Source organism: Bidens hawaiensis, unplaced genomic scaffold, assembly GCF_021521415.1.
Source record: "Bidens hawaiensis isolate Kalapana, Puna unplaced genomic scaffold, B.hawaiensis_p1.1 tig00004931_1, whole genome shotgun sequence".
Taxonomy (NCBI): Eukaryota; Viridiplantae; Streptophyta; class Magnoliopsida; order Asterales; family Asteraceae; genus Bidens; species Bidens hawaiensis.
In genome coordinates this window covers 535,772-607,860 of record NW_027491311.1, presented here as the reverse complement: position 1 = coordinate 607,860, position 72,089 = coordinate 535,772, and the positions used below count along the sequence as shown (strand labels likewise).

The 72,089-nt window shown below is 38.5% G+C and overlaps 2 protein-coding genes across 2 annotated transcripts; both read left to right on the top strand.

The window, feature by feature from the left end:
- Nucleotides 1-35,759: 35,759 nt before the first annotated feature.
- Nucleotides 35,760-36,422, top strand: LOC143628364 (uncharacterized). The gene has a single exon (XM_077097979.1). It carries the CDS (start codon nt 35,760-35,762, stop codon nt 36,420-36,422), a length of 663 nt encoding a protein of 220 aa, XP_076954094.1.
- A 9,455-nt stretch (nt 36,423-45,877) lies between these two features.
- On the top strand, nt 45,878-46,339 carry LOC143628363 (uncharacterized). The gene has a single exon (XM_077097978.1). The coding sequence runs from the start codon at nt 45,878-45,880 to the stop codon at nt 46,337-46,339; it is 462 nt and encodes a 153-aa protein (XP_076954093.1).
- Nucleotides 46,340-72,089: the final 25,750 nt, after the last annotated feature.

Sequence of the window (72,089 nt, the reverse complement as noted above, 5' to 3'; positions counted from 1 at the left end):
TTGAAAACAATTTATGTACCTTGCATTTTCATGCATTCAAAAGTATGGTACTTAGTTGAAAACCCATTTTCAAAGTTCCTATTAATAAAACCCATTTTATTATGAAATCATTGGCCTTTAATAAAACCAATTTTATTACCACATGCAGGTAAAGTATAATCTTGAAAAACCATGGGGTAACCAAAAGCCCTAAAATTTTCGGCCAAATGGTGAACCCCACCATAAACCCAAAAATTTTTGGGTCTAATGAAGCATGCATTCGTATAAGCGGCTCTTGATGCCATTGTAGGGTTTTATCAAGATTAACAAAGCCATAAAACCTTACTTTTATGACAAAAGCAGCGGATATATATTTTAAATCTTGTTAATTTGATGAATGTAAAACCAATTTTACACATGCAAAACCCAAACCCGGATCCAAATACCAAAAACATACTTACAAGCACATGCATGTCACTAGATGTTCATGCATGTTAAGTCTACCTTTCAAAACCAAGAAAAGGGTGAAGGAGATGATGAAATGGTAGGCAAGAACTTCAATGGATGAGTTCCTCAAGCCTACATACCCTAAGCCTCCAAAAATACACCTCTTAGCTAGGAATCTTACACTTGAAAGGCACCCTTGTATAATCTTCCTTCTTGGCCGAAAATAAGGAAGGAAGAAGAGAGAATAAGAGTGTTTTGGATGTTCTTGTGTGTGTGAGAAAGAAAGGAGAGAGTTTGAAATGTACCTCATACTTACTCCCAGTGAAACTCCTTGCATGCTTTATCTTACCCAGATGGAAAGAGAAGAAGGACAGGGGGGGGGGGAGGGCAGCCCCTTCCTTCCATCTTTTCAAAATTCAAATTATTTTTATAACATAAAATAACTTACGATATATATATATATATATATATATATATATATATATATATATATATATATATATATATATATATTCATGTTATAAAACTTTTATATCATGTTATAATATAAAAGGTTACATAACAAAATCTAGGTACATGCAAGTGAACAAGTCTCACATATTGTTATTTAACCATCTTAAATAACATTATGGAATCGTCTCTCTAAAAATATAAATCATCCATATTATTAATTTATTACACAAGTACATTGTATTTAGAAACCTCTTTCCAAATAGCATAAGTGTTAATATTTATTTATTTGATATGATCATATCATATATAAACAAATATTATTGGTGTTTGTCTAGGTTGTTATTGGGTATGACCTGACTTGGATCATAACGTACTAGCCACATCAATAATAATATGTGTCTTGGGCAGACCGAGTCCAACATGAATTGTAAAACCAAAACACCATTTAATCTCAATACCACAACCATCGCCCCTGCTCCCCGTTACCCAACGGTTGCCTTGTCCACACCTGAATGGCGCCGAGCAGTGAATATGCAGTTTGATGCCCTTATTAAAAATGAAATATGGGAATTAGTTCCACGCCAACCACACATGAATGTCATACAGTGTATGTTGATATTCTGACATAAATTTCGGTCGGACGGATCATTGGAACGATACAAGGCGCAGTGGTTTGTGACGAAAGAAAAGAACAGCTGGGTGTTGACTGTGGAGAAACATTTAGTCCCACAACTGGGTGTTTACCGTGGTTTGCACGGTACTCTTATTGGCTCTTTCACAATCCTGGTCAATTAATCAGCTCGATATGACGAATGCGTTTCTACACAGCCCTCTCAATGAGATAGTTTACATGAATCAACCAATGGGATTCCACCACCGAGACTATCCGGATCACATATGTAAACTTAAAATTCGTTATATGGGTTAAAACAGGCACCGAGGGCGTGGTACCAACGGTTTACAGATTTCGTTATCACACTCGGTTTCACACAAAGCCGATGCGATAACTCATTATTCATATACAGCCACGGATCTGAGACTGCTTATATCCTCATTTACGTGGACGAGATAATTCTCATGTCCTCCACAGAACCTCTGAGGAGTCACATTGTGAACAAACTCGGTTCAGAATTTGCTATGAAAGAACTTGGTCCTATAAGCTTCTTTTTGGGGATTTTTGTAAAACACACAGGAGACTCTATGTTCTTGTCTCAACGCAGTTATGTGAATGAAATTTTGGATCGAGCTGGCATGTCAACCTGCAAGTCGGTCCCAACCACTGTTGACACAAAACCAAAGTTAAGTGAACATAACAGGACTGATTTTGGTGGCCCAACCATTTACCAAAGCCTAGCCGGGGCTCTTCAGTATCTCACGTTTACTCACCCTAATATTTCTTACGCAGTCTAACAGGTGTGTATTCATATACACTCACCCAATATGTCACACTGGAATGCTCTTCTTCGTATCCTTCGATATCTTCGGGGCTCCTCAGAATTCGGCAGACCGACACGCACCATTGCACTACGAGCATACACAGACGCATATTGGGCGGGTTGCCCACACACGAGACGTTCCACTTCTGGGTATTGCGTTTAATGCACTTCACAAACCCCACTAACTCAAACCCGTACTATCCACACCAGATCCATGAACGGAATTGTAAAACCAAAACCGCCATTTAATATCAATAACACAACCATCACCCCTGCTCCCCGTAACCCAACGGTTGCTTGTCCACACCTGAATGGCGCCAAGCAATGAATATGGAGTTTGATGCCCTTATAAAAAATGGAACATGGGAATTAGATCCGCGTCAATAACACATGAATGTCATACGGTGTATGTGGATATTCCGACATAAATTTAGGTCGGACGGATCATTGGAACGGTATAAGGCGCGGTTGGTTTGTGACGGTAGAAACCAACAGCTGGGTGTTGACTATGGAGAAACATTTAGTCCCATAGTAAAATCGGCAACAATCCGCACGGTACTCTCATTGGCTCTTTCACAATCCTGGTCAATTAATCAGCTTGATCTGATGCATGCGTTTCTACACGGCTCTCTCAATGAGACAGTTTACATGTATCAACCAATGGGGTTCCACCACCGAGACTATCCGGATCACATATGTAAACTGAAAAAGTCGTTATATGGGTTAAAACAAGCACCGAGGCGTGGTATCAACGGTTTACAGATTTCGTTATCACACTCGGTTTCACACAGAGCTGATGCGATAACTCATTATTCGTACACAGCCACGGATCCAAGACTGCTTATATTCTCATTTACGTGGATGACATAATTCTCACGACCTCCACAGAAACTTTGAGGAGTCACATTGTGAACAAACTAGGTTCAGAGTTTGCTATGAAAAACCTTGGTCCTCTAAGCTTCTTTTTGGGGATTTTGGTAAAACGCACAGGAGACTCTATGTTCTTTTCTCAACGCAGTTATGTGAATGAAATTTGGATCGAGCTGGCATGTCAACCTGCAAGTCGGTCCCAACCCTTTTCGACACAAAACCAAAATTAAGTGAGCATGATGGGACCGATTTTGGTGACCCAACCCTTTACCGAAGCCTAGCCGGGGCTCTTCAGTATCTCACATTACTTGCCCTGATATTTCTTACGTAGTCCAACAGGTGTGTATGCATATGCACTCACCTAAGATGTCACACTGGAATGCTCTTCTTCGTATCTTTCGGTATCTTCGGGGCTCGTCACACTTCGGCCTTACACTTGGACCGACACGCACCGTTGAACTACGAGCATACACAGACGCAGATTTTGGGCGGGTTGCCTACACACGAGACGTTCCACTTCGGGGTATTGCGTTTACTTGGGGGATAACCTGCTGTCTTGGTCATCAAAACGACAATCTACAGTTTCCCGCTCTAGTGCAGAGGCTGAATACAAGGGTGAAACGAATGTGGTGGCGGAGATATGCTGGCTTCGGAATTTGTTACTTGAGTTTCATCATCCTTAATCAGTCGTGACACTAGTTTACTGTGATAACATCAGTGTAATATATTTATCCGGTTGCCCTGTTCAACACCAAAGAACGAAGCATAACGAACATGACATACACTTCTTTCGCGAACAAGTACATCATGGTAATGTTTGCATCCTTCATGTGCCCACACGCTATCAATTTATGGATATCTTCACAAAAGGCCTCTCGAAGATTTTGTTTGATGACTTTCGAGACAGTATCAGCATTCGACAACCACCCACTTCGACTGCGGGGGTTTAATAGTAATTGTATATTGTCTATAATTAGATTGTTATCTAGAATTCAAATACTTGTAATCTATCCCTAAAATAAGGGATTCTATGTATTATTTATAGTCGATTGTTTAATGAGAATGGCAAGGAGATTATTCCATCTTTCAATAATAAATACAAGCGACATACGATATTCCATGCTTCGGTGACCCTATTCACATGTTTTCCAAATTAAGGGGTCGTCCTACTTATACATACGTGTGAGCTTACACATACAATTGGTTAGGTGATCTTTATCCCACAAATATAGTAAACTCACCTCAAACTCACAAGTTTCCTCCAATGTAGTTAGGTGACTTTTATCCCACATCAAGTTCCCAAGTGATTTGAGTGTTGTATAAAAGGATGGTGTTTGACTTATTTTATAAAAGGGATTTTCGTTTTCTAAAATTCTAGATTGGCAAACAATTTATGTGCCTTGCATTTGCATGAATTCTGTGACAATCGTCAATTTCAGGTTAACTCCGTTAACTCAACTCCGTCAATTCAAACTTTAGATTTATTGAATCTATAACGCAAACCTCATTACATTTAAACTAGGGTTTAAATGACGCTTAACACTTACTACATGTGTAGTCTTTCGGGATTTGCACCGAAACGCAAACAAGTCGACGCAAACGATTGATGAATAAACGAAAAACGTCAAGACACTAATTATGTGATCATTGTGTGTTAGGATTATGTGTTATGTGATAACATTATTTTAATGTTAACTTGATGTGAAAGTTATGATAAAAGGTTCTAGTAATGTTAACTTGATGTGCAAGTTATGATAGAAGGTTCTAGTAATGTTAACTTGATGTGCAAGTTATGATAGAAGGTTCTAGAAAAAAAAGTAATACTTAGGAGTTGAGGGGCCAAAGTGTAACATATTAGTCTATAAATACATGATAACCTAAACCCTAATCTCCTACTCCCATACCCTAACCCCAAATCGGCCAGCCATCCCCTCTCCCCTCTCCTTGTGATCGATCAATATACACACATACACAATCAAGATCTTTCAAGTTTGATTGAAGATTAAGGTGCTAGGAAGGTATAAACAACTATTCCATGCATCCTCTATGTTTAATTGTTAGTTTTATTGGGTTAATTGTGAACCTTAATGGCCGATTGATAGGAGTTATGATGTCTAGAATGTTCTATGAATGATTTGTTGTCTATAGATAGTTGAATTGCTGAGTTTGGATACAAACAGTTTCTGGACAGATTGTGTTGTTGATGTTTGAATGACTGTAACGGGATGTAAAAGTGGAAATTGATTGAGATAATTGATACTACAGTAAACTAGGTTGAGTCTAGTTTCTAAAGAATATAAATTTGTAATTTTTGGACATGTGAAGGATAACTTTTATGATTTTACAAAAACGTGGTGCAAAGCTGAGTTGTTAGACCTGCTGTTAGACTGTTTTGTAAATATTATATCTCATGATCTACGAGGTCAATTGGGTTGGTTCCACTTCTAGAAGTTGACTTATTGAGTTAGGAACCAAACCCAAGTGGTCTTGCATTTATTGGATTTTTCGTTTAACGGGAATTGCAAATAACATTCCGTTGTGCATGAATCTGACTGTTATGAGTTTGCTGTAATGATTTGATGATTGTGAGAAAACTATGTGGAATAAAAATTGATTAAATATGTTCTGGAAACCTAAGACATATGTGCTTCTGTGATGATTTTTGGTAAATTAATTGAGATGCTATGATCGGTGAAATAGTACAATCTTTCTAGTAGGATTTCTGTCTCGGTGAAACTAGCTGCTGAGTTGTGTAAAAATGCATGAAATATGATATTTGTTATATAATTGTTATGTTTTGACCAAAATACCCTTGCGGGGAATAGTTGCTAATTGATTGCCATGATTTGACCAAATTGCCCTTATGGGGAATAATGGATAGTTAATTGTTATTTGTTGACCAAAATGCCCTTACAGGAAAAATTGCTAGTAATGTACATTATGAATACATGACACGTATATGATTGCTTACACATGTGATGTGTCACAAAAACACTTGTTAAAGTCACACACGATTCACGAGCGAAACACGAAACATGTTATGTGCATAGGTATTATGTGCCGGGTCTAGAGACTCGATAATATTCCGACACTTAGAAAAATCTCTTTGTTGTTTTAGAACGTTAGAGAGAGTTTTTCGGTGACGCGCATCTTGGTGATTTATTTTGGGAAATTCTTCGCAAACAGTGAGTTTCACTTTCCCCTCTTTAAACTGTTTTCAAACGTTTTTCACTTGGGGGAGATAACATACTCCACAACGCATTTAAGATTTTGTTATAAATTATATATCACTTGTAAAGGCTAAGTGGCAAACGAAATACTTGAAGTCCTACACATCGAACCGGTTAATATTTTGAATAGCGAGTCACTGTTGAGTAGTACTACTGGGTTTGACAAACCCCACCCAACGCTAAACTCGACTAGAGGTCGAGCGGGTGTAATTTTGGCTAACACGTACCATGGTCTGGAGGACCTGGTGACAAGGCACTTACTAAACGAGTCAGCTTCGGTGTCGAACACTTAGTAATACTTGTTGTATAGATTAGCTACCTATCGATATATAATTTGACATAACACTATCTGGTAACGCAAAACGCCGTAACGTGGTTACGCAAAACGCCGTAACGTGGTTACGCAAAACGCTTAACGTAAAACGCTGAACGCAAACGCTAAACGATTTATTTTATATAACTTGTGAACTCACCAACCTTGTGTTGACACTTTTAGTATGTTATTCTCAGGTAGCCGAGGCGGGCGCGTGGTTTAGGAACATGCATTGTGTGATGAACTTTTAACTATGCAAACTTGTTTTTAACTGTTATCCTTGGTTTTTAAATCGTCCTGCGTGACGTAACATTGTTCTATGGTTTTACGCTTCCGCACTTATTTTCATTTAAACGTTTTTATGGTTTGATATAACTGATGATTCCGATCCTGTTAGTTCACACCCTCTGACTGTAAAACTTCGTTAGTGGATTTTGAGGGTGTGACAGATTGGTATCAGAGCCATTGGTTATAGCGAACTAGAAGCTGCATGCATACTAGACTATAACCGCGACGACCCATTAGTTATAATGATACGCACGACATAGATTTGTGTAGTCTTGTAATCTTATCTCTTTACCTCTTTCACTCATACGCGCGCGCATAGACGGCTTACCTGTAGTAATGTCGACGCCACCCTCATCATCATCCGATTCGATGACGCATGCTCACGGGAAGGAACCGCAGTTACCTACCGCCTCGCCACCCCGCGTAGTCCCGGAACTCGAAGCTCCCGCACCGAAGAGGTACCGCCTATCCGGAGGCATATACGAAAACAACGTTAGCTGGGATTGGTACCCTAACATGATCAGGCGTATGGTCTATCGCGAACAAGTTCCCCCGTTACCTCACCCGAACCATCCTGCTTATCCCAACACCCTACCACCCATAACCGAACCTGTAGAGCGAGTTCTCGCAGCTGTTGTTTCATGTTTGGAGCGTGATGTGGGTTACATGCGCTATACGAGAGCGAACGTTTCCGGACTGTTAAAAGACGGAACCGAGACTAAGGAGGAGATTGCCCACATGGCAGCGGCGATGAAGGAAATGCAAGAGGCTAATGATCAACAGATGAAGATTATGAGAAAAATGCAAGCCGAGATGATAGACTTGCTAGAGCAACTCCAAGTGGCAAGGACCCGAACAGAGATAGCTTTAGAGCGTTGCGATGTCTTACAAATGCAAATTGCTCAGAACGCAGCCGAACCTGAGGCAGAGCCTGAGGCCGAGCCTGAGGCTGATCCCGAAGAGGAGCCTGAGGAGGAACCTGAGGAAGATCCCGAGGAGGAACCCGAAGAGGAACCGGAGGAAGAACCGGCTGAGCCAGAGGCACACTCAGAGGTGTCCCCAGACGATGTGCAGATGTGCAAATTCTTGGATTGGAACTGGCTAACGCGATGAACTGGGAGGAGTTCAAGAACATGATGCGAGAGGAGTACTGTCCGAGAGAGGAAATGTCGAAGTTGGAGTCAGAATTTCGGTCACTGAAGATGGTGGGCTCGGAAATCGAAGCCTACACTACCCGTTCTCACGAGTTAGCGGTGATGTGTCCGCGGATGGTGGATCCACCGAGTAAGAGGATTGAAATGTACATTGATGGGTTAGTACCGCAGATTCAGGGCATGGTGACGTCTTCCAGACCAGCCACGATTCAACAAGCGATCCGTTTAGCTCACAAACTGACGGATCAGGCTGTGACCCAAGGTGCGTTACCACCTAGGGGTTCAACCACTAAGGCCCGTGACAACCCGAGTAATGACAACAACAGCAACAGCAACCCGAGCAGCGGAAAGAGGAAGTTTGACAACACTAGATCCTCATCCTCGAACCTCCCACCGCTACAACACTACAATGGGGGTAATGGAAGTGGCAGTAATGGTGGGCAGGAAGGTCACTTCAGGAATGTGGGTAGGAAGGTCACTTCAGGAAGGATTGTCCCAAGCTGAAACCGAACGACAACAATGGGGGTAATGGAAGTGGCAGTAATGGTGGAAGCAATGGCAAGGGAAGAGCTTTTGTGATTGGGTCAGGTCAAGCCCGCAATGATCCGCACGTGGTGACTGGTAAGTTCCCTGTGAACGATTGTTTTGCTTCTGTATTGTTTGACACTGGAGCTGATAGGAGTTTTGTGTCGAAAGCCTTTAGTCAACTCTTAGACTTAACTCCAACTCCGTTAGATGCTAAGTTTCCTGTTGAATTAGCTGACGGTAAGACTATAGTAACGACTCATGTACTAGCGGGATGTAGGTTAAAACTGTCAGGTCATATTTTTGATATCGACCTTATTCCTTTTACGCTTAGTAGTTTCGATGTCGTTGTCGGCATGGACTGGTTATCCGAGAACCGAGCGGAGATTATATGTTATGACAAGATAGTTCACGTTACTACCCCTTCCGGCGAGATCATTTCGGTCCGAGGCGAGAGAAGCGGCATGACCACCAACGTCATTACCCTTATGAAGGCGCAGAAGTATCTACGAAAGGGTTATCCGGCAATTTTGGCACAGATTGTTGAGAAACCCGCGGAGGAGAAACGAATTGAAGATATACCGGTTGTGCGAGACTTCCCGGAAGTTTTCCCGGAGGATTTGCCCGGACTCCCTCCTATTCGTCAAGTCGAATTTCAAATCGAGTTGACACCCGGTGCAGCACCCATAGCACGAGCCCCGTATCGGCTCGCACCGACGGTACTTCAAGAGTTGTCCACTCAATTGCAAGATTTGTTGGATAAGGGCTTTATCCGACCTAGCTCATCGCCGTGGGGAGCCCCTGTCTTGTTTGTCCGAAAGAAAGACGGGACTTTCCGAATGTGCATCGACTACCGGGAGTTGAACAAGGTGACAGTCAATAACCGTTATCCTTTACCCCGAATTGATGATTTGTTTGACCAGCTTCAAGGATCGAGTTACTACTCGAAGATCGATCTCCGATCCGGTTACCACCAGCTGAGAGTGCGCGAAGAAGATATCTCAAAGACGGCCTTCAGAACACGGTATGGTCATTACGAGTTTTCGGTTATGCCTTTTGGCCTAACCAACGCACCAGCCGTATTTATGGATCTCATGAATCGAGTATGCAAGGCGTACCTCGACAAGTTTGTGATTGTGTTCATTGACGATATTCTCGTCTACTCCAAGAACGAGGCTGACCACGAAGAACACTTAAGGGTAATTCTGGAATTGCTGAAGAAGGAACAAATGTATGCTAAACTCTCGAAATGTGAATTTTGGCTTCGCGAGGTTCACTTTTTAGGACATGTGATCAACGAGAATGGTATCCATGTCGATCCCGGTAAGGTAGAGGCCATCAAAAACTGGGAAGCACCTAAGACTCCGACTGAGGTGCGACAATTCCTAGGACTGGCCGGCTACTACCGGCGTTTCATCGAGGGATTTTCAAAGATTGCTCAACCCCTCACCGCTTTGACTCACAAGGGCACTAAGTACAATTGGGGTGACGCGCAAGAATCCGCTTTTCAACTGTTGAAAACCAAGCTTTGTAGCGCCCCTATTTTAGCCCTCCCCGAGGGAACGGAAAATTTTGAGGAACACTGTGACGCATCTATACAAGGTCTCGGTTGTGTGCTGATGCAACTCGAGAAGGTTATAGCCTACGCCTCTCGACAACTACGGGTTCACGAGAAGAACTACACGACCCACGATTTGGAACTCGGAGCTGTGGTGTTTGCTCTTAAGATATGGAGGCATTACTTGTACGGTACCAAGTTTACCATTTACACCGACCACAAGAGTCTCCAACACATCTACGATCAGAAGGAGCTGAACATGCGACAGCGTCGTTGGGTCGAGCTGCTCAAAGATTTTGATTGTGCCATCAAGTACCACCCTGGCAAGGCCAATGTGGTGGCCGACGCCCTCAGCAGAAAAGAAACAGATAAACCCAGACGGGTGAGAGCATTGCAACTCACGATTCATGCCAGCTTACCCGATCAGATTCGCGATGCGCAACTTGAAGCTTTGAAAGATGATAATCTTCCATCGGAACTCATGCGGGGCATGAACAAGCAACTTGAAACCAGATCGGACGGGGTCCGATATTTTGAGAACCGGATTTGGGTTCCACGATACGGATAGTTGAGAACTCTAGTGATGGACGAAGCTCACAAGTCCCGATATTCTATCCACCCTGGCTCAGATAAAATGTACCATGATATAAAGGCACTTTATTGGTGGCCGAACATGAAAGCTGACATTGCCACCTACGTAAGCAAATGCTTGACTTGTGCCAGAGTCAAAATAGAATACCAGAAACCATCTGGTCTACTGCAACAACCGGAACTCCCAATGTGGAAATGGGAACACATCTCAATGGATTTTATCACGGGTTTACCGAAGACACCGACGGGATGCGATACCATCTGGGTGATCGTTGACCGGTTGACTAAGTCTGCACACTTCTTAGCGATTAAGGAATCGGACAAAATGGAAAGACTAACTCATGCTTACATGAAAGAAGTGATATCTAGACACGGAGTGCCTGTCTCGATCATTTCCGATCGAGATTCTCGTTTCACTTCGCACTTTTGGAAGTCGCTGCAAAGCGAACTAGGCACCCGTCTTGATATGAGCACAGCATACCATCCTCAGACGGATGGGCAAAGTGAACGAACTATTCAGACCCTGGAGGATATGTTGCGTGCCTGCGTATTGGATTTCGGAAAAAGTTGGGAACCTCACTTACCTTTGGTTGAGTTTTCGTATAATAACAGCTACCACGCAAGTATTAAAGCAGAGCCGTTTGAAGCGCTGTACGGACGGAAGTGTCGATCACCACTCTGCTGGGCAGAGGTGGGTGACAGCCAAATCACTGGTCCAGAACTGGTACTCGAAACCTCGGAAAAGATTGTTCAAATCCGAAATCGCATGGCAGCAGCACGAGATCGCCAAAAGAGTTACGCAGACAAGCGCCGAAAACCTCTCGAATTTCAAGTGAACGATCGGGTGTTACTCAAAGTCTCACCTTGGAAAGGTGTGGTTCGCTTTGGGAAGCGAAATAAACTCAACCCACGGTATGTTGGTCCGTACCGGATAACTGAGCGCATTGGTCCGGTGGCGTACCGACTGGACCTACCAACAGAACTCAGTGGCGTACACGATGTATTCCACATATCAAATTTGAAGAAATGCCTATCTGATGAAACCCAAGTAGTCCATTTGGAGGAACTACTAGTTGATGAACAGTTACGTTTCATTGAGGAACCAGTCGAGGTTTTGGATTGGGAAACCAAAACGCTCAAACACAGCAAAATTCCAATCGTTAAGGTTCGTTGGAACTCGAGACGTGGACCGGAGTTCACGTGGGAACGCGAGGATCAAATGATGAAAAAGTATCCTCACCTTTTTGAAGGGCTAACCAAACATAGAAAACAGCGAAACTCGGAAAACCGTCAGACATCACCGGAGGTATGAATTAAATTTCGGGACGAAATTTCTTTCTACTAGGGGATGATATGACAAACTGAAATTTTTTTTCTTACTCTTTCAGACTCTCATCACGACTTGACTCAAATTTTCGGGACGAAAATTCTTTAACATGGGAATGATGTGACAATCGTCAATTTCAGGTTAACTCCCGTTAACTCAACTCCGTCAATTCAAACTTTAGATTTATTGAATCTATAACGCAAACCTCATTACATTTAAACTAGGGTTTAAATGACGCTTAACACTTACTACATGCGTAGTCTTTCGGGATTTGCACCGAAACGCAAACAAGTCGACGCAAACGATTGATGAATAAACGAAAAACGTCAAGACACTAATTATGTGATCATTGTGTGTTAGGATTATGTGTTATGTGATAACATTATTGTAATGTTAACTTGATGTGCAAGTTATGATAGAAGGTTCTAGTAATGTTAACTTGATGTGCAAGTTATGATAGAAGGTTCTAGAAAAAAAAGTAATACTTAGGAGTTGAGGGGCCAAAGTGTAACATATTAGTCTATAAATACATGATAACCTAAACCCTAATCTCCTACTCCCATACCCTAACCCCAAATCGGCCAGCCATCCCCTCTCCCCTCTCCTTGTGATCGATCAATATACACACATACACAATCAAGATCTTTCAAGTTTGATTGAAGATTAAGGTGCTAGGAAGGTATAAACAACTATTCTATGCATCCTCTATGTTTAATTGTTAGTTTTATTGGGTTAATTATGAACCTTAATGGCCGATTGATAGGAGTTATGATGTCTAGAGTGTTCTATGAATGATTTGTTGTCTATAGATAGTTGAATTGCTGAGTTTGGATACAAACAGTTTCTGGACAGATTGTGTTGTTGATGTTTGAATGACTGTAACGGGATGTAAAAGTGGAAATTGATTGAGATAATTGATACTACAGTAAACTAGGTTGAGCCTAGTTTCTAAAGAATATAAATTTGTAATTTTTGGACATGTGAAGGATAACTTTTATAATTTTACAAAAACGTGGTGCAAAGCTGAGTTGTTAGACCTGCTGTTAGACTGTTTTGTAAATATTATATCTCATGATCTACGAGGCCAATTGGGTTGGTTCAACTTTTAGAAGTTGACTTATTGAGTTAGGAACCAAACCCAAGTGGTCTTGCATTTATTGGATTTTTCGTTTAACGGGAATTGCAAATAACATTCTGTTGTGCATGAATCTGACTGTTATGAGTTTGCTGTAATGATTTGATGATTGTGAGAAAACTATGTGGAATAAAAATATGATTAAATATGTTCTGGAAACCTAAGACATATGTGCTTCTGTGATGATTATTGGTAAATTAATTGAGTTGCTATGATCGGTGAAATAGTACAATCTTTCTAGTAGGATTTCTGTCTCGGTGAAACTAGCTGCTGAGTTGTGTAAAAATGCATGAAATATGATATTTGTTATATAATTGTTATGTTTTGACCAAAATACCCTTGCGGGGAATAGTTGCTAATTGATTGCCATGATTTGACCAAATTGCCCTTATGGGGAATAATGGCTAGTTAATTGTTATTTGTTGACCAAAATGCCCTTACGGGAAAAATTGCTAGTAATGTACATTATGAATACATGACACGTATATGATTGCTTACACATGTGATGTGTCACATAAACACTTGTTAAAGTCACACACGATTCACGAGCGAAACACGAAACATGTTATGTTCATAGGTATTATGTGCCGGGTCTAGAGACTCGATAATATTCCGACACTTAGAAAAATCTCTTTGTTGTTTTAGAACGTTAGAGAGAGTTTTTCGGTGACGCGCATCTTGGTGATTTATTTTGGGAAATTCTTCGCAAACAGTGAGTTTCACTTTCCCCTCTTTAAACTGTTTTCAAACGTTTTTCACTTGGGGGAGATAACATACTCCACAACGCATTTAAGATTTTGTTATAAATTATATATCACTTGTAAAGGCTAAGCGGCAAACGAAATACTTGAAGTCCTACACATCGAACCGGTTAATATTTTGAGTAGTGAGTCATTGTTGAGTAGTACTACTGGGTTTGACAAACCCCACCCAACGCTAAAATCGACTGGAGGTCGAGCGGGTGTAATTTTGGCTAACACATACCATGGTCTGGAGGACCTGGTGACAAGGCACTTACTAAACGAGTCAGCTTCGGTGTCGAATACTTAGTAATACTTGTTGTATAGATTAGCTACCTATCGATATATAATTTGACATAACACTATCTGGTAACGCAAAACACCGTAACGTGGTTACGCAAAACGCTTAAACGCCGTAACGTGGTTACGCAAAACGCTTAACGTAAAACGCCGAACGCAAACGCTAAACGATTTATTTTATATAACTTGTGAACTCACCAACCTTGTGTTGACACTTTTAGTATGTTATTCTCAGGTAGCCGAGGCGGGCGCGCGGTTTAGGAACATGCATTGTGTGATGAACTTTTAACTATGCAAACTTGTTTTTAACTGTTATCCTTGGTTTTTAAATCGCCCTGCGTGACGTAACATTGTTCTATGGTTTTACGCTTCCGCACTTATTTTCATTTAAACGTTTTTATGGTTTGATATAACTGATGATTCCGATCCTGTTAGTTCACACCCTCTGACGGTAAAACTCCGTTAGTGGATTTTGAGGGTGTGACAAATTCAAATGTATGGTATAGTTGAAAACCCATTTTCAAAGTTCCTATTAATAAAACCCATTTTACTATGAAATCATTAGCCTTTAATAAAACCAATTTTATTACCTAACGATTTCTAAGGAACCAATTTTATGCAAGTTGTTGATTTTAAGTTGTTAACAATATATATTGCAATAACATAAGCAAAAGTAAATCAACCACACAAGCATAAAACACACAATCACAAGTTCATAACCATAGCCACCTAATTTTGGCTACACTTGTTGACCGAAAACAAGTGTGCCAAAAAGTCTCTCCTAAGGGACCCAAAAGATCATAAGCTTGTGTATGTGAACTCACACTTGATTCCGCATCAAAATGCTTCAAGGGTTCACTCCATGTTCTGGTATCCTTCACTTTATTTGGGCTTCCTTTATTGCATCTTCTTTTACAAAATTATATCCTAATACAATTTTCTATGGTAAAAGAAATACAACTAATCTACTTATTATTACAAACCAAATGAAATAAATAAATAGATTACAAAACCCAAATAAAATTATTACAACCATAATGAATGAACAAACAACTACATGAATAAACAAACACCACAACATAAACATTCAACCAAACACAAGGCCATGGCTAGGTTATGAACATCCATTACACATCCATATATATAAAAATCACAATAACAAAAATGGTTCCCCTTTTCCCTTAAAACTTTCGGCCAAAATGAAACCAAACCGAAAGTTTCGGGTTTGTCCAAACAAAATAATTAATCAACCATGTGAATTAGTTTTTCAAGATTACCACATGCATGTAAATTATAATCTTGAAAAACCATGGGGTAACCAAAACCCCTAAAATTTTCGGCCAAATGGTGAACCCCACCATAAACCCAAAAATTTTTGGGTCTAATGAAGCATGCATTCGTATAAGCGGCTCTTGATGCCATTGTAGGGTTTTATCAAGATTAACAAAGCCATAAAACCTTACTTTTATGACAAAAGCAGCGGATATATATTTTAAATCTTGTTAATTTGATGAATGTAAAACCAATTTTACACATGCAAAACCCAAACCCGGATCCAAATACGAAAAACATACTTACAAGCACATGCATGTCACTAGATGTTCATGCATGTTAAGTCTACCTTTCAAAACCAAGAAAAGGGTGAAGGAGATGATGAAATGGTAGGCAAGAACTTCAATGGATGAGTTCCTCAAGCCTACATACCCTAAGCCTACAACAATACACCTCTTAGCTAGGAATCTTACACTTGAAAGGCACCCTTGTATAATCTTCCTTCTAGGCCGAAAATAAGGAAGGAAGATGATGTGCTAAAAGTAGTTTAATATTTATTAACTAAATTAACTAAAAATAAACACAAAGTAATACTCTAGACTCTCTAAAACTCTACTAAACTACTAACCGGCAAGTGAATCGATCGACTCTAGTAAAGCTAAGTAAGTTCGGATATCGAACCCACGAGACTCTCTAAATTACGTTTATTAGCTAATTAGACTTGACTACAAAACACGACTAATTAATTATATTTATGTGGGGGGTTTTTATTAAAAAAACTAATTTAATACTATAATTAAAAACTAATTAAGAAAATAAGTAATTTAAACGAAAACAAAGTTTGTTGTGAAAGTAAGATGATGATGATGAGAAAACTACCTACGCTAGAATCCCCTAAATTTCAGTAATGAATTAACCCATGAAAATATTTAGTTATGGACTGGGATCGTAAAATAGACACTTAAAAGAAAACCAGAACAGGACCCCTGACCCTTCTCAAGAAGACACCTATGGGTTTCTAATAAATTTTAACGCACACCAGTATTAAAAATCGAGTTCCCTTACGGTCACCTAATTAATTATGATCTATTTCCTTTATACGAAATCCTACCTTACAACGCGGAAATCAAAGGCAATTTAAAATATTTAATTGATTCATAGACAATAATAAATAATCAACCCTAGACGGACTCCTTACGAAGAACTAAATCTAACAAGATTAAATAATAAAGATCTATCAATAACCTAGCACTTTACAGATTTTAGGTTAGCAGCACACTTAGGTTTATTTGACAATATTATTCTATGATCTTATCATGAAATCAACCATAAAATAATCAAGAACACAAAGTAATTGATCTAATAGTACCCTATCATATGACAAACAATAATCAAGGAAAGCTATGGAATAAAACTCATCAAACAATCCTAAATATCCATATGCATCAATTAATTATAAATAAATCTTTTACTAAACCATAAAAACCATAACAATAAATAAATCCCAAGTCAAATCAAAACATCAAAGTAGGTTCATCATAAGCCTAGGCGGTCTAAGGGTTTAGCCAACAACCATACTCAAGAACAAAAGAAAGTAAATAAGTTTAAAAAATAAATTCATGACGAAAATAATGGATTAAAACCGACTAATAAGGATTTTGGATGAGACGGTGTTAAACCCGGATGCTATTTGGTTGAACCAAAGATGCTCTTTCTCTCCTTGCCTTGTGATCTCCTTTTGTTGCTCACGGCTGCTCTTTCTCCCAAAAAAAAATCTGTCTCCCGTCCTCTTCTCAAAACAACAATGATGATCCATTTATATAATGCTTGTCCTTTTCTTGTTCCACAAGTCAAAGTAATCGGCCCATTTGTAAACCGACTTTTGTATTTATGCTGTTAAAACATAATTTGTTTAATGGACTAGGTGATTAATACCACACACTACTTGAGCCCATTAATTAATTTATTTTTAAAACTCTCGCAATCAGCACAACATGAGAAGCTCAATTAATTTTATGATTTTCTTTTATTTTGTTTTTTAACTGAACCTAACTTGAAATTTCGTTTTCTCAAATCATCATTGTTAATTACTTTTATTTTGAACTAAATCCATAATAACAATAATAATAATATGCAAACTCTATTCGGATATTCACTCGTTGGTCTCAAGTTTGTAAACATGCTCCAAGTTTTTGCTCGTTGTCTCTTAAAACATTTAGACTTTGCATACGAGCCACTTTAGTATAATATTCAATAAAAACCAACTCAAAACCAATTTAAAGTGTAGAAAATATTTATATATAATATGTATACTTTAACCCATATCAAATATCCCCACACTTATCTCTTTTTCGTCCATGAAAAAGTCCCATTGCAACGGGATCAAAATCGGAGAAATACAGTCTAACAAACATATAGATTATCTTTTTTTTTAGAACCACGCTAAAACTGCGATCACCGATATTGTTGTCTACTTACACCCATGCTTTTGTCTTTACCGGGACAAGTAAGATCCAACTATTATTATTATTATTATTATTATTTGTATATAATCTAGTGGAACCCACAGTTAAGACCCGCTTTATTTTAGATTTTACCGGATCAAACCACCCCAACTTGACTTAAACCTCATAATAGTAGATTAAAACTTTGTTGCACATTTTTCATAAATAGCTAAGACGATCAAGTATATTGTTTATCCACCTAAATTTAAACATCAGAGTATACCAAGCAGCCATTAGATACGATTAAGGTTCAATGATTCAACTAACTAGCAAGTGTTCCCCACTACATAACATATCCACGTTATCAAGCAATACCTCGGACCCATTACCACACGTGATTTTACAAGTTTCCATCTGTCGGTTTACATACGCCGTGTCTCTAGTTGATCCTTTTCTTAATGGTATGGGACGCAAGTAAGAGGACCACGTATGACCAACAACGGGATGATCACTGGATCATCAAGATTTTACTTCACTGTAATTGATGTAAGTGAGTGTAATGGAAGTAAACTGGGGGTTTATGCTTAAAAGCTTTTATTTGATTAAATATCCGAAGATACCCAGATGAACAACCATAAAAAGACCCATGGTTCCGAACCCGAGGCATCCCATCAATACAGGATTTAAGGCCATAAAACCATACGCCTATGAAGTGTTACCCACTAAAACTAAAAGTGTAAGATTTTAAGTTTATATTGCCGGCTACACGGTATACTCTAACGTTTAAACCTACCCAAGCATCGTATAATAGCGTTTTTAGAATTCTTTAAAATTCATAATTTTCTACAATCAAACTAAAAATGAGACTTGAGTAAGGTAGAGCTTTCATCTCATATTTTATACAGACTTAACATGTTTCCCACTAAAAATCATATTTTATCGATAAAAACCAACTATCAAACTGCCCTTTTATTCTCAAAGCGGAGCCTATCGACACATCCCAAGTTAAGTGCGTGTTCTTTAATTATATCTTATTATTAGTAGTTTAAAAAACCGATACGATAAGTATCCTCATCTCCCATTTATACGCAAAAAGAATAAAATCAAGGGACATTTTTCAAAACTTTTTTTCAGTTTTTTCATTTTTTTTATAAAGTTGACTAAACAAGTTAAAGACATGTGTTCCTATCCCCACACTTAAAAATTGCATTGTCCTCAATGCAGGGACGGAAACACGACTCAAAAAATTTTAAATAAAACAAAACCTAAAAAATACAAAATAAATAAGAACAAAACAAAGCTAAAAATTAAAGACTAAAAACAAAGTAAAAAGGAAAAGACTTAGCTAGTAGTATGCGAATGAAATATGATGCCAAAATCTTTTTCCATAGATGCCCTCCATCTCCGAACATGCTCAACAACCAGTATCTCCTTTCTCTCATACACGAACGAAAATGACAACAATACAGACAATATCTAAAAATTCATCTTATCGACCTGATAGATATTAATCTTTCAAAGTATGTAACCAAACCGACCGACCCATCCAATAAACATAAATAAAAGAATCAAATAAATAAACATAAAAGTATACGGCTCCTGCTGCCCCATCCCCACCCATGAATTTTGCATTAGACTTCAAGGGGATCTTCTCTCTATCTTCCTTCAAAACTTACAAAACTTATAAACAAATAAAAACTACAAAAAAAAAACTACGTTAATGACTCAAGGAAAAATATAAAAATAAAATAGAAATAAAAATAGGAAAGAATGTACAAACTCTACACTTGAGTTTTCACTCAAGAATCACGTGTGACAATTCAGTACGACGGATCGAGAGGAGTTTCCTCCATCTCGATTGATTCCTCCGGTCCTCCAAGATAGTGCTTTAAGCGATGACCGTTCACCTTCCAAAATGTTCCATTATCCGGATTTTCCAACTCCATCACTCCATACAGGAAAACTTCTTTCACCAAGTACGGTCCCGTCCACTTCGATCTCAACTTTCCTGCAAACAACTTCAAACGAGAATTAAATAACAATACCTTATCGTCTTTGTTGAACTCTTTTCCGCCTTTCAAACGCCGATCATGTAGAGATTTTGTCTTTTCTTTGATGTTCAACGATCGGGAATGTGCTGCATCCCGAAGCTCCTCCAACTAATGAATCTGAAAGTATCTTTTCCTTGTGGCCTCGGTGAGATCGACATTCATCGTCTTGAACGCCCAATAAGCTCGATGCTCCAACTCAACCGGGAGATGACAAGACTTACCATAAACAAGCATAAACGGTGTAGTACCCAACGGAGTCTTGTATACGGTTCGGAATGCCCACAACGCATCATTTAACTTCTCCGACCAATCCTTTCGAATAACCCCAACCGTCTTCTCCAAAATCCTCTTCACCCATCGATTTGCATTCTCGACTTGACCATTCGTTTGAGGGTGATAAGCTGGAAAGGTACGATGAGTAACTCCATATCGAGCCAATGCTTTCTCCATGACGGTATTACAAAAATGGGTTCCCCGATCACTAATAATAGCTCTCGGGTTACCGAAACGAGTAAACAACTTCATAAGAAACCTCACAACAACTCGTGCATTGTTCATAGCCAACGCTTGGGCTTCCACACACTTCGACACATAATCAATCGCCACCAAAATATACTTATTACCATTCGACGTGGGAAACGGTCCTAGAAGTCGATGCCCCAAACATCAAAAATTTCAAGAATTTGTATGGGCTTTTTAGGCATCTCATTCTTGGATGAAATATTACCTGTTCTTTGGCACGCATCACAAAGCTTCACAAACTTTTCAGCATCTTTAACAACCGTCAGCCAATAGAACTCACTATCAAACACCTTCTGCGCGGTAGCATGCGCACCATAATGACCTCCAGTCAACCCTTCATGAACATGCTTAAGAATATCCCAACCTTCTTCCTTTGTCACACATCTCCTCAGAATCCGATCACCACCAATCTTGAACAAGAACGGGTCATCCTACACATACCGATTAACATCCCGGAAGAACTTCCTCTTTTGTTGCGTAGTCATACCCTCCAAAACAAAACCATTAGCCAAATAATTAGAAAAATCAGTGAACCATGGCATACCTTGCTTCTCCGCCGCAACAAAGTCGATTGACTCGTGAGGGAATGTATCTCTAATCTCCTCCTCACGCAACTCTTCTCTCCTTGGGTCCTCTAGACGGGATAGATGATCGGCCGCTACGTTTTCCGCACCCCTCTTATCTTTGATCTCGATGTCAAACTCGGAAAGTAGAAGAATCCACCGTATAAGACGAGGCTTCACGTCTTTCTTGTGAAAGAGAAAACGCAAGGCCGCATGATCGGTAAAAACGGTGGTCTTCGAAAGCACGAGGTACGAGCGAACTTGTCAAATGCGAAAACAACGGCTAAAAGCTCCTTCTCGGTGGTGGTGTAGTTCTCTTGAGCATCGTTCAACATTTTACTAGCATAATTGATGGGGTGAAAATGTTTAACTCGTCTTTGCCCCAAAACCGCTCTAACCGCATAATCACTAGCATCGCACATGAGTTCAAACGGCAAACTCCAATTGGGAGCACTTACGAGCTTTTCTTTCAAAAATGTAAACGCATTCACACACTCATCATCAAACACAAATGGTACATCTTTCTCGAGAAGTCGGGTCAACGGGCGGGTAATTTTTGAAAAATCTTTGATAAATCGCCGAACTTGCCTCGGAATTGGTGGGTGATGATTTCGGTGAAGTATCTATGGTGATCGGTTAATTTTCAGACGAACTTGCCTCGGACTTCAACGGATTAGGTCCAAAACAATCGAACCGCGGTCCTTGCGAACGCAAATGTGGCATGTACCTGAAAAACAAACAAAACTAAATTGGTAGACTCTGATAAAATACTCGAAAATAAAAAAAAAACTGAAAATAGATTAAAATAACTAACACTTAAAATTAGACTCCTACGACTCAAAGCAATAAATAAAGCAAACAGCACATATAAAGCAAGAAAGTCTAATCAAAGCTAATAACGCAATCGCCAAGAGTCCCCGGAAACGACGCCAAAAACTTGATGTGCTAAAAGTAGTTTAATATTTATTAACTAAATTAACTAAAAATAAACACTAAGTAATACTCTAGACTCTCTAAAACTCGACTAAACTACTAACCGGCAAGTGAACCGATCGACTCTAGTAAAGCTAACTAAGTCTGGATATCGAACCCATGAGACTCTCTATATTACGTTTATTAGCTAATTAGTGTAAGGCCCCGAACCCCGGGAACCCCACAGTTGGTAATCATTCAAACACTCGTAAAATTTAATAAACCTAAAAACCGTTTCTTCCATTAAAACAAACGTATCAAAGTATAATTTTGCGGAAAACATGAAAAATGAAATAAGTTCCCGAAACCCGGGAATTTTGCCCAAGAACCAAAATAAGTATAACTTTTATAAGTTTCCTTGAAATAAAATATTCATAAACAATTCTTCCTTCCAGTATGCCCTTCACCATCCAAGTAGCTCCGTGCACGTCCAAGCGATAAGACATCCTCTTCCAAATCCTGAAACTTACACTAACATGCACACAAAGTCAGCTTGAGCTGAGTGAGTTCAAGTTTTAAGTAAAAGATATTAGTAGTAAAATCATGATAGCCATACCAAAGGTTTTCTAAAAGTAAAAGGGTACATCCATCTAATCATCATTATCGAACTTAAACATCCTCATAGATACATATACAAATGTATATGTAAACATCCATTCAATAACATCCCTATATACATAACAGTATATATATAACATCCACGTATAACATTAGGGTCGAGCAAACGTACAATCCAAACACGTAACATCAGTGCATGCAAACACGAAGTAGGCATACACAACATCAGTAGTCGAAACGACTACAACATAGCCAAATAGAGGCCAAGAAATAATGTATATACATACATACATATATATATATATATATATATATATATATATTTAACATCCCAAGGCTTACCATATACTAGCAAGCCTATATAAAATCATTTTAAAAACATTTCATCAAGTAAGAAAACATTTAGGTGCGCATGCTAGCCCAAAAGTAAAATGAGTAAGAGGGGCATCATGAACTCACCTGAGATCGATCGAATACTTGCAACGAGCTAGGAAGTTCCTAAGGGCCCAATCACAAGCAAGGGCCTGTAAATTATACATAACGCGTTACTAAACTTGACTGTAGGAACACTCTAGCCTAATGGGCCATACAAGCCCAACACTTTGGCCCAGGGCCCAACAACTTGGCCCAAGGCCCAACACTTGGCCCAAGGCCCAACACGTGGTCCAAGGCCCAACACCTGGCCCAAGGCCCAATACCTGGCCCAAGGCCAAGGATAGTCAAATCGGGTCGAATGCGCGTGTAATAAACCTTAAACCCATTTGTTAAACGAATCAGCCCCGAATGGACCAAATTCTATTTTAAATCTTTTCATTCATCAAGATTATGTCACCCGAGTTGATAGGGTTGACGGGTCCTTTTTACAACTCTTACTTTAACATTTAAATGAAATTTCGCGCACCGCCGACTCGATTAACGAAGCACTAACCACAACAGCCCCGAGCATCAAAAAAATAATTTTCCCACAGCCCTTGGACTCCCCTAGGGCCATGCAAACTGATTCGGTTGGTCATCCAACCGATTAACTCATCAAACTCAACAATTCTAGACAACCGAACATAACAATCAAACTACAACTAGTTGATCAACTTAACGAACACCTAAGAACATGATCTTTGAGTATGATATACGGGACATACCTAGGAAGATTGTGATGCAAGAACTCACTTCAAACAGCCCCGACAAGAACACAATTGAACATCCACCGGTTAAGCCTAAAACGAACTTATCGATCAATAACGAGTAAAACGTGTAGATTTTAGCATGCGAAGATGCATTTAATTACATAGGATAACCTTTGAAATAAATTATTAAATTTTTACCAGACTTTAATAAATGTCTTAGGTTTATAAAAATATTTTTATTATATTTTTCTATTGGACACAAAAAATTATAAAAATTTCTCCAACACAGCAAGGTACGTGCAGCTATTTCAGTGCACAACAAAATGATTTTATTTTTATAAAATTCATTACCGAACCAAATTAAACGAATCCAATTGAGTTTGGTTCCTAACTCAAAATATTAACTTCCAGAAGTGGAACCAACCAATTTGGACCTGTCGAAAAAAGTTTATGACGTCGGGAAGACAGACCAGAATCCGTCATCCCGCATCAGCTTTGACACTCGATTTTATAAATTCATAAAAACCATTCAAATCTCGTCCAAAAATTACGTGTTATACCTTTCTGGAAACTAGACTCAAATTAGAACATAATAGAATCAAGAATCGATCAAAAAAATGGATCATCATCGCGTTACAGACCCTACAATAAACGTATACGAATCTTTCAGCAAACTGTTATCATCAAAACTCAAACTTAACGACCAATAAGCGCGTTAATATGATCAATTAAGGTGTAAAAGACATGGGGAATCATAAAGCCGACCTTGAATTGAAGTTTTCATGGCTTAGAATTGGCTGCAAAAAGGAAAATCGTGGGTCTAGGGCCTGCTCTAATCTGCCGATCGCAACATTGCAAGGGGCTAGGGTTAGTTTATGTTGTAACATAAGATATTACACTCTAGTCCCTCCAGATTGAAGCGTAAGGCAAAATAGAAGGAAAAGTTAAGTTCTTTAACGTACAGGGATAACATAAAGGCTTCCGAGAAACGTCGGATAAATCCCGAGAATTATACATACTCTACAAGCTTTAATTCTTGAAACCGGAATTAATGGGCGTTACAATTAGGCTTGACTACAAAACACGACTAATTAATTATATTTATTTGGGGCGTTTTTATTAAAAAAACTAATTAAATACTATAATTAAAAACTAATTAAGAAAATAAGTAATTTAAACGAAAACAAAGTTTGTTGTGAAAATAAGATGATGATGAGAAAACTACCTAGGCTAGAATCCCCTGAATTTCAATACTGAATTAACCCAGGAAAATATTTAGTTATGGACTGGGATCGTAAAATAGACACTTAAAAGAAAACCCGGACAGGACCCCTGACCCTCTCAAGAAGACACCTATGGGTTTCCAATAAATTTTAACGCACAACAGTATTAAAAATCAAGTTCCCTTACGGTCACCTAATTAATTATGATCTAGTTCCTTTATACGAAATCCTACCTTACAACGCGGAAATCAAAGGCAATTTAAAATATTTAATTGATTCAATAGACAATAATAAATAATCAACCCTAGACGAACTCCTTACGAAGAACTAAATCTAACAAGATTGAATAAAAAAGATCTATCAATAACCTAGCACTTTACAGATTTTAGGTTAACAGCACACTTAGGTTTATTTTACAATATTATTCCTATGATCTTATCATGAAATCAACCATAAAATAATCAAGAACACAAAGTAATTGATCTAATAGCACCCTATCATATGACAAACAATAATCAAGGAAAGCTATGGAATAAAACTCATCAAACAATCCTAAATATCCATATGCATCAATTAATTATAAATGAATCTTTTACTAAACCATAAAAACCATAACAATAAATAAATCCCAAGTCAAATCAAAACATCAAAGTAGGTTCACATAAGCCTAGGCGGTCTAAGGGTTTAGCCAACAACCATACTCAAGAACAAAAGAAAGTAAATAGGTTTAAACAATAAATTCATGACGAAAATAATGGATTAAAACCGACTAATAAGGATTTTTGGATGAGAAGGCGTTGAACCCGGATGCTATTTGTTTGAACCAAAGATGCTCTTTCTCTCCTTGCCTTGTGATCTCCTTTTGTTGCTCACGGCTGCTCTTTCTCCCAAAAAAAATCTGTCTTCCGTCCTCTTCTCAAAACAATAATGATGATCCCTTTATATAATGCTTGTCCTTTTCTTGTTCCACAAGTCAAAGTAATCGGCCCATTTGTAAACCGACTTTTGTATTTATGCTGTCAAAACATAATTTGTTAAACGGACTAAGTGATTAATACCATACACTAATTGAGCCCATTAATTAATTTATTTTTAAAACTCTCGCTATCAGCCCAACATGAGAAGCTCAATTAATTTTTTGATTTTCTTTTATTTTGTTTTTTAACTAAACCTAACTTGAAATTTCATTATCTAACAATCATCATTGTTAATTACTTTATATTTTGAACTAAATACATAATAACAATAATAATAATATGCAAACTCTATTCGGATATTCACTCGTTGGTCTCAAGTTTGTAAACATGCTCCAAGTTTTTGCTCGTTGTCTCTTAAAACATTTAGACTTTGCATACGAGCCACTTTAGTATAATATTCAATAAAAACCAACTCAAAACCAATTTAAAGTGTAGAAAATATTTATATATAATATGTATACTTTAACCCATATCAGAAGAAGAGAGAATAAGAGTGGTTTGGATGTTCTTGTGTGTGTGTGAGAGAAATGAGAGAGTTTGAAATGCTCCTCACGCTTACTCCCAATGAAACTCCTTGCATGTTTTATCTTACAAAGAAGGAAAGAGAAGAGGGAAAGAGGGGGGGGGGGGGGGGGGGGCTTCCTTCCATCTTTTCAAAAATCAAATTATTTTTATAACATAAAATAAATTATGATATATATATATATATATATATATATATATATTTTCATGTTATAAAATTTTTATATCATGTTATAATGAATAAAAGGTTACATAACAAAATGTAGGTATATGCAAGTGAACAAGTCTCACATATTGTTTTTTAACCATCTTAAATAATATTATGGAATCGTCTCTCTCAAAATATAAATAACCCATATGATTTATTTGTTACACAAGTACAATGTATTTAGAAACCCCTTTCCAAATAGCATAAGTGTTAATATTTATTTATTTGATATGATCATATCATATATAAACAAATATTATTGGTGTTTGTCTAGGTTGTTATTGGGTATGACACGACTTGGATCATAACGTACTAGCCACATCAATAATAACATGTGTCTCGGAAAGACCGATTCCGACAATCTCCCACTTGCACAAGATACATAGAAAATTGATGCAAGTAGCAAATACCGCCTAACTACGGTTTACTACCCCTAATACGCATGACGAAGTTCCATTCAATAACATCATCCCCTTCAAGTCCCTTACTTGAAATGATTTAGGTGAAACTATCATTTATCCTTTAGTCTCAGAAGTCATGTTAAACCCAGAGACACAGAGTGATCATTCTCTATTGATTTAACTTAACAGGCCTTAGACATCTTACTCTCAACGAATAAGAGGTACAAATCCCCTTTTGACTACATATGTGTCTCACAATCACCTTGTACTATACCTGATCGTAGCCTTATGTACCGTCATGTTTCAGAGCAGCGAAGAACTAAGTCAAAGTATAATATTTGGTGAATATCAAGACCCAATATGTATCTCAGGTCGGAGGATATTATGATATTCGCCTTTCCTCAAATTTACTTATGATCAATCACAAAGATTCCATGTAGTAGCATTTGAGAGCGGGTCAGTCCAATATTTATATCTCATAAATATCTATGAACCTTGGCAGCAACCTTTTGCTCTATATTCATACCTTATGAATATTCAAAAATTCAAGTTCATAATAGTCTTACCTTCATACTTGTTCCCACAAATATGAACGACTACGGACATTTAGAATAATTAACTTATTCATGGATTTAAACATGCTAAAATGGAACACAACTCAAAATGTCATAATCATAAACCATAATCATATGAATGAGCGAAAATAACAATTGTTCCGGTATCCAAATACAAAATTGATCATATTCAATCACTGGAATATCGAAGTCCTAAGGCACAAGTGTGAACTTCATGCTTTAGCCTTCTTGTTTTGATCGATGTGAACTTTGCAAATACATATCTTTCCTTTCTCAACTTCATCCCTTATCTAGTTGAATCTGCGCTCAATGTTCCTCGTCTTTTGATTTGCACGAGGTTCCTTGATTTGAGCAATCGCACCCTCGTTGTCACAAAATATCTCTAGAAGGTCCTGAATGGTATGGACTACCCCTATATCGGCAATGAATTTCCTTATCCAAGCAGCTTCTTGAGCTGCCAATGAAGCGGTGATGTATTCTGATTCTGTGGTGGACAATGCTACCACATCTTGTTTTGAACTCTTCCAAGAGACTGCCCCACCATTCATAATGAAAACATAGCCCGATTATGATCGAGAATAATCTCGATCGGTTTGGAAACTCGCATCCGTGTAACCCTTTACAACGAGTTCCTCCTCACCAGAACTGTATATTAGAAACATGTCCTTAGTCCTTGTAAGGTATTTCAATATACTCTTAACCTCCATCCAATGGCTACTTCCCGGATTATGTTGGAATCTACTTATCATGCTTAAAGCGCATGATACATCCGGTCTAGTACATATCATTGCATACATGATGGATCCTATAGCCGATGCATATGGGATTCCATTCATTTTCTCTTGCTCATCCTTTGAGCTTGGACATTGAGATGCACTCAATATTGTTCCTCTTGGAATAGGTATCAAACCTCTCTTAGAGTTCTCCATCTTGAACCTTTTCAAGATTTTGTCAATGTATGTACTTTGGTTTAAACCTATTAGCGGCCTTGATCTATCCCTATAGATCTTTATTCCCAAAATATAGGCAGCTTCACCAAGATCTTTGATGGAAAACAACTTCCAAGCCATGCTTTTACACCTTCCATGGTTCGAATGTCATTTTCAAATAGCAGTATGGCATCAACATACAATACTAAGAAAGTGATGATGCTCCCACTAGCTTTCTTATACACAAAAGCTTCATCAGCGTTCTTGATGAATCCAAATTTCTTAACTTCTTCATCAAAACGGTGATTTCAACTTCTAGATGCTTGCTTCAATCCATAGATTGATTTCTTTAACTTGCATACTTTATTAGGATGTTGTGGATCAACAAAACCTTCGGGCTGAACCATATAGACATCTTCCTCAAGATGCCCATTTAGAAAAGTGGTTTTGACATCCATTTTCCATATCTCATAGTCATAATATGCGGCCATGGCAAATAATATCCTAATAGACTTTAGCATTGCAACGGGAGAGAAAGTCTTTTCATAATCAACTCCTTAAGTTTGAGTAAAACCTTTGTTGGTGCACATTGTGTGGCCGTCGCTTGGACAATAGTTTAGAATGTTTATGTTGTATGCTGTACACCTAGGTAATGGTTCACGCTGAAAGTGATCCATTTGAAAGAGCATTTTCAAATGGATACTCATTCGATCGAATGAGTTTCTGATTCGATCGAATGAGTCTGCCATTCGATCGAATAGGACTCATTCGATCGAATGAGTCCTGACCGAATGGCAGCGGGTATAAATACCAGCTTTCAGGCGTGAACAGGGAAGAGTTTAAGGTTTTTGCGTGCCCGGGGCCCAGGTGCTGTCCGGATGAGGGGGGAGGCCATGCTCGACCTCCCCCTGCCATAGATCGTGATTTCAGTGTTTAACAAGCATGTAATCTTTCGTTTTTATCAATGAAATCGTTTGTTTCGTGTTTGTTTCTGTCCGTCTTTGGTTTTCAAACCTTCCGTCTCGAACGCGCTCGGATCGTCTCGGTCCCGGCTGAACCAACAACCTTTTGCTACAAGTCGTGCTTTATAAGTATCCAAGTTTCCATTCATATCGGTCTTCTTCTTGTAAACCCACTTACTTACAACCGGTTTGGAATTAAGAGGTGGTAAAACCAAATCCCATACTTGGTTGTCATGCATGGATTACATCTCAACGTTCATGGTTTCAAGCCATTTGTCACAATCGGATTGTGACATTGCAGCAAGGTATGTGGTTGGTTCATCCGAATCTACCACATAGCATCCATCCATGAAAAATCCATATATTTTGGGTGGATGACTAATTCTACCTGATTTGCAAACGTTTTATGTGTTTTGATCAACCATTTGATCATTCTCAACAACCTCTTGTTGATTGCTAGTATCAACCAAATGTGTATTGGCTTGTGGTTCTCGATCCTCCTCGAGTTTCACCATTCTACTAGTACCTTCCATAAGGAACTTGGTTTCCATGAACTCAGCCTTTCGAGCAATGAACACCTTTTGCTCGGTTGGGTTGTAGAAATAATATCCCATGGAGTCCTTTGGATATCCTACAAAGATACACTTAGTGGATCTACTTTCAAGTTTGTTTTGGGTGGTGTTCTTGACATAAGCCTCACAACCCCATACCTTTAAATATGATAATGATGGAGCCCTTCCATTCCATATTTCAAATGGTGTCTTGTCCACTTTCTTGGTTGGGGCCATATTTAGAATACGGGCCGTGGAGAGCAATGCGAAACCCCAAAATGATAGAGGAAATGTGCTTCTAGCCATCATAGATCAAATCATATCCAATAGAGTTCGGTTCCTCCTCTCGGACACACCATTATGTTGTGGTGCTCCAGGTGGAGTAAGTTGTGAGATGATCCCACAACTTCTAAGATGATTTCGGAAAGCATCACTTAGGTATTCACCTCCTCTATCCGAACGAAGTACTTTGATGGTTTTATCGAGTTGATTTTGTACTTCATTTTGGAATATTTTAAACATTTCAAAAGCTTCATCTTTGTGTCTTAACAAGTACACATACGCATAACGACTATAATCGTCAATAAAGGTAATAAAGTATCTTTCACCATTCCTTGTCATTACCTTAAAAGGACCACATACAACCGAATGTATGATACCTAATAAGTCTTTTGCCCTTTTGTTTGTTCCACTAAAAGGGTCCTCGGTCATCTTTTCAAGTAAACAAGACTCACAGTTATCAAATGAATCGTCTTCACTTGATTCCAAAAGGCCATTCTTTTGAAGTGTATGTATGCGATCTTTGTTTATGTGACCAAGGCGACAATGCCAAAGATAGGTATTACTCAAATCCATTTTGAGTCTCTTGGTGCTTGATTGGTACAATGTGTTATCATAAGATGTGTTATCATAATATGTGCTATCATGAACTAATTCATAAATGCCATTAGACGGAATCGCTTTAAATAAAAGACATCATTCATAAAAACACAAATACAATCGTCCACAAATTTAAAATCAAAACCATATTGTCTTAACAAAGAAACGGAGATAATATTCCTAGTCAAACTTGGAGCATACAAAACATTATTTAAAACAACTACCAAATCATTTGGAAGCTTCAAAATGTAGTCCCCTTAGGCTTCAACAACAACCTTTGCTCCGTTTCCCATGAAGAGACTTATATCTCCCTTCTTAAATCCATCGTTTCCTTTAAACCCCTGCAACAAATTGCAAATATGAGTCCCACATCCGATATCCAATACCCATGTGTTAGAGGAAATAATATTAAGATCAACATGAATCATGAAAGTTATACCTGAGGTTTGCCCCGCATCCCTCTTAGCTTTCAACTCTTTTAAATAGGTTGGACAATTCCTCATGCAATGCCCTATCTCCCCAAAACCAAAGCACGGATCCTCCGCGCAAGCCTTTGGCTTATTTTCTTTCAGTTTGCGTGGTTCCGCTTTAGCCTTTCCCTTAAACCTACCGTTGACTTGTCCCTTACCTTTGGCAACCTTTGCCTTGGGTTCCGGTTGATGCCTCTTCCTATTTCCTCCTTCATTGATCGTGAGAACGGGTAAAACCCTTATACCAATTCCTTTCTCGGCCGTTTTAAGCATTGCATGATGCTCACCAATGCTTTTGTCCCATCCATTCATGTTATAATTCATAAAAAAAGTCTCAAAATTCTTGGTTAAGCCATTTAGGATCAAATCCGTGGCTAACTCTTTTGAGACGGGACAATTTAACCATTCGAGACGATCAATTTGGCTTTTCATTTTAAGCACGTAAGAGGAAACCGATTGGGTTTCTTCCATACGACATGCATGAAGCGCTCGAACAGTTTCGAAGCGTTCCACCCTAGCTTGTGTAAGGAGCATTTCCTTAAGTTGGGTGATCATGCCGTATGCCCCATGAAGTTCAAAATCCTGTTGAATCTCGGGAATCATTGTTCACAACATGAGGCAAGAAACTTGCACCGAATCTTCATTGTGTTTTACCCAATTGTTATAGTCATTGGTATCATCAATGCTAGGTTCATCGGGAATAGGATTCTCTAATACGTAGGATTTATTTTCTTACTTGAGAACGATTCTCAAGTTTTGATACCAATCCATAAAGTTGTTGTAGTTTAGATGATCCTTATCGAGTATAGCTCTTAGTGATAGGTTATGAACGGGTGGGATAATAGTGTTAGGTGGATTGTTGATTACGGCCATCAACAAATTTAACAAAGCTCAATTTAGTATTTTCGATATCAATAATTAATTTTAATCGTTAATACCCTTTATGTCTCCTAGACAATTAATGATTAAAATCTAGAACCCAACGTTACATTTAAATAGTAGTTAGGTGACTTTTATCCTACCATTCAAAATAACAAGGTAGTCAACATTTGACGATTGCAAGCCTTTGCAACTTCTAGTCTTACGGGACGGTTAAACATCTTATGTTTAGTTGGCATGTTTAATTCCATCAACACCATTGTACGCCATGCTTCGGTGACCCTATTCACATGGTTTCCGATTTAAGTCGTCCTACTTATACATACGTGTGAGCTTACACATACAAGTGGTTAGGTGACCTTTATCCCACAAATATGGTAAACTCACCTTAAACTCACAAGTTTCCTCCAATATAGTTAGGTGACCTTTATCCCACATCAAGTTCCCAAGTGATTCGAGTGTTGTATAAAAGGATGGTGTTTGACTTATTTTATAAAAGGGATTTTCATTTTCTAAAATTCTAGTTTGGCAAACAATTTATGTGCCTTGCATTTGCATGCATTCAAATGTATGGTACTTAGTTTAAAAACCCATTTTCAAAGTTCCTATTAATAAAAACCCATTTTATTATGAAATCATTAGCCTTTAATAAAGCCAATTTTATTACCTAACGATTTCTAAGGAACCAATTTTATGCAAGTTGTTGATTTTAAGTTGTTAACAATCCATATTGCAATAACATAAGCAAAAGTAAATCAACCACACAAGCATAAAACACACAATCACAAGTTCATAACCATAGCCACCTAATTTTGACTACACTTGTTGACCGAAAACAAGTGTGCCCAAAATCTCTCCTAAGGGACCCAAAAGATCATAAGCTTGTGTCGGCGAAATCCCACTTGATTCCGCATCCAAATGCTTTAAGGGTTCACTCCGTGTGTGGTCTCCTTCACTTTATTTGGGCTTCCTTCCTTGCATCTTCTTTTACAAAATTGTATCCTAAAACAATTTTCTATGGTAAAAGAAATACGACTAATCTACTTATTATTACAAACCAAATGAAATAAATAAATAGATTACAAAACCCAAATAAAATTATTACAACCATATTGAATGAACAAACAACCACATGAATAAACAAACACCACAACATAAACATTCAACCAAACACAAGGCCATGGCCAGGTTACGAACATCCATTACACATCCATATATGTAAAAATCACAAGACCAAAATGGTTCCCCCTTTTCCTTTAAAACTTTCGGCCAATATGAAACCAAATAGAAAGTTTCGGGTTTTGTCTAAACAAAATAATAAATCAACCATGTGAATTAGTTTTTAAAGATTACCACATGCATGTAAAGTATAATCTTGAAAAACCATGGGGTAATCAAAACCCCAAAAATTTTCGGCCAAATGGTGAACCCCACCATACACCCAAAAATTTTTGGGTCTAATGAAGCATGCATTCGTATAAGCGGCTCTTGATGCCATAGTAGGGTTTTAACAAGATTATCAAAGCCATAAAACCTTACTTTTATGTAAAACGCAGCGGATATATATTTTAAATCTTGTTAATTTGATGAATGTAAAACCAATTTTAGTCATGCAAAACCCAAACCTGGATCCAAATACGAAAACATACTTACAAGCACATGCATGTCACTAGAAGTTCATGCATGTTAAGTCTACCTTTCAAAACCAAGAAAAAGGTGAAGGAAATGATGAAATGGTAGACAAGAACTTCAATGGAGGAGTTCCTCAAGCTTGCATACCCTAAGCCTCAAACAATACACCTCTTAGCTAGGAATCTTACATTTGAAAGGCACCCTTGTATAATCTTACTTCTTGGCCGAAAATAAGGAAGGAAGAAGAGAGAATAAGAGTGTTTTGGATGTTCTTCTGTGTGAGAGAGAGAAAGGAGAGAGTTTGAAATGTACCTCATACTTACTCCCAATGAAACTCCTTGCATGCTTTAACTTACCTTGAAAGAAAGAGAAGAGGGAAAGAAGGGGGGGGGGGGGGGGGCTTCCTTCCATCTTTTCAAAATTAAAATTATTTTTATAACATAAAATAATTTACGATATATATATATATATATATATATATATATATATATATATATATATTTTCATGTTATAAAACTTTTATATCATGTTATAATGAATAAAAGGTTACATAACAAAATCTAGGTACATGCAAGTGAACAAGTCTCACATATTGTTATTTAACCATCTTAAATAACATTATTGAATCGTCTCTCTCAAATATAAATCATCCATATTATTAATTTATTAAACAAGTCCAATGTATTTAGAAAACCCTTTCCAAATAACGCAAGTGTTAATATTTATTTATTTGATATGATCATTGATGTGGTTTAAAATATACATATTATAATATACATATTTTCTACACTTTTAATAAGTTTTGAGTTTATTTTTATTAAATATAATTCTAAAGTGGTTCGTATATGAATTTAAAGGTTTCCAGTAACTATAAGCTAAAAAATGAGTAAATACTTAGAAACAATAACTATTGATCGGTTGATTTTATTTACTCATATTCTATAGATACATTATACAAGATTATATAGTTTGCATTTTTTGTTATTATTGGGTGCGATATAGATAGTGACTTTCAAATAAATTAAAATATGAGCTAAATGAGAATTTGCATGGATTAAATATGTGTATACACACTGAAAATAAATACAAGTCAACTATATGGTTTAATTTTGGTTCATACTTATTTATTTTATATGTTTAGTTGTGACGAACAGGAATACAATTAGTTGTTGGACCATAGCAAAGAAATTAAAATAATTCTACTGGAATGGAATAGAGTGTTGGTGTATTGAATTGAGGTGGGCCGGCCCTGTTGGGTTTTAAAAAAAAAAGAAAGACAGTTAAGAAAGAGATGTGGGTTAATATATCTTGGAGAAAAAGTAATTGGAAAAGAAAGAAAGGGACATAAATGATTATAAAAGGAATGAGAGGTAGGTCAAAAGAAACGAAGGAAGGGAGTAGCGGCGGAAAAAAAAAATAGAACATTCTTCCTTGAACCACGACTGAGAAGAAAAATAGGCAGCCGCAAGAAGTTTTTGAAGGCTACTGGTCACACAATAATCTTGGAAGCAAAAAAGGAGTTGTCGAGGAGCCTGTGGTTAATGTAGAGGAGCAGGTGGGCGAGGAGATTCAGATGGAGTCTCCACCGGCCAAGGTGCATCAGAGTCGCAGCCCAGCAAGTACAGCACTGGCTGAGAAGCAATCCAAACCACCACTAAGAGTTTTTAAGCCCAAATTGCCATATCCCGGGAGACTTCAGATGGACAGAGACGAGGAGCAGAACGCCAAATTCTTAGAACTCCTTAAGCAACTTCATCTAAACGTTCCATTCCTTGAGGCATTTACTCAGATGCTTAAATATGCCAAGTTCCTCAAGGACATTCTCACTAATAAGCAGAAGTTAGCTGAAGTCTCTTCCATTCCTCTTAGTGCTGGATGCTCTACTGTTCTGCAGAGCAAGTTGCCTGAAAAGATGGCCGATCCTGGGAGTTTCACGATTCCTTGCATTTTAGGCGATGATACGGTTAGTCATGCATTGGCCGACCTTGGGGCCAGCATTAACCTTATGTCGTATTCTGTTTTCAGTAGATTAGGTCTAGGTGAGCCGAGGCCCACGAGGATGAGCATTCAACTGGCGGACCGATCCGTAAAATACCCACGTTGGATTGTTGAGAATATGCTCGTTCGTATCGGCCAGTTCATCTTCCCGGTGGGCTTCGTCATTTTTGATATGAACGAAGACAATAGCGTTCCGCTCATTCTAGGCAGACCTTTTCTTGCTACTGCGCAAGCGTTGATCAACATTCACGATGGTAAATTGATTCTTCGAGTCGGGGATGAGAATGTCACGCTGACGTTCGACTGTCACTCAAGCATCCCAAATCGGCTGATGACTCCCTATACTTCATTGATACGATCATGACTCATGTGCCGGGGGGGGGGGGGTTCAGTGACATATGTGGAGGCTCCGCCTTAGACACACAGATTCTAGATAGGGAGATTCCAGAGGTTGAGATGGTCTCCATGACCGAACAGCCATCTGATGCTGACGCCGAGTTGTCCTCCCTTGATTCTGACATATCGACTGAGATCGTGCGAGCTGATCCGAAGGATCGACCTTCCGTCGAGAGTCCTCCTTCTTCCTTAGAGCTTAAAGATCTACCCACTCATTTGGAGTATGCGTTTCTAGATGAAGAGAGGAAGTTACCAGTGATTATTGCTTCTGCACTGATGGAGGTGAGAAGATGAAGTTGTTGAAGGTGCTCAGGGCGTACAAGGAGGCCATTGCTTGGAAGATTATCGACATTAAAGGTATAAACACCTCATTTTGCACTCATAAAATCCTTATGGAGGATGTTTTCAAAACCGGCGTTCTGCCTCAGAGAAGGCTAAATCCGAAGATGCAAGAGGTGGTGAAGAAAGAGATTATCAAACTCCTTGATGCAGGGATCATCTTTCCCATTTCTGATAGCCCTTGGGTTAGTCCAGTTCAAGTGGTTCCAAAAAAGGGTGGCATGACTGTCGTCACCAATGAGAGGAACGAGCTCATTCCCACTAGAGCTGTGACTAGTTGGAGAGTCTGCATCGACTATCGCAGACTGAACAATGCCACCAGGAAAGACCACTTTCCTTTACCCTTCATTGACCAGATGTTGGAGCGTTTAGCAGGTCAGCAGTACTACTGCTTCCTTGATGGTTTCTCTGGGTATTTTAAGATCCCATAGCTCCAGACGCCCAGGAGAAAACCACATTCACTTGTCCTTATGGCACGTTTGCCTATAAACGTATGCCCTTCGAACATTGCAACGCTCTAGCTACATTTCAGAGATGCATGGTGGCTATCTTTCATGACATGATTGAGGACTCCATGGAGATTTTCATGGATGACTTTTCGGTGTTCGGGAGCTCCTTTGATCATTGTCTTTCTAATCTTGAAAAGATGATGTCTCGTTGCGTTGATACCAAGCTGGTCCTTAACTGGGAGAAGTGTCATTTCATGGTGCGCGAGGGCATTGTCTTGGGATATCGAATCTTGAGTGCGGGGATTGAGTGTAACGTCCGTAAATTTCCGATAAAAGATTTAGCCTTGTAGTGTTACGTACACCTTCGGGCTTGACCCGGCTTTCTTCCGAGAGCTCCTGGCCACCCTCGTAAACGTTTCTCACTTAACTTTTCACCCAACTTGCTACATATTTCCAACTCAAGGGACTAGAGTGTAATATTTTATATTATAATAAAAAAAACCCTAGCCCCCTCTTCACTTGACCGATCGGACTAGAGAGCAGCTCTTAGGGGCTCGTTTTTCTTTTTTTTGAAACCAATTCCAAGTACCAAACTTCAATTCAAGGAGAGTCCCATGTCCCCCTAGTCTTTTACACCTTAAACCATCCTTATACATCGCGTATTGATCGTTAAACGACTTGTTGTAGGCTTGTAGGGTGGCTGTCCAATTGAGAAATTCTGGGGCTGTTTTGATTGGGTTTTTTTCACCAAAATCATACTAGGTATGTCACTTACATCATACTAAAATTCCATGGCCAATGGAGGCGTTTAGGTCGGTCAATCGATTTTAGTTCGAAAACTAGGGTTTATCGGGTGTAGGAATGGCAATTGTTGAGTTTGATGCGTTAAACGATCAGATGACCGGCCGAATCAGTTTGTACAGCCCGGGGGGGGGGGGGGGGGTTTAAGGGCTGTGGGAAAATTATTCTTTTGAGGCTCGGGGCTGTTTTGGTTGGTGCTTGGTCAATCGAGTCGGCGGTGCGCGAATTTTCGTTTAAATATTAAATTGAGAGTTGTAAAAAAGAACTATCAACCCCATCAACTCGGGTGACATATTTATGATAAATGAAAAGATTAAAATGGGAATTTGGTCAATTTGGGGCTGATTCGTTTAACAACTGATTTTAAGGTTGATTACGCGTGTATTCGACTCGATTTGATTACCTGCGGGTGAGTTGTGCATCATGGTTAGCCCCGGCCATAATCGTAGGGTTTTTTTGGTTAGTTAAAAGGTTTTAGGGGCTGAAGTAAAGTTTTTGGGCCTTGGGCCAAGTGTTGGGCCTTGGGCCAAGTTGTAGGGCCTTGGGCCAAAGTATTGGGCCTTGGGCCAAGTATGGGCCTTGGGCTAAGTTGTTGGGCCTTGGGCCAAAGTATTGGGCCTTGGGCCAAGTTGTTGGGTCTTGGGCCAGAGTGTTGGGATTGAACGGCCCATTAGGCAAGAGTGTTCTTACAGTCTAGTTTAGTAACGCGTTGTGTATAATTTACAGGCCCTTGCTTGTGATTGTGCACTTAGGGATTTCCTAGCTCGATGCAGGTGTTCGATTGATTTAGGTGAGTTCATGATGCCCTTTTTATTCTTTTTACGTTTTTGGCTAGCATACACACCCTATTACAAATTTTACCCGATTTTAATCGCTTAAACTATTGGATGGTATTACATGGTCTTATTCGTGATTGTGCATTTTGAAAGCTATGTTTGAATTATCTTCTATGCCTTAGGATATTTTAGACTCGTTTATGGTCTTATATTCCTTTAGGTTACATATATTATTCATGGTCTAGGCTCGAGGATACTATTAGGCCTAGTATTAATTTCTAGATTATCCATTATTTAAGGATTGAATGTGATGATATGGTTTGGTTGAATGTTTGAATTAGATGTTTGTATGTGAATGTGTATGTGAATGTGTATGTGATGTAAACTGTGACCGGGTCAAATATATTACTCGGGGAGGACCCGAAGTGAGGAGGCCCGTGTTGCATGTTTATGACGCGGCTGGGTCAAATATATTACTTGGGGAAGACACGGGGTGAGGAGGCCCGCCCTTCTATAAACCGTGGTCGGGTCAAATATATTACTTGGGGAAGACCCGGGGTGAGGAGGCCTGTATCAAGTGTTTAGTATGTTAAACCGCGACCGAGTCAAATATATTACTTGGGGATGACCCGGGGTGAGGAGGCTCGTGTTGCGTGATTTTGTTTTATTAAACTGTGACCGAGTCAAATATATTACTTGGGGATGAATCGGGGTGAGGAGGCTCGTGTTGCATGATTTTAACGGTTTTGTTAAACCGCGGCTGGGTCAAATATATTACTCGGGGAAGACCCGGGGTGAGGAGGCCCGTGCTGCGTGAAAGGATGTTAAATGTCTTATTTACGTATGATTTGGTTAAGAAAAGCTATTTATGATTTTACAGACTCATGATTTCCCCCTGCATTCCATACTCATGGAATTTTAAATGGTTTAATGAATGTCGTTTATGAAAACTTGAACTCACTTAGCTCTAGCTGACTTTGTGTGTATGTTAGATTGACTTTCAGGTTAAGAAGTGGATGCTACCGCTTGGACGTGCTGGATGCTACTCGGGAGGTTGAAGGCATTTCTGGTCGAGGAATTCAATAAAACATATATTTTATTTACATTTGATTTTGGACACCTGTACCTGTGTTTGGGACTTTTAATACTTAAACTTTTTCCACTGTTATTCACTCTGAACTGGTTTTAAATACAAAGAACCGTTTGGTTTTAAATTTTTGTGAAATTGTGAATGTGATTACCAACTGCAGGATTCTCGGGATTCGGGGTCTTACAATTTGGTATCAGAGCCATGGTTTGAGGGATTCGAGCATTCTCGGATGCTTGGACTCGAACTTTAAAAGAAAGGACTAGAAATGCCGATCACGAGTAGCTGCACGCTAAGAGGTAATTTTTTTCTATAATTGTTTATTCATTTTTTTAAGCATTAGAGTTCTATTATGTGCATAAATGCTTAAATGTTAGATGTGACGCTAATATAGTTAGGGTCAGGGGGTGCTTAGGATGGGCGGGTAAAGTAAACAGTTAATAACACTTGATCAATGTTATTAACAGTTTACCCTTACCTTCCATGTTCTAAATACTACTTGTACTTGACTGTGTTAAAATTCTGTCTTGTAGGGATAAGTCATGGCTAATACTCGTACTGCTGAGAGAGGTCGTCCGAGTGTTCGCGGCCGTGGTCGTAAACTACGTGCCGAAGCTGGGAGTGAGATCCCTACATCCCAGCAGGAGGAAACCCCGATTGTTGAGGAAGGGATAACCCCGTCTTAGGTCCTGCTATACGCGCGGCCATCGCAGATGAGGTTTATCAGGTTCTTCAGAGCGTTATTCCCGAAATTGTTGCTAAGGCGGTCAGGGTTGCAAATGAGTCAATGGTTGGAAAGAGTGCAGATAAGCAGGGAAAAGGACAAGAGACTCAGGTTGAAGACGAGGTGGTGGTATCAAGTGAGAAGGAGGAAGAAGTTCGTGCGTTTAGTGTTTCTTCTAGAGGTTGTTCGTATGGGGATTTCAAGAAGTGCGACCCTCCCGCTTTCGATGGTACTAAAGATGCGTTGGCAGCCCATCAGTGGGTTAGAGAGATGGAAGCCATATTGAGGGTTAGTAAGTGCAAAGAGGAGGATATGGTAACTTATGCTACTGCCTCATTTCGTTCCGAGGCGCTGTGTTGGTGGGATAATCTAGGTCAGACTATGGGTAATCGTTCCATTAGGAGGATGGCTTGGGAAGAGTTGAAGCAGTTGGTTATCGATCATTTTTGCCCTCCATATGAATTAGATAAGATGGAGCAGGAATTCTTAGTCATAGAAGCGGGTGATATGTCACATTGAGAGTATACTACAAAATTCAACCAAATGGCTCATTTATGTCTCGATCTAGTTATACCTGAAGATAAAAGGATCAAAAAGTACGTGAAGGGTCTTCCGGTAGATGTTCGTAAGGGTGTGATGACCACCGGCATGAGATCTTTCCATTCGGTGGTTACCCAAGCAGGTACATTGTATGAGCAGAGAGAGATGGTGAGCCCAGCTGAACATGGAAAAGATTGGAAACCGAGCTCTAACTCCAATGGCAAACGTTACGGGGGCAATGATTCTGTGTCGGCAGGAAAGAAAAAAAGAGCTGAAACATCGAATTATAGGGGACACGCGTATGATGGGAGATGCAAGAAGTGTGGGAAACCGCATAGTGGGGAATGTAGGTCCAGGTCTATCACTTGTTTCCGACGTGCGAAAGCTGGATACTTCCACTACGAGTGTCCGACATTGACTTGTTACCGGGGTGAGGGGTCTGGGAATTTGGCATCTCGGTGCACTGAAAATAAGGCGGGAGGTTCTGAGCGGGGAAACTCTTCTAAGGTTAAGTTGGAAGACAAGCCAAAGACTCAGGCTAGGGTCTTCAGTATCTCTGCGAAGGAGGCGGAGGAGGTAGCGGACGCGATTTCAGGTAATCCCTTGCTTTCGTATTAATCGTTAAAATGTTGTACCGAATATTTCTTTTCTTATCGAATGCTTTCGTGTGTAATCGTTTGGCTAGGAAGTGGTTCGATATCAGTAGTAGGGGTACTAGTTATACCCATTCTGTGTATGATGTGATGCTTTGATTTGTTGCAGCCCGCGCTTGTTCCTGTGTAGCGGGATTCGGGGACGAATCCCATTCTTAGGGGGGTAGACTTGTAACGTCCGTAAATTTCCGATAAAAGATTTAGCCTTGTAGTGTTACGTACAACTTCGGGCTTGACCGGGCTTTCTTTCGAGATCTCCTGGCTACCCTCGTAAACGTTTCTCACTTACTTTTCACCCAACTTGCTACATTTTTCCAACTCAAGGGACTAGAGTGTAATATTTTATATTATAATCAAAAAACCCTAGCCCCCTCTTCACTTGGCCGATCATACTAGAGAGCAGCTCTTAGGGGCTCGTTTTTCTTTTTTTGAAACCAATTCCACGTGCCAAACTTCAATTCAAGGTTAGTCCCATGTCCCCCCTAGTCTTTTACACCTTAAACCATCCATATACATCGCGTATTGATCGTTAAACGACTTGTTGTAGGCTTGTAGGGTGGCTGTCCAATTGAGAAATTCCGGGGCTGTTTTGATTGGGTTTTTTTCACCAAAATCTTACTAGGTATTTCACTTACATCATACTAAAATTCCATGGCCAATGGAGGTGTTTAGGTCGGTCAAACTATTTTAGTTCGAAAACTAGGGTTTATCGGCTGTAAGATTGGCAATTCTTGAGTTTGATGCGTTAAACGATCGGATGACCGGCCGAATCAGCTTGTACAGCCCCGGGGGGGGGGGGGGGGTTAAGGGCTGTGGGAAAATTATTTTTTTGAGGCTCGGGGCTGTTTTGGTTGGTGCTTGGTCAATCAAGTCGGCGGTGCGCGAATTTTCGTTTAACTGTTAAATTGAGAGTTGTAAAAAGGAACCGTCAACCCTATCAACTCGGGTGACATATTTATGATGACTGAAAAGATTAAAATGGGAATTTGATCCAATTGGGGCTGATTCGTTTAACAACTGGTTTTAAGGTTGATTACGCGCGTATTCGACTCGATTTGATTACCTGCTGGTGAGCTGTGCGTCATGGTTAGCCCCGGCCATAATCGTAGGGTGGTTTTGGTTAGTTGAAAGGTTTTACGGGTTGAAGTAAAGTTGTTTGGCCTTGGGCCAAGTGTTGGGCCTTGGGCCAAGTTGTTGGGCCTTGGGCCAAGTATTGGGGCTTGGGCCAAGTTGTAGGGCCTTGAGCCAAGTTGTTGGGCCTTGGGCCAAGTATTGGGCCTCGGGCAAAGTTGTTGGGCCTTGGGCAAAAGTATTGGGCCTTGGGCCAAGTGGTTGGGCCTTGGGTCAAGTTGTTGGGTCTTGGGCCAGAGTGTTGACCTTGAACGGCCCATTAGGCAAGAGTGTTCTTACAGTCTAGTTTAGTAACGCGTTGTGTATAATTTACAGGCCCTTGCTTGTGATTGTGCACATTGGAATTTCTTAGCTCGATGCAGGTGTTCGATTGATTCAGGTGAGTTCATGATGCCTTTTTTAATCTTTTTACGTTTTGGGCTAGCATACACACCCTATTACAAATTTTACCCGATTTTAATCGCTTAAACTCTTGGATGGTATTACATGGTCTTATTCGTGATTGTGCATTTTGAAAGCTATGTTTGAATTATTTTCTATGCCTTAGGATATTTTAGACTCGTTTATGGTCTTATATTCCTTAAGGTTACATATATTATTCATGGTCTAGGCTCGAGGATACTATTAGGCCTAGTATTAATTTCTAGATTATCCATTATTTATGGATTGAATGTGATGATATGGTTTGGTATGTTAAACCGCGACCGAGTCAAATATATTACTTGGGGATGACCCAGGGTGAGGAGGCTCGTGTTGCGTGATTTTGTTTTATTAAACTGTGACCGAGTCAAATATATTACTTGGGGATGACCCGGGGTGAGGAGGCTCGTGTTGCATGATTTTAACGGTTTTGTTAAACCGCGGCTGGGTCAAATATATTACTCGGGGAAGACCCGGGGTGAGGAGGCCCGTGCTGCATGAAGAGATGTTAAATGTTTTATTTACGTATGATTTGGATAAGAAAAGCTATTTATGATTTTATGGACTCATGATTTCCCCCTACATTCCATACTCATGGAATTTTAAATGGTTTAATGAATGTCGTTTATGAAAACTTAAACTCACTCAGTTCTAGCTGACTTTGTGTGTATGTTAGATTGACTTTCAGGTTAAGAAGTGGATGCTACCGCTTGGACGTGCTGAATGCTACTCGGGAGGTTGAAGGCATTTCTGGTCGAGGAATTCAATAAAACAAATATTTTATTTACATTTGATTTTGGACACCTGTACCCGTGTTTGGGACTTTTAATACTTAAACTTTTTCCGTTTTTATTCACTCTGAACTGGTTTTAAATACAAAGAATCGTTTGGTTTTAAATTTTTGTGAAATTGTGGATGTGATTACCAACTGTAGGATTCCCGAGATTCGGGGTCTTACATTGAGGTAGATCGAGCCAAAATCGAAACCATATACAAACTTCCCCGCCCACTTCCGTGAGATCTATTCGAAGCTTTTTGGGTCACGCCGGATTCCATCATCGTTTCATTAAAGATTTTTCTAAAATCGCGAGACTCATGACTAAGCTTCTTGAGAAGGATGCCCCATTCGTCTTTTCCGAGCAGTGTGTCGAGGCGTTTGATCTATTAAAAGACAAACTCGTTAACGCCCCAGTCATGGTTGCTCCCGACTGGTCGTTACCATTCGAGTTGATGTGTGACGCGAGCGATTATGCAGTTGGTGCCGTTCTTGGACAACGGAAGAAGAGACACTTCCATCCAATCTACTATGCAAGCCGGACCTTAAACGACACTCAGGAGAACTACACCACCACCGAGAAAGAGCTTCTAGCTGTGGTGTTTGCATTCGATAAGTTTAGGTCCTATCTTGTTCTGTCCAAAACTGTTGTTTACACGAATCATGCTGCTATTCGATATTTCTTCAGTAAGAAGGATGCTAAGCCTCGTCTTATCCGTTGGATTCTGCTGCTACAAGAGTTTGATATAGAGGTCCGTGATAAAAAGGGGGCCGAGAATGTGGCAGCCGATCATTTGTCACGCCTGGAGAGAGCCGAAGTTGAAGATGAAGGTATTGAGCTCGATGATCGTTTTCCTACTGAGTGTTTGATGTTTGTTAAGGCACAGCATGCCGGTTACCCTTGGTTCGCCGATATCGCGAACTTTCTTGTTGACGGGTCTATCCCGAAAAAGATGTCTCACCAACAAAAGAAGAAATTCTTTGCTGACGTTAAGTTCTACATCTGGGACGATCCATATTTGTTTCGTATCGGTGCCGACCAGCTTGTTAGGAGATGCGTGGATGCTAAGGAGGATGGCAGATTTTGAGCCATTGTCACGAGGGACCGACAAGTGGGCATCACGGTGCGAGCCTCACCGCGAAGAAGGTATTCGATGCTGGATTTTATTGGCCATCAGTGTTTAAGGACGCTCATACATTTATTAGAGGTTGTGATCGTTTTCAGCGTATCGGCAACATCTCATCCTGTAATGAGATGCCCCAGCAGTTTATTCAAGTTTGCGAGATCTTCGATATCTGGGGTATTGATTTTATGGGCCATTCCCCTCATCTCGTGGGAACAAATACATACTCATGGCTTTTGATTATGTCTCAAAGTGGGTCGAGGCCAAAGCCTTACCCACGAATGACGCCAGGATTTTAGTGAGATTTCTTAAGGCTCTTTTTTCTCGGTTTGGTGTTCCAAAAGCCTTGATCAGTGATTGAGGTACACACTTCTGCAACGTGCAGATGGAGAAGGCGTTGCAACGCTATGGGGTCACCCATCGGCTTGCGACCGCCTACCACCCACAGACTAGTGGGCAGGTGGAAGTGAGTAATCGGGGCATTAAACGCATTCTTGAGAAGACGTTTGGGCTAAACCGAAAGGATTGGTCCGACAATCTAGATGACACTCTGTGGGCTTTCCGTAAAGCGTATAAAACTCCGACAGGTTCTACACTGTTTCGGATGATTTATGGGAAGGCTTGTCATCTACCCGTCGAGTTGGAGCATTGTGCCTCGTGGGCACTTCTGACGGTTAACGTTGATCTTTCGACTGCCGGAGATCATCGTTTTCATCAGCTGCATGAGTTGGAGGAGCTTCGTGATCGTGCATATGCGCATTCATATAATTATAAGCAGAGGACTAAGGAGTTGCATGATCGAAAGCTACGAGGTAATAAACAGTTCAAGTGTGGGGACACCGTACTTATTTTTAATTCTCGGTTGAAATTATTCCCGGGGAAGCTTAGGTCCCGATGGGCTGGACCATTCGTGGTCAAGGAGGTGTTCCCGTATGGTACGGTAGAGATAAAGGATGCAGCTGGAAGTTTCAAGGTAAATGGTCAACGTCTTAAGCATTATTTAGGTGAGAAATCAATGGAAGCCGAAGAAGGGGTCATGTACCTCGACTCATTCCTCAACACTTAGGCGTGATGAAGGGGTCAGGCTGAGGACACGCTAAACTAAGCGCTCTCGGGAGGCAGCCCGAGTTGTAGAGTTTTGTAGTTGTTTCGTTTATTTTATTTTATGTTATGGATATTTCTCTATTAACGACCGCTTGTACTCAATTTCCATTCGAGTTGGTCAATTTTAGGGGTATTCGATAAAATTAAAAAAAACAAAATTTAATAAAAAAATAAAAAAAATCATAAAACGTAAAAAAAAATACAAAAATATGTTTATTCTTATATTTTCTTTTTATTTTGTACGTCGCTATATGCGAGCGAGTGTGGTTTAGTACAGATGGTATTTATTCGCATGATAGCTCTGATGACGTGGTAGAATTTGCTCCCGAGGATCATAAGATTAAAAGACACTGCTATTTACCAGGGGAGTATTAGTTCTTTTCTTTCTTATTTTTAATTTTTAGAATAGTTTTATTTTTATTTCTTTTTCTTGTTCTCATCGAGGACGATGTTTTCGTTCAAGTGTGAGGATGGGAGTTTATTTTACTTAGTTGTAGGACAAAAAATTAAAAAATATATATTAAAAAAATTGAAAAAAATAGTCCCTTGAAATTTGTTTACTCTACGTTAAACAGGAAATGATATTATTACCGAGTAGTGTTTGTTTCATAACTTCTTGGTGGTTTCAAAATATATATATAATAAATAAGAACGGTGCCCATTAGACCCGCACATATTGTTTTGTAACCGAACAGTTTAGACTCAGCAATCGATGTGCTGGTAGGCTCAGCCTCCAAGAATGAAAGAGTGGTTTGGTTGCTGACTTGACTATAGAAAATGGGATGAAAAGGCGGGTCATACTCAAGCCTTATGTTTAGTTTGATCATAAAAATTAAAAATTTTATAGAAATTGGAATAGACTAATCATGCGATGCTTGGCTAGGTTTAACATTAAGGTATGCCAAAGTTGCCTGTGATATAAACATAAATTTCATGCTTCTAGTATTAGTGGTTAACACTTCATAGGCGTATGGTTTTATAACCTTAAATCCTGTATTGATGGGATGCTCCGGGGGACGGACACCATGGGTCTTTATGCGATATATCATCTAGGTATTCATATCTCCTAAGTGGATTTATGAATATTAAAAGAGCTCAAAGAGCAAACCCGCAGTTTATCTGCCAAACATAGGTCAATAAACATGATCACCTTGTACTTCAAAGTACAAACACACAACTGACTTGATCATCCACGCTGTTAGTCATATGGGGTCCCCTTACTCGCGCCCTATTACCATTAAGAAACAGGCCACAAGGGACACGTCATATGTAAGCCCTACAGATGAATTTGTGTATACTCACCCTTGGAGATGGACTTTGGGGTGTTGCTTGATAACGGGGGTATGCCATGTAGTGGGGAACACTTACTAGTTAGCTACTTAAACATACATTAATCATATATAATGGTTGCTAGGTAGACCTTAATGCTTAAGCTTAGGTGGATAAACAAGCTATTCTTAAAAATGGTACATCATGTTTTGATCAACTAGATATAAGGTTTAAGTCAAATTGGGGTGGCTCGGGTCCGTTATGGTTCTTAATTGTAGGTGCCACTTAGTCATTCAGACTGATAAAATTGTCGCGCCATATTTGCCTCGGTAAGTATTGGGAGCATGGGTTTAAGTGGATAGCAACACCGGTAATCGACCTGATCTAGCTTATTAGGTGAAGGTTGGAAGAAATATTTTGGTAACGGGTCACTTGTTCTAATACTTAAAATAATAATAATAATAATAATAACAATAATAATAATAATAAATAAATAAATGAAACCAAGAGTGGTTGGTTGAACTCGGTTATGATCCTGTGCAGATTTCTTTTTCAGGGACGAAAAAGGTTTAAGTGTGGGAATATTTGATGTGGTTTAAAATATACATATTATAATATACATATTTTCTACACTTTTAATAAGTTTTGAGTTGATTTTTATTAAATATAAGTCTAAAGTAATTCGTATATGAATTTAAAGGTTTCCAGTAACTATAAGCTAAAAAATGAGTAAATACTTAGAAACAATAACTACTGATCGATTGATTTTATTTACTCATATTCTATCGATACATTATACAAGATTATCTAGTTTGCATTTTTTGTTATTATTGGGTGCGATATAGATAGTGACTTTCAAATAAATTAAAATATGAGCTAAATGAGGATTTGTATGGATTTAATACGTGTATACACACTGAAAATAAATAGAAGTCTACTATATGGTTTAATTTTGTGTGGTTCATACTTATTTATTTTATATGTTTACTTGTGACGAACAGGAATACAATTAGTTGTTGGACCATAGCAAAGAAATTAAAATAATTCTACTAGACTGGAATAGAGTGTTGGTGTATTGACTTGAGGTGGGCCGGCCCTGTTGGGTTTTTTAAAAAAAAGAAAGACAGTTAAGAAAGAGATGTCGGTTAATATATCTTGGAGAAAAAGTAATTGGAAAAGAAAGAAAGGGACATAAATGATTATAAAAGGAATGAGCGGTAGGTCAAAAAGAAACGAAGGAAGGGAGTAGTGGCGGGAAAAAAAAACAGAGCATTCTTCCTTGAACCACGGCTGAGAAGAAAAATAGGCAGCCGCAAGAAGTTTTTGAAGGCTACGGTCACACAAGAATCTTGGAAGCAGAAAAGAAGCATTCATTGGTTCGTTAACCATTCGGTTTAAGACCTTTTACGATGTTTTCTTTCTTCAATAATTATTAAACATGACTTTTGCTACTATTTATGTTTTTCTTTCATTTATTATTACTATGAGTAGCTAAACTTGTTAGAACCGCCTAGGTTATGGTTGAATTATGATTGTTTGACGAGTTTTTGGGTTATTTGATGAACATGTGTTGAGTTTTTTTTACACGTAAAGTTCTATTTTTATTATTTAGTTCCGTGATATACTACTTTGTTTGATAGTATTTTGGTCTTATATTAAACTCCGTGTGATCTCGTCTTGCATTAATTAGTTTCGTGTCGGTTTAGGGTTGCATGTTTTTTACCGTTTACTAGGTGTTTTCGGTTCTTTTATGGTCTAGCTAGCCATAGGGTTCATTTGGTCAAGTTTGTCTAACTCGGTAGTCCATCTCTGTTTAGTCCTACCCGGATAATTAGAGTCGACTTGTCCTTTTGCTTAGCTGTTTTAGGTTGGCCGTTGCGAGACATCGATTGGTTCGTCTTTATTAGGCTAGGTTGAATTGTAAGTTGAGTTACTAAATGATTTAAATTCAATTATCCCTTTTTTTCTAGATTTGTTACGAGTACGGGTCTTAGAGGAAATTGTGACATTGAGACCTACCCGGAGATTTGTCATTAAGATACGTTAAAATTCTCACCGATACTTGTTAAGTGTTTTCTAGAGTTGTTTAGGGGTTCATTAGTGAGACCTACCCGGAGATCTAGTTGCCCTTCGTCTCTTTAGTTTACCTATTTTTAGAACCCGATTACACATGTTCGTTAATATCCAAGGCTCGTTGATCATCATTAGGATACCCGACCTAGGTGGTTCCTCTTCATCATATTCGAGAGCTCCGTTAGTGCCGTTAAGTTATCTCGTTAGTATCGTTAAGTAAGTAAGTTAAATTAGTTTAAATTAATTTAAATAAAATAAAAAGTTAAATATTTTTTTAGGGCAGGACTTAGTTAGGGTTTAGTATCCGAGCCACCTCTAGTGTCCTTGAGTTCGATACCTAGACTTCCTTTCTCTTTGATACACGCGACTGGTACCCTTGCCGATTGTGTGAACTAGGTTAGGTTGTTTGGTTTTTAAAGCTTTGTTGCGATTCGTGTTTATTATTTTTATATATATTTTTTCGCACATCAATCATATCATATATAAACAAATATTATTGGTGTTTGTCTAACTTGTTATTGGGTATGACCCGACTTGGATCATAACGTACTAGCCACATTAATAATAATATGTGTTTTGGGCAGACCGAGTCCAACAGGAATTGTAAAACCAAAACAGCCATTTAATCTCAATACCACAACCATCGCCCCTGCTCCCCGTTACCCAATGGTTGCCTTGTCCACACCTGAATGGCATCGAGCAATGAATATGGAGTTTGATGCCCTTATTAAAAATGGAAAACGGGAATTAGTTCCACGCCAACCACACATGAATGTCACACGGTGTATGTGGATTTTCTGACATAAATTTCGGTCGGACGGATCATTGGAATGGTACAAGGCGCGGTGGTTTGTGACGATAGAAAACAACAGCTGGGTGTTGACTGTGGAGAAAACATTTAGTCCCATTGTTAAACCGGCAACAGTCCACACGGTACACTTATTGGCTCTTTCACAATCCTGGTCAATTAATCAGCTCGATGTGAGGAATGCATTTCTACACAGCTCTCTCAATGAGACAGTTTACATGAATCAACCAATGGGGTTCCGCCACCGAGACTATCCGGATCACATATGTAAACTTAAAAGTCGTTATATGGGTTAAAACAGGCACCGAGGGCGTGGTACCAACAATTTACAGATTTCGTTATCACACTCGGTTTCACACAGAGCCGATGCGATAACTCATTATTCGTATACGGCCACGGATCCGAGACTTCTTATATCCTCATTTACGTGGATGACATAATTCTCATGTCCTCCACAGAAACTCTGAGGAGTCACATTGTGCACAAACTCGGTTCAGAATTTGCTATGAAAGAACTTGGTTCTCTAAGCTTCTTTTTGGGGATTTCGGTAAAACACATAGGAGACTCTATGTTCTTATCTCAAAGCAGTTATGTGAATGAAATTTTGGATCGAGCTGGCATGTTAACCTGCAAGTCGGTCCCTACCCCTGTCGACACAAAACCGAAGTTAAGTGAACATGACGGGACCGATTTTGGTGGCCCAACCCTTTACCAAAGCCTAACCGGGGCTCTTCAGTATCTCACGTTTAGTCGCCCTGATATTTCATACGTAGTCCAATAGGTGTGACACTGGAATGCTCTTCTTCGTATCCTTCGGTATCTTCGGGGCTCCTCAGACTTTGGCGGACCGACACGCATCATTGCACTATGAGCATACACAGACGCATATTGGGCGGGTTGCCCACACACGAGACGTTCCACTTCTGGGTATTCCATTTACTCTGGGGATAGTCTTGGTCGTCAAAACGACAATCTATATATATATATATTTGTGTGTGTGTATGTATATAGTATTTCCCACGTACAATCAATCACTGTGGCCCCCCTTCCACCCACAATATGTGTAATCACAGTATACTCTTGGCGTTCATGCCTAATCAAGTTAGTTTGTTTAGTTGCAGCAGAACTTGGCTCGTAGGCCATACTCAACCTTGTTTATTAAGTTACAAAATAACTTGGCTCATAGGCCATACTCAACTTTGTTTATTGCGTTGCAGCAAAACTTCGCTCATAAGCCATAATCAACTTTTTTTTTACTAAGTTACAACAGAACTTGGCTCATAGGCTATACTTAACTTTAGTTGGTTACTATTGTGGCCCCCCTTCCTCCCACAATAGCCTCATGGCCTTCACAGACCACGTTATACTCATGGCCTTCACATAACATGTTATTATCCAATTTGTTAGGTTTAACATTTCATAGTGTGTTTGTATAAACATAGTCACGTGTAATTTCATAATGTTTTGACATTCGTATTATCTCCATCTAATTTATCAATCAACAATACTATTCACCTTTCATCAGCACGTAGTCAATCATTATGTTTGTGGGGACTTTTCGTATATAAACGTTTAGATAATTCTTATCTTGAATTGTTTTCAGATAGATAAATGTATATAAACATACTTTTTACCCCAAAGTTCATAAACAGTTTGAAAAGAGGGGTCATGAAACTCACGGTTTAGTAGGTACTCGGTGAGATGTAAGCTCGGGATTCGTTTCCCTTGCTATCACTTAGTCCCTTTGCGGTTTTCAACTGTTTCAACCCTTTACTCGCTTTTCCGGGTTCTTGGCATTGTAGCTAGAGTAACTACGGGTCCTAGGGTTTTTGGCTATGAAAGTTCAAGAACAGAGCATAGCAACTGCATATGTTGATATTTTGTTGAAAATGATGGATTAATAAGCATTAAACAAGTTATTATATCAAGGGGGTTTAGTCCACTTTGGCGGGCTAGAATTTTTGGGCCCCCTTTGGGCCCAATTTTGGACTATTAGTCTTGTTTTGCATGTATGAGATCCCGAGACCTTTGGGCTCGGTTTTTGGAGAGAAAAATATATCGGGTACGACAAACAGCGCAAAATCGAGCGTTTTTCTGTCATTTTTGTGTAAATTTATAAAAACATATCATTTGTTTGTAAAAATCAAAAATATTCTCATGGATCGCTTAAAACAACCCAAATATGTGTTTTATAAGTTTTTTCTGGCTTAACGGATGATACAATGCTTGTTTCGTAACTATCTTTCGCGTTTAAAGTCATAGCGGGTAGTTAAATGAGTATGTTTTTGTTTAAATGGTTTGCTCTCGTACTAAGGCCCTAATGTCAATATGTTGGCTTATATTAAATGTATATCACTTATAGATGCCCCCCACCCTCGGGATATCCGAGTTTTCACCAGACCTGTTTAGTTATTCGTTTATTCGATACGCATAAGTGGTTAATCGCTTATTCGATATGTGAATAGTATGGTCTACCTGGTTTTATCACGAATGTCACAGAACTTGATGATGCTTGTGTAACAGAGACAGTGCCTGAGTAGCTATACAGTATTGAGGAGTATCCGGCACATTACCAACGAATGACCAATTGATTCAACTACAAAATGTTGTTTGAGTCTTCGAACTTTGAAAAACAACAGATTGAGAGCTTTTGTGGTATAGACCGATGTCTTGTGATACAGTTGTGCTCTTCATTTTCTTTCGTAGCTCCAACTCTTGTGCCTCCAGTTTCTCGATGAATCGAGCAAGATTCAATCTGGCATATGCACTGGGATTTGATTGTTGGATCATGATGAAAGTGCCCCACTCTTTAGGTAAAGCATCAGCCAACTTGTCAATATACTCGTATTCAGGCTTACAATCCCCATCCTCTTCATTTCTTTAACCAGATGACAGTATCTCTTGATTAACTATGCAAACGATTCACCCTTGACTTGTGTAAAGATATCAAATTCTTTCTTCAACAAGGCCATTTTACTTTTATGCATGTTGGGATTCCCACGATCTTTGTTCGACAAGGCTTGCCAAATAGAATAACTGGACCCGTTATGTTGCAAAAGTTGAAATATTTCAGCCTTGATCGCCTGTTGGAAAAGATTCAATATCTTCTTTTCCCATAGAAAGTATGGCTTTTCTCGGTCTTCAATTTGTGAAATTCGGTAGTTGTTGCGATTCTCATGCTTTAGTATAATATATTCTTCTTCGAATGTTGTCCATGTCTCATAGTTGAGTGCTTTCACATAAGTCTCGAACTTGTCAGCCCAAGACGGATAGTCTTCCATTCTAATCAACTTGGGAGGCTTATTTGACGTTCCCATCTCATTCTCAAGGTTGAGGTTTCGCAGTAAGGCTTATGGTTGAGAAACAAGTGCACTAAGATTCTCCATGGTTCAGTTAAGATCAAGGAAATGTAACATGTCAAAGTTCAAAATGTTGGTTAACGGATATGTTTTGGTTTTAGAGGCTTGGTCAAAGTTTGGTGAATGAACGGATATGTTTTTGGAAGCAGACATGATTTGGCAACGGATAAGTCTTTTATCAACGGATATGTTTCAATAAGGTCAATGGATAAGTTAAACGGATATGTCTAGGTCAAGGTATATGTTTGATAACGTATAGGTATCAACGCATATGTACATGTAGGGCGTATACGTACTTATGCGCCGTATATGTTATGCACTTGATACTTATGCGCTGGCAAACATATGCACCCAGAATGAGAGAAATCAAATTTTGACATTTTGGATTGAATTTTGTGGATGAAATGAATTGAAACGTTCAAGGGTTTGTCACGGACATATAAGAAATCAGTGGTGAAAGTTCGATGAAATTTCAACGGTGAAAACTAGAAATAGAGAATAAAGTCTTGATTTCTTGCGTTTTCCAAGCGAATAACGAGAGCTCTGATACCACTTGAAAAGACGTGAACGCTAACTTAAGATGTATCAGAATTTTATTTGCTCCAACTTTGAAGTGCGGAATTCCTCAAAGGCGGAAACACACAAGAAACGTTAAAATCATCTTCATTAACATTATCAAACCATTACAAAAGATATGACACTTGAAGTACACTTTCTCTCTCTACTTTCTCTCTCAAGGATATGGCAATGAACAAAAGTTCTACCGTTCGCACGTAAGTCTAGCTATTTATAGACAAGACCAAAATCCACATCCAGCGCATATGTTATACAACACATAAGTTATGCGTCACGTAACTTATGCGGACTGGAAGGAATTATGCGCTACTATCACTTTATTACATACATTTGAAATTTAAAGTACATACAAAATACAATAAGACCCTAGCAATAGACATATGACTCTACAGGAAAGGTGATCCTTGGAAAGGAACATGATTATAAAACGCATTTGTGTAATATGTATCAACAAAATTTTGTTGATAATGACCATAGTAGTTTTTATCATAGAAGGTATATGACTGAGGATTTCTTAATTGGTTAGTTGTTTGAGAAAATGATCATTTATTTAGTGGAGCATATTTACACGAAGTACGTACCTTTTCATTTTAAGAAACATTACTTTTACTTGAATTATCCTCAGTCTCACAACTTGAAGATGAACAACTAGATATGCTCACCTCAACAGGCCTACTTTCGTTGACACATTTTTTAACAAAAGTTTCATCACAAACGGTTTCATAATCACAACTCGTGTTCTTTTCCACCGACCTGCTTTCTTCAACACAACCTTTTGAACAAGATGAATCACCACTAGAATCAACAATTACAAGTATTGGAGCGGTTGCTTTAGAAGTGGGAGGAACAAATGTTACTTGTTTTGGTACATGACCAATTCCATATACCATTTCTTCCTATGGAGGGGTCTTATAACTAAAGTGAGTTAGGCTAGTGTAGTTACCATTCAACGGTGGAGGGCCTGGAGGCACAGCTGAATAATCATAGCCTAGACCTGACTTTTGTTTAGCGCTCCTCTATGCTCCAAGAATATCATTTAACTTACCTGAAACTAACTCAAAATTTTCAACAGCTAATTCATGTTTTTCAAAAGTTGATTTCTTATCTGAAAGCTTAGTTTCCAAATTTTCAATCTCAGCTTTCAATTTTATAATTATATTTTTGTAATACTCAACTTCCTTTTGTGATTGAAAAGTTTTTAATTTTAAATTTGCAACACCATCATGGTGACTTTTTATCTTTGTGGTGTAAATCTTATCAGCTTTGACGTATTGGTTGTTCAGACTCTTTAGCTATGAGTTCTCTTTTAAAACAACATCATAGATTTGTCTATATAACTCAACTTTGTAAATGCATTCTTGAGTACAAAGATTGTGATTTACCACATGACTGGGTGATGTGGTGAGATTTGCAACTGAAGAACTTGAGGCTTCATTGTTGTCGGTGAAAGCCATTCCAGCGAAGTTCAGTGGATTCTCGAGCTCTATGAAATGATCTTTCCAGTCTGGCTCGGATGAAACTTCGGTTTGGGATACAAGGGTTCTTGAACTTGAGCTTGAGTTGCCCTTGTGAGAATTTACACCAATCCTTGGAACCCTTTGATTGGGATTCTGTCCCATGTGCCTTTTTCCACTTGATTTGCTCCCTTCTCCGTTAGAAACCTCAATGACTCGGATATCGTTTGCCGATTTGGGTGGGTTGATGCATTATCTCACAAAGTGACTTAGCTCATTGCAGTTGTAACAACTGAGCTTGTATTTGTCAAACCCAATCCTTTTGGCATCAGTATCTCTGAAGCTATATTTACTGTATTTCTTCATGAAGTTTGTGGCACGGTGAACAGGACCATTACCATCTGATACTTGATATCCATCTTCTTGAGATCATTCTTGTTCATGTCTTGCAAGTCACCTTTTTTAAATGATGGGGGTAAGAGTTTTCCTTATAGAAACTCCTCATGACTTGAGAGAAATGCGTGAACTAATGCGATGTTTGAGTCATTTAGGAGTGGAACATTTTGAGAGCAGCTTGAGTAGGAAGACCATGGGCTTTCAGTGCTTGTTCAACGCCCTTTATCACAATGTTTTGAATGGATCCCGAGCTGGATGAAGCAGATGTGTTTGCAGCAGAGATGAAGGCTACGTTCTGAGTGGCATGAGTTGTCGTAGCTTTAACACCAGTCACTAGGTACATATTGTCATGAGATTTGCTGAGAAAGGCCGCTGTCATTGCTGATCCTATTGTGATGCTAGCTTGATTCAGAGAACTTAAATGGTTATTCATTAGCAACTTTTCATCTAAATCAAAAGACTTGATAGTTGAGAACAAATGTTGAGTTGAAGTGGCATTGAGATTTGTACTTCTTTTGATGGTAACAGTGTTTGTGCTCCAAGAAAATGGCATGGAGTTCAATAGCTTGTGGTTTGATTCAGATGCATTAATGACCACCTCTGCACTTCTCATTCGGGCCAATAGTTTCTCAAATTTCTTTACAAGATCACCGACACTTTCTCCTTGTCTATGATTAACCATGCTGAATTACTCTTTTAACAAAGCCCTGCGGCTGTCCCATATTTCAGCATTCCTTTCAATCTTTTCAACAAGAGCATCCCATAAACCCTTTACAGTTATGTGTTCTCTAAGTGTTTGAGTTACTTCATTGGATAGACACGTAGTAACGGTAAGAAAAGCCCGTTCATCTTCTGCTAAGAGCAGTTTATCAGCCTCATCATATGTTTCAATTGGTATTGGCTAAGGTACGGTTATAGTATCAATCATAGGAATATGAGGACCCACTTCTATAGATCTCAACAGACCAGCATCAGTTAACTTGAGAAAGTTCTTAAACCTCCATTTCAAATCAGTGAAGTTACTTTCCAAATTCATAAACATTGGAGGCTTAGTTGTCGTTCTGGCCTCATTTTCAAGCAGCAGATAACTCTTAAACAATTCAGAGTCAGTGGCCATATTATCCACTAAATAATAAGTTGAAGTTTTAAAATATAGTGGCTTTGAGGTAAACAATATAAGAAGGCAACAAGTGGAACGAAATTGATGGATGAACTCGAATTGGTATACTCGAATGGAATTAGAAGGCTAGGATTGAAGTGAAAGTTGGATGGATTCAAAAGATGGATTTGGATATATGAATGGATCAAATGTATTTTTAAAGACTCTAATCGAATGGAGTGAAAGAATGGTTTGAGTGTACTGAGGATCGAATGGATGGGTTCGATTGGATTAGATGGATTGATTTGGATCGAGTGGAATGATCGACTAGAATGGTTGACTAGATTGGATGGATGATCGACAGGATTGATGGAGCTCAACTCAAATTATGGACTCGATTGGATTTGGAACTTGGTTCGAATGATCTTGGGACTCGACTCGAATGACTGGATCGAGTCGAATGAATGGATCAATGGATTCAACTCAATCAATAAGTTCGATTCAAATATTGGTGATGATTGACTCGAATCGAATGGATCAATGGATTCGACTCGAATGAATTTTAGGATTCGATTCAAATCAAATCCACAACCCAGTTTGATTTATAACACGGTTTAAATGGAATGTATCACTTGGGGGAATCAAACTTGAACACTTAATTAACAAATCAAATGAAATTCCCATTTAAACCCCACTTTACACCAACAACAAACTTGTTAGAATATCCAAACACTCAAATAACCTAACAACACACCAAATCACATACTTTCCGCACACTTTTTATAACCAAGAACAAAGAAATCGTAACTTTATTTTGTGAACCCACAACCCACTTTTCACACAAACCACACGTCTCAAACACTCAAAACAAGTTCAAGACTCAAGGTTGTGACCCAATAACTACAATTAGTAGAGCCAAAAGCTCTAATACCATTTGTAGGTCCCGTTACGGATCTAACAACTAAGTTCTTGAGACAAATTGGACCACTAGTTATCGGAAATCGCTAGTGGTTAACCTAGATCTTGGATCTTGGAGTGTTTGGTTTATTTGCTAGAAGAAGAAGAAGAAGAAGAAGAAGAAGAAGAAAATGATGATGATGATGATGATGATGATGATGATGAGTAGAGAGTTTTTGTGTCTGGATAAGCAGGAAGTGTTTTTGGGAAAAGCTTGTTGTGTATGAGAAGTCTCTACTATTTATAGTGGAAGACTTCCATGTTTCACAATATATTATTTACGGCCCAATGGGCTCACCAAAATAAAGCCTCGGGCCAAACATACAAGTAAACGAAAACCGACATTCTACCATGTTGCAATAATTATGACTAAGTAAATACAAAAGACTAAATAAACAAAACCGGGCTCTACATTTTGAATAGCTTATGATTATATGTATTTCATCTTGGTTCATTATCATTTATTGGGCCCGAGGCCATTGTAAACAAGAGCCTATTGGCCTGTTAATAATAGTAGAGTTGCATGCCATGCTCTCCCTATAAATAGGAGGCATGGTCATGCAACACACAACTTTTGAACCTTTAACTAAGATCTTATCCATCCAACTACTCATGTTCTCTCTACCTCTCTAAAACCAAAAATAAAATCTTCAAGGAAAGATCCGAGATCTAAGGCACTTAATTAGTGTGATTTTTGCTAAGAACTAAGTTAGATTGATCCAAGAATAGTTGTTAGATCCATTCTCGGGACCTACATAAACAATATCATAACAAGTTTTTGAACTGATTTTATGTTAAATTTGTACAAAGTGTGTTTGGTATTAGTTTTGGTCTAATATCTTCGGACCTTTCATGTCAAATTTAACATTGATTGAGTTCGAGGTTGATCATGAAACTTGTACAGATGTTTAATCGGTTCTGGACGCCTTTATGTTTAAGGGAATTGAATTTTGGATAAAGTGAAATCTAATTGAATCATGTTAGATTTAAATCGAATCGAATAAATTTAAATAGAATCAAGTAAATTTAAATTAAACTGAGAAAAATCAATTTGAATCGAATTAATTTAAATTGAGTCGAATGTATTTTAATCAAATCGAGAAAATTTAAATCGAATTGAATTTTCAAAATTCGATTCGATTCATTTTAATTTGTTTCGATTCGTTTAACTTCAATTTGATTCTTTAAATTCGATTCGATTCAATTGTGAGGATAATTCGATTCCATTTGATTTGGTTGGTTTTCAAAAACTCTTGTCTGCTTTATCATTGAAATTTTAAATCGAATCGAATTTCTAGAATTCTATTCGATTCGTTTTCCCTTGTTAAAAATTTCAGATGATATCTTCATCGTTTGTATTGGGCCGAATACATCAATGTTATTACCAGATTTTGGGCCAACTAAATTGGTTTTGTTTCGAGTTAACCAAAGAAAGTCAAAATGATCGAGTTTTCTTCATCCTTGTTGTTTGAAAGCTTGTTATTTCTATATTATTTTCTAGGCGTTCGAGAAGTTGGATTCGAAAGGTGAACATTAAATGAATTAATGAGCTTTGTCATTCGATCGTTGAAGTCGGTATTTCAAGAACGATTTGTGGATATTTGATCTCATCTCAATCTATATTTCTTAAGATTTGAGAGAATGAATAAAGAAGCGGGATCTCCCTCAAGAATGAAATTATATGGGTCATACCTTGAGGGGTGAATTGAAACGAAGAGGCTTCGGTTTATCGGGTGATTTGAAAATATGAGAGACACGGTGTAAGGCCAATAATTTGTAACTTGCGATATCAATATATATGGTGAAAATCATAATATATTTATGGGCAAGCCAACTATTAAAGTGGGTGTGAGTTTCGGATCCGAGACAAAAGCTTCGGTGCAGGCGTTTGGTTTCAACGGGGAAAAGGCTTCTAGAAGAAGTGGTTTTAGCTATAAATAGGACTTCAATTGTTAGTTTTATGTGTATATTTTGTAAGGTATAACCAACCACCCAAGGGAACCTCACCTTGGTTGGGATCAGTTCGTTTAATATTATCAACATTTTAGACTAATTACGGAGTGATTCACTATCCTTATCTTATCTTAATTTACATTATATGTTCGATCAATTGTTTATATTGCACCCATCCTGATCGCTTATCAAGAATAAAATCTGTTCGTTTGTCGCATCTGGTTTAGGGACCTACATGTTATGCATTAATTTACTTAGGTTCAGGTATAATATCATGGCAATTGTAGAAACAAGTGGCGATAGCCCTTTCATCAACAGAAACAGAAAACACTGCGCACTTCCATTAGCCGGATGTCATGCTTTATGGATCAAGTGAATAGTGAAAGAATTAGAACTTGATGATGGAAGTCCTGCAAAAATGTTGTGTGATAATAAGTGCAATCTGCCTCGCAAAAGAGCCATGTATCATGGGACAAGCAAACACTTGAAAGTTGAAACACATACGTGTAAAATATCACTATCAGAACTTGGTAAAGAATCAAGAAATATATGTCCAGTTTTGTGCAACAAAGGTTCAGATAGCTGATATTACGCTTTATAGGGCTCATCAATGTGGTGCCAGTCTAGCTTATGGGAGGACGATAGATTATTATATTTATTATACTGATTAATAATATCGTCAATTGGATAACCCTAAACATCAAAGTTATATAAACCCTCCCTGGTTAGAATTGACGGTTACCAAGAATCAATAACAAAAAATTCTAGTTTTTCAATTCCTGAATATTCTACATTTGATCGATTATCTATAATACACCCACACCCACCATAAGAGGAGGTGCCTAGAGTGATGATCATAGGTTGTTTACTACTGTTGGCGAATGGTATGTGTGATTGTCGACTGTAGAGCCAATATTATACATTGTTTTTAGGATTGTATATGTCGTTTTAGTTTGCTTTTAGTCGGTGTCGTACGTACTCGGTACGTTTATTATGAAAACTTTGAATAAATTGGGACCCTTTAAAAGGGTCACTTTACCCATTTCTCCATAACTCAACTCTTTCACAAATCATTAGAAACAACCCTTGGAAATAAAGTTTCTCCACACAACTCTAAATAACCCATAATCACAACTTCCAGGAAATAAAAGTTCTCTCTTCATCTTCATCTTCATCTTCTAGAAAATAAACCAAATAAACTAAGATCCGAGATCCGAGTGTTGTTGGTGATTTCCGATAACCACCAACACGGATTGATCCGAGTAAAGTTGTTAGATCCATTCTAGAGGACCTATAAGTGGTATTAGAGCTTTCGGCTCGACTTTTTGTAATTTTCAAGTCATACTTTTCGGATTTTGATCTTAATTTTTGTTAGATTTGAGGTTGATTTCGTGTTACTCACCTCTTTTGGATTCCCTTACACCTTAGAAATACACGAGAATCACCAAATATAAGTTTTTAGTGTTTTAAGTTTTTGTGTCTGAGCTCAGATTCGACTTAAAAACTCAGATCTAGGTCTTTTTGACTTTTTGAAGTTTAGGTGCTATATTTTCCATAAAAAAAAAGAAATCGCACGCACTGTAGCAAACTCGGGTACTGTAGCAACTCGTGCGAATACTGTAGCAAAAACAATTCGCACACACTGTAGCAAATTGGCACTGTAGCAAATCGGGTACTGTAGTAACTCACGTGAATACTGTAGCAAAAACAATTCGCACGCACTGTAGCAACTCGGCACTGTAGCAAAATATAAAAAAATTAAAAATTAAAAAAAACTTAATTTTATTTTCTCTTTCTCTACCCAAAAAAAATGTTTTACGAATCTAAGCTTGGAGAAAATCTGGATATGAGAGAAATCCAAAAGACAATGTTAAAAGGAGAATTCGACAATCTACGCATATTAAAGGAGAATCGATTACCTCTCTCATCAACAGATTTGAGTCACTCGTCACCAAAATGAGAAGTGTCGGTATCATTAATGATTTGTCTGATATCAACATGAAGCTATTGAATTCACTATCTTACACATGGAACATCAATGCGGTTACCATAAAGAGAAACACAAATCAATTCATCCTAGTTGAGTTGGTAAGCCACAAACATTTTAAAAGCAAGGTAGTGAGTTTGATTCTTACCAACAACATATTTTTATAAGTATCTTGTGTTTCAACTGGTTAGGAAATCACACTTTTAAGCCAAAGTCTTGGGTTCGAAACCTGCTAGCCGCATCTGTTTTTTTTTACCCAAAAAAAAAAGAGAAACACAAACTTGAATACTATAACACTCACAGAGTTGACTTCTACTATCAAGTCTTTTGAAATAATGGAAGATAAGCTCCAAATGAACAATCAGTCCAAAGAAAATAAGTTGGGTCAAGTAATAAAGTTGGGACAAGTGCTGCAGGTGAAAGCAGTCATGCATGTCCTATCCTTCACGAGGTACACACAAATCTGTGCACACAAGCTTTCATTCATAAAGTTGAGTTCTATAGACAAAACTATGATGTTGTTTTAAAAGAGAACTCACAGCTAAAAAGTCTGAACAAACAATATGTTAAAGCTGATGAGATTTACACTACTAAGATTAAATCTCACCAAGATGATGTTGCAATCAAACTCAACATGAAAATTGTTTCAAAATTACAGGATGAAAATGAAAACATGAAAAATGAGCTTTCAGTAAATAAATCAACTTCTAAAAAACACGAAAAAGCAGTTGAGAGATTTGAAATAGCATCTGGTCCTTAGATGAGATTCTAGGAGCACAGAGGAGAGCTAAACAAAAGTCGGGTCTAGGCTATGACTATTCAGTTGTGCCTCCAACGTTGAATGATAACTACACTAGCCTGCCCCACTTTAGTTATAATACCCTTCCAGAGAAAGAGATGATATATGGAATTGGTTATGTACCAAAACCAGTAACATTTGTTCCTCCTGCTTCTAAAGCAACTGCTCCAATATCTGTAACTGTTGATTCTAGTGGTGATTTATCTTGTACAACAGGTTGTGTTGAAGAAAGTGGATCGGTGGAAATGGACACGAATTGTGATTATGAAACCGTTTGTGATGAAAGTTTTGTTGAAAAATGTGTCAATGAATAAGCCTATTGAGATGAACATATCAAGTTGTGAGACTGAGGATAATTCAAGTAAAAGTAAAGATTTTGAAAATGAAAAAGCAAGTACTTCGTGTAAATATGTTCCACTAAATAAATGATCATTTTCTCAAACAACCAATCAATCAAGAAATCCTCAGCCGTACAACTTCTATGATAACAACTACTATGGTCATTATCAACAAAATTCTGTTGATCCATATCACACAAATGTGTTTTATAATCATGTTCCTTTCCAAGGATCACATTTCCCACCGCACCAACCACATTATAGTTCAGATGAGTTCTATGACACTCTTAGGAGAAAGTGTTTTTTTGTATGTGGTCGCTCTTCTCACTTTGCAAGACATTGCAAGCACTGGATCAAGCAACAGCTTGTATTCAAAGGCAGCTTAGTCGGTCCCCAAAGGAGCTTTCAGTAGCCCTGATTCATGGACTGATCAAGCTGATATTGAACCTAGTGAAATGGATGTAAGATCCAAGGTTAATAAAGTAAAATACAAAAAGAAACCTTTTTGGAAAACCAAGAAGGATAAAATCAAAAAGGATCCTAAGACTGCAAATTCTGAGGATTCACAAAAATAGTTTTAAAAGGAAGAAAAGAGAAGTCCAAAATTGTCAAAACCAAGGAACAAGTTTTTCCTTGGATTCCTAAGGACTACTCTTAATCAAGCGAGATTGCACCAAGAAATAAATTGTTTTTAGGAAATAAAATAAGTTTGGTTGGTTTATGGTTGACCTTCCCGGGACAAAAGTATTCCGGGAACCCATGTCTATATAAACGCTTGGTGCATGCTGGGTCAATCTAGGAGGATTATCAATAGTATTAAGTACTTAGATAGTGATTGCACCCGGCATATGATGGGAGACGAACCCTTGCTATTTGATGCTAAACCATTCGATGGCGGATTCGACTCTTTCATAAGCGACATGGGAGGAAAAACTTCAAGGAAAGGGAAGTGTTTCATATGGTACTTTGTGCTTCAACAAGGCCAGCCTTGTTTAAATGGCTCAAACACAACTTATCGAGTGTTTATCAAATTAGCCTCGTCCAACTGCTTCTCTCAAGTGATAGATCCAGTATCAGTTGTTGGGTCTCGGTTTGAATCTCTTCAACTTTGTTATAAAATCTAATAATGCATGCTTAAGATAGTCCATCTGACAACAACTTTGCTGACCTCTTCAGTAAAGCCATCGATCATACCCGATTTGAATTTCTGGTCGAATCGTTCGGCATGATTAATTTTCATTAAAACAACCTATCTATCTTTTTGTATTAAAATTGTAAATATTTTTCAAATATGTCACAATTTTAGAGGGAGAAAGTGAGTTAAGTTTAACTCACCAAAAAGATTTTCAATTTGCTTTCAAGAAAAACTAAAATGAGTCATTTGACTTAGAAAAAATATTTTATGTTCCTTTAAGAAAATCAGAAAAACGTTTCTAAAAGTACTATCCTGTTAAGAGGGAGCTCCTATATAGAGAGAGTTGGAAAATTAAAACTTTTAAGAATTTTGAGAAATTGATCCGACCCTTGGAAAATGATAAGAAATTATCTCTAACGATTCTAGCGCATGAAAAGAGTAGATCAAAAGCCAACAAGATCATTGCTTGATGTGTAGATAGGCTTGATAAATGAGTAAGTGTTATAGTGATATAAACTAAAATATTTGCTTATGCTAGTGGTTACATGTTATGAAGCGGTTGCCGACTCCAACAAAGTCATATTAATGAACACAGAAACGTAAATAACATGTCATACCCAAGTCTCTCTTTACCTGATCACAGTTGTCTTACATTGTCGTGTCAATTTTATTTTATTGGGTCAAGAAAAGAATCAGAAAAGAAAAGAAAAGAAAATTGTCAGAAAAGACAAGAAAAGAGTCACAAAAGAAAAAGGAAAGAAAAATGAAAAGATGTCTGTCTTATGATTTTTAACTTATGATTTATTTCTTCCATAATTTTGATTCAAGCCTTGGACTTTCTATGTTTGTAGTCATACAAGATCAGATTGTTAAGGCCCTGAATCTTCTGATTGGTTTTATTTTCTTTCTTTTGTTCAAGCCTTGGACTTTCTCTGCGCGATAATATGGTATTATCCCACCTGATTGTTAAGGCCCTGAACTTCTGCTTTATTTTATTTTTTCTAGATAGAGTCACGTGTACAAAGTAAAAGTGTCCAAAGTGTTAATAAGCGTATTGTGATCAAATAAGAAAGGTTTAAGTCAAGTTGAGGTGACATGTGAAAGCAAACTAAGCCCGAGGTATGATGGAGTCTGTAACATGTCAGATTAAATGGGGACAACACAAGCATTATGCCTAATCTATACCTTTAAATATCACATTGATATCCAAATAGTTGTTAAATTTAAAGTAGACAAATTATATCTACAATCGACTTTGGATTCTTAGCATAATAATGTCCAAATAGAAGTGTAAGTGATCTAGAATGTTAACAGATAATGTGATTCCATGTTATGATCTTTCTCACAAAAATAGTAAAATTGTTAGAAAATTTTATAAATATTTTTGATATATAATGTAAGATCCCAAATCCTGGGAATCCTACAGTTGGTAATCACATCCACAATTTCACCAAATTTAAAACCAAATGATTCTTTGTGTTTAAAACCAGTTCAGAGTGAATAACAAAGGAAAAAGTTTTAAGTATTAAAAGTCCCAAACACGGGTACAGGTGTCCAAAATCAAATGTAAATAAAATATTTGTTTTATTGAATTCCTCGACCAGAAATGCCTTCAACCTCCCGAGTAGCATCCAGCATGTCCAAGCGGTAGCATCCACTTCTTAACCTGAAAGTCAATCTAACATACACACAAAGTCAGTTAGAGCTGAGTGAGTTCAAGTTTTCATAAACGACATTCATTAAACCATTTAAAATTCCATGAGTATGGAATGTAGGGGGAAATCATAAGTCCATAAAATCATAAATAGCTTTTCTTAACCAAATCATACGTAAATAAAACATTTAACATCTTTTCACGCAGCACGGGCCTCCTCACCTCGGGTCTTCCCTGAGTAATATATTTGACCCAGCCGCGGTTTAACAAAACCGTTAAAATCATGCAACACGAGCCTCCTCACCCCGGGTCATCCCCAAGTAATATATTTGACTCGGTCACAGTTTAATAAAACAAAATCACGCAACACGAGCCTCCTCACCCCGAGTCATCCCCAAGTAATATATTTGACTCGGTCGCGGTTTAACATACCAAACACGTGATACGGGCCTCTTCACCCCTGGTCTTCCCCAAATAATATATTTGACCCGACCACGGTTTATAGAACGGCGGGCCTCCTCACCCCCGGGTCTTCCCTAAGTAATATATTTGACCCAGTCGCGTCATAAACATGCAACACGGGCCTCCTCACCCCGGGTCCTCCCCGAGTAATATATTTGACCCGGTCACAGTTTACCATCACATACACATTCACATAGACACATACAAACAACTAATTCAAACATTCAACCAAACCATATCATCACATTCAATCCATAAATAATGGATAATCTAGAAATTAATACTAGGCCTAATAGTACCCTCGAGCCTAGACCATGAATAATATATGTAACCTTAAGGAATATAACACCATAAACGAGTCTAAAATATCCTAAGGCATAGAAAATAATTCAAACATAGCTTTCAAAATGCACAATCACGAATAAGACCATGTAATACCATCCAATAGTTTAAGAGATTAAAATCGGGTAAAATTTGTAATAGGGTGTGTATGCTAGCCCAAAACGTAAAAAGATTAAAAAGGGCATCATGAACTCACCTGAATCAATCGAACACCATCAACGAGCTAGGAAATCCCTTAGTGCACAATCACAAGCAAGGGTCTGTAAATTATACACAACGCGTTACTAAACTAGAGTATAAGAACACTCTTGCCTAATGGGCCGTTCAAGCCCAACACTCTGGCCCAAGACCCAACAACTTGGCCCAAGGCCCAACACATGGCCCAAGGCCCAATAATTTTGCCCAAGGCCCAACAAATTGGCCCAAGGCCCAATACTTGGCCCATGGCCCAACAACTCTCAATTTAACATTTAAACGAAAATTCGCGCACCGCCGACTCGATTGACCAAGCACCAACCAAAACAGCCCCGAGCCTCAAAAGAATAATTTTCCCACAGACCTTAAACCCCCCCGGGCTGTACAAACTGATTCGGCCGGTCATCTGATCGTTTAACGCATCAAACTCAACAATTGCCATTCCTACACCCGATAAAACCTAGTTTTCGAACTAAAATCGATTGACCGACCTAAACACCTCCATTGGCCATGGAATTTTAGTATGATGTAAGTGACATACCTAGTATGATTTTGGTGAAAAAAACCCAATCAAAACAGCCCCGGAATTTCTCAATTGGACAGCCACCCTACAAGCCTACAACAAGTCGTTTAACGATCAATACGCGATGTATAAGGATGGTTTAAGGTGTAAAAGACTAGGGGGACATGGGACTATCCTTGAATTGAAGTTTGGCACTTGGAATTGGTTTCAAAAAAAAGAAAAACAAGCCCCTAAGAGCTGCTCTCTAGTCCGATCGGTCAAGTGAAGAGGGGGCTAGGGTTTTTTTTATTATAATATAAAATATTACACTCTAGTCCCTTGAGTTGGAAAGATGTAGCAAGTTGGGTGAAAATTTAAGTGAGAAACGTTTACGAGGGTGGCCATGAGCTCTCGAAAGAAATCCGGGTCAAGCCCGAAGGTGTACGTAACACTACAAGGCTAAATCTTTTATCGGAAATTTACGGACGTTACATATAATATTAATTTCATCTTTACTCCTATCTTTTATTTTTATATTCTTCTGTTTTATTTTATGTTTCAACTTCAAATATTATGTATATATTTTCGTAATTTTAAAATATATGAAAATGCCAAAAAGATTTTAAGTTTTTATCGTGTTCGTACATAATTTATTAAACCTTGTTTTATTCAAAATCACGTGTTCTATTGTTAAGGTCGTCCATGCAAAGTTTGTTGGAACCCTAGGACATAAACAAATCACTTACAAGTTGAGGGACTGAAATTGAGAGGGCATGTGAACGAATTCTCCTTTGACCCTCGAGAGGGTCTGTGAACGAATCTTATTCGTTCTAAGTTTTGTGCAGGTGTACATGGACAGGTAGATCAAGATCAAGTTTGCTTGGAGTTGCAGGTGCTGAAGCGCTTAATAGAAAACAAAAACGTGAATGTTGGTGATTGAACCTAAAGATGAACTGATTGTGGAATGAAACCAGTCGGCTCAAGAAAGTCAACTAAAGAAAATTAGATGTCGAGCCTCCCGCATCTGATGTTTCTAAAATTTGCTGTTGCCGATCCTTTCCCGAAAATAAGATAACAACAGAAAATAAAGATTTGTAGGGCCAAGACAAATACTGAGTTTCAAGAAATAAAGACGAAGCAAAGAACTTGACGAAGGTTCCTCGACATACTCAATCCTAGAGGGAGATTGTAGGGCCAATATTATATATTGTTTTTAGGATTGTATATGTCGATTTACTTTGCTTTTAGTCGGTGTAGTATGTACTTGGTACGTTTATTTTGTACGCTTATTATGTAAACTTTGGAGAAATGGGGACCCTATAAAAGGGTCACTTTACCCATTTCTCCACAACTCAACTCTTTCACAACTCATTAGAAACAACCCTTTGAAATAAAGTTTCTCCACACAACTCTAAGCAACCTATTTTCACAACTTCCATGAAATAAAAGTTATCTTCATCTTCATCTTCTTTCTTATCATCTAGCAAATAAACCAAACAAACTAAGATCCGAGATCTTAGTGTTGTTGGTGATTTCCGCTAACCAACAATACGTATTGATCCGAGTAAAGTTGTTAGATCCATTCTAGAGGACCTACATCGACACACCATTGCATGCCTGGTGCATAGATTATCTACCTTTGTATCTCCCAAAATGTTCTATTACGTATTTCGACTTGTGGCACCTCATATATGTCGAGGTATTCTTTGATCTATGATTTGTACGGTACTATTCAGATTCTAATTCTATGTTATATATTTTGTTCAAGTTATCTCACGGTTAATCATTAATAAATATTTTTATTATTCTACAACCATTAAGTTTCACTCAAAATATGGCATGCTCCAACCTTTGTAATAATTTAAATTTATACATAAACCATTTTGGTTCGGCTCGTTAGATAAAAATAATGCATAGTTTTGAAGTATAGCTTTAGAGTAGAAGAAAAAAAACGTTACTGCAAATCAAGTTCATTACGTTACATTTTTGTTAAATACATGTCATTTTAACTTTTTGCAAAATTCATTGGAACTATAACTAATTGCACTAAAAAAATATGTTGGGTCAGAGATTGGAATTGGAATGACGGCTCTAGTCACTCTTAACTAAAAGTGTTCTACGATTTGATTTCATGTAAATTCACTTTCGATGTCAATGGTCATCTGACGAACAGAATTGATATACACAAGCACATCGATATATTCGTTTGGGTCAAAGACATCAACTGTAAACCGCAATATTTTAAATCAAATATAGCTAAAGGCTCCCATATGTTGTAGCAGACCTATAAGTCCCGAGTCGGAGGATCTTGCAATGTGATACCAAATACACGATGAAATGCGGAAAATAACGACGTGTTGATTCAATACGTGAATGATAATAGCAATAAGAACACACAAGAAAGGTTTCAAAACACACTATTATATAATAGTCGGGTGCTTAAGCCCTTAAGAGTTACACAATGTCAACGGCTTCAATACTCACAAATGACCAACCCTCTACAAGGTGAAATGCATGGTATTTATAGACATATACCATACCTAAGCCCAACACAATCAAAAGCCCACCGAAAACCCTTTTCGGTTTACAAAAGAAAGCCCAACAACATATATAAAAGCATAAACCGTTTATTGTAGCACAACATTCTCCCCCTTGGTTTATTGCTTGACCTGTCTTCATGTTTGAGTATCTCTGCATCAGCTTCTTTATCAGCCTCCTTATAAGCTCCAGCCCACAATTCTGTACGTATTATCGATCCCACCATACGTGTGTATTCTTTGGCAGCAGGCTCATACAAGGGCTCAGCGGTGATTTGAAAACCACTAAGTGTCTTGATGTCTTGTTCACCAAAGCGAAGTAAGTCTCGTGGATCAACAAATCTAAACGATCCCTTCTTTAAACGAATGATAACTATTGCGGTCTCACCGTCATAAGTCCAAAACTTCATGCCTTCAAGAACACCATCAGGTAGTCTTGAGTTCAGAAGAATTGAAATAGCTTTCTTGGTGGGTGGCCATATTACATTCAACATCGTCTTTCCAGTGCGCGGATCGAGAACACCCGTGGCCTTCTTCACGAAAGATTCAACAGTAGGCATCGAAGGAAACCCTTTCTCAACTTGATTGCTCAAGTAGAACCAGAAGTTAGTGGCCTTTGACTCGTTACTTGGGTTATGGAAAGGTGCCTTGATCAATTCACTTAAATCCACCATTGTCCATGAACCGAAGTCCTTTATCTTCTTGTAATACTCGAGTCCTCCAGACTTCCTTTTAACCCACCACATATGTTTGTCAACATCAAATCCCCATGACACAATCCCATAACGATCGCCGTATTTACCAGAGAACCCCTTTTGAAGCTCAACAACAAACTTCTCCAGATGATCAGACGAAGTTACATTCTGATTTGAGTTTTTACGAATTAGAGTTTTCGGTATAAGTCTTTGTTGTTGTTCGGTGGTTCTAGGTGGAGCAGACATATATCGTTATAGACACGTAGAAGTCTCAATGTCTGAAGCTGGACGAAACTCATCTTGAGCTGTTTGAACGTTCTCGCTTTCGTCAGCACTTTTGAATTCATCTCCAAATTTACTCACAAGCCTTTGTTGGAGATCATAGTAAAGGGAAGTGAGGCCTCCCATACTAGCTTGAAGCTCTTTAATCATGGAATCCTTGTCTGAGTTGCTTGCTTCTAATTCTTGAATTCGGACATCTTTGACAACCGAGTCTTGCTCCAATTCAAAAACCCGCTGTTGCAGAGCATGTATATCAACTGGTGCTTGCTCTAATGCTATGCCCTTGCTCTTGTCTTGCAGAAATTTGTCTTGTATGGCAAGAATTTGGGCCACCTTCTCTGACACACTGGAACTCCCTTGACCAACTGGATCGGATGGTTCCGAGGGTCCAGAACTTGATTCAACATGAGTTTCAAAGTCAAAATCTGGAAACATATCATCAAATAACAGATCTTGAGAAGGTTGTGGATCATGAACAGGATTTGGTGCCACCTAAGGTTGAGTAACTGGCTCAAGTGGTGGAGATTGAGCTGGCGGTGGTGATTGAACTGGTGGTGGTGATGCAGCAGATACAGTTGGAGTTGTTGGTGGTGTTGCTAGTTGTGTTTTTTTTTCTGTTGGTGTTGTTGTAGTTGTAGCCTCAGTTATTAGGACACCCGGTCTAGGATCTCTCTTCCTTACGTGGTACGAGACCGGTGTCCGCTTCCTCTTCTAGCTCTTCTTCATGTGTCACAGTGACTGATTGAGGAGGTTTCAATGCAGTCGACTGGAGTTTTGCTTCGATCTAAGCGGATGTTGGTACGGGTGTTTCAGGAGGTATATGAGATTTAGTTCTCGCCG

What these genes read in the sequence shown, in the direction of transcription:
- LOC143628364 (XM_077097979.1), top strand. Translation starts at nt 35,760, where the DNA reads ATGGACAGAGACGAGGAGCAGAACGCCAAATTCTTAGAACTCCTTAAG.
- LOC143628363 (XM_077097978.1), top strand. Translation starts at nt 45,878, where the DNA reads ATGATTTATGGGAAGGCTTGTCATCTACCCGTCGAGTTGGAGCATTGT.